At 33.3% G+C, this 72,089-nt stretch overlaps 3 protein-coding genes and 1 long non-coding RNA gene across 6 annotated transcripts; 1 reads left to right on the top strand and 3 right to left on the bottom strand.

The window, feature by feature from the left end:
- Positions 1-32,077: 32,077 nt before the first annotated feature.
- On the bottom strand, positions 32,078-38,322 carry LOC139093737 (protein odd-skipped-like). 3 transcript variants are annotated; one of them, XM_070644566.1, is made up of 4 exons: positions 38,208-38,322; positions 34,809-34,849; positions 33,331-34,087; positions 32,078-33,257 (listed from the first exon to the last, which is right to left on the bottom strand). In XM_070644566.1, exons 3-4 carry the CDS (start codon positions 34,029-34,031, stop codon positions 32,912-32,914), a joined length of 1,047 nt encoding a protein of 348 aa, XP_070500667.1. In that variant the 5' UTR covers positions 34,032-34,087; positions 34,809-34,849; positions 38,208-38,322; the 3' UTR covers positions 32,078-32,911. The 3 variants fall into 3 exon arrangements, with proteins under 3 accessions (XP_070500667.1, XP_070500666.1, XP_070500665.1); XM_070644565.1 differs by having other exon boundaries at positions 34,809-35,126; positions 38,208-38,275; XM_070644564.1 differs by lacking the exon at positions 38,208-38,322 and having other exon boundaries at positions 34,809-38,160.
- A 19,633-nt stretch (positions 38,323-57,955) lies between these two features.
- On the top strand, positions 57,956-62,270 carry LOC139093740 (uncharacterized). The gene is made up of 3 exons (XR_011544732.1): positions 57,956-59,519; positions 60,317-60,453; positions 60,528-62,270. It is a non-coding gene; the product is annotated as an uncharacterized lncRNA (long non-coding RNA).
- Positions 62,271-64,637: 2,367 nt separating this feature from the next.
- LOC139093736 (serine protease snake-like) lies at positions 64,638-66,786 on the bottom strand. Its single transcript, XM_070644563.1, has 5 exons — positions 66,147-66,786; positions 65,855-66,089; positions 65,420-65,678; positions 65,015-65,196; positions 64,638-64,868 (listed from the first exon to the last, which is right to left on the bottom strand). The coding sequence occupies exons 1-5, from the start codon at positions 66,631-66,633 to the stop codon at positions 64,655-64,657; spliced, it is 1,377 nt and encodes a 458-aa protein (XP_070500664.1). The 5' UTR covers positions 66,634-66,786; the 3' UTR covers positions 64,638-64,654.
- Positions 66,787-67,083: 297 nt separating this feature from the next.
- On the bottom strand, positions 67,084-69,852 carry LOC139093735 (serine protease Hayan-like). Its single transcript, XM_070644562.1, has 5 exons — positions 68,447-69,852; positions 68,129-68,357; positions 67,701-67,956; positions 67,429-67,595; positions 67,084-67,366 (listed from the first exon to the last, which is right to left on the bottom strand). The coding sequence occupies exons 1-5, from the start codon at positions 69,375-69,377 to the stop codon at positions 67,150-67,152; spliced, it is 1,800 nt and encodes a 599-aa protein (XP_070500663.1). The 5' UTR covers positions 69,378-69,852; the 3' UTR covers positions 67,084-67,149.
- Between the last annotated feature and the right edge of the window lie 2,237 nt (positions 69,853-72,089).

The following is a 72,089-nucleotide window of genomic DNA, read 5'->3' as shown; positions in this document are numbered from 1 at the left end:
AAAACCGATTTTCAAATACTTATTGACGGTTGAATTTCAAAAAATTATTTAACCGTTAATTATCAACATTTCTTTGACAATTAACTTTCAAATATTTTTCAACCGTTAATTTTCAAAAATCTTCTCTATTTCAATTGCATCCATGAAAACTGCGCTTATATCCACCACCAGTGACCACATCACCACAAGTATTTCTGTTGCTGCTTAAAAGTCTCTTCTCTTTTAGTATTATTATTGAAGTTAGTGCTGCGGGATCTCCTGCTGTGCTTCTGAATTAACTGTAATGCCTAGAGGCTAAGAACAAAAGGAATTTTTTTTATTGCCTTCTTTTCTCTTCGCTTGTTTTATTTTTTTTATTTTTAATACAAAAAAAGGCAGAAAAGAAAATAATTTTTTTTTTATAGATTTATGTAAATTTTTTGTTTTCATATTATTATTGCTATTGTTATTATTAATATTTGTATGGATATAAATATATAAAAAGAAGAAGAGAATGAGATGTATAAATTATATGTTAATAACTTAAGAAGAACATGCATATGACTTATGGACACACTGCTGTGTGTTGAGGTTCTCATTTTAATGGGATGTCCATCGATTTGGATGAGATTCTTGCTTCTTATTTTTGTTGTTGTTGTATCTTAGAGCTGTTCATTGACTTTAGGATTTTTGGAATTTGCATATTAAAATTGTTGTTGATTTAGCCTTGAGGGATGTATATGCTGGGTATGGCAATTAAGGGATTGTTGTATCTACGCATATGGATTGTTGGCATGCTGGATGTGCTGCTTATGTGATTTTTGAGCAGATATTCCTGAGTAAAATTGTGAAATTTTCAATTTTTGTCAGTTATTCCTTAAAATCATGGTGAGAAGCTGTTGATAGAGGTAGCTTCTCATTTGGGGCTGTCGGTGATTGCCAGAATGAAGCCAGTGATAGAGCCAGCTTTTGGAGATACTTAGGCAGCTCATAAATCTAAATTGAACTGCACCAACCAGCCAATTACGGCCAGCAAGCAAGTATTCCCTAATATCCATCAATACCCACCATCATATAGCCATCCCATCCCCAACATCTATTCAAATCGATCGCTTTTGACAAACCAGAAAATCTAAATATGTAGATTCTTGCTGTTACGCGCCCTTTGAGATCTCACATGTGTATACATAAGGCACATGCATACATATTGATAATTAACTACCTAACTAATATTCGAACATTTAACAGGTGACTATTATCTATAACTGATGCTTGTTTATTGAACATGAAAGCTGAGGAGAAATGAGAATCGATTAATCAATGCCATCGTCATTTGTTTTTCCAAGTCTGGATCTTTATTTGTTTTTTATACTTTTTTAGTCAATTTTTCAAAAATATGTTACGCTTTACCTTTATGTAGCCTAGCATCAATCATTTAATTTTCATTTGATTGAGGAGGTCAGAATTGGCTTGATGAGAGTCAAAATGATAAATTGCAATTTCTTCTAGAGAGGGTCAGTTTTGTTGAGGGATTTAATGATTATTTTGTATTCAGGTAATGCCAAAAAAATTGCTACTGTAGACTTAAATGCGTAACAATGAGAAAAGGTAATCTTATGGATGAATTGCAGGATTTGATGTCAGGTAGGAGAATTTTTTTTTTTAAATTATTGAAACAATTGGATTTACATGTTTGGATGTTGAGTTGGTTTGGTAGAGTGACAGGCTGATGTGATGCTAGTCAAGAGATGATCTGATATGTGTGGATGAGTTTTTTGAGTATTTGTCCATCAAAGGCTGATTTGATCTCTTGATTGGCTGATATAGTCCTTTAAAGAAGAGATTTTTGAATGTTTTTGAAAAGAAGTTACCCAAGTGGACAACTTGACACAATGTCTAGATAATAACTAGACAACTTGACCGTAAGTATAGATAATAACTAGACCGACCGTAAGTCTTGATATTATCTAGACATGATGTCAATACCACTCCGGTTAGTATCAAAAACAATGATATTAATGACATTTTTTCCAGAACGTCCCATAAAATTTGTCATCAATCGACCATTGTTTCAGTAATTTACTAGACATCATATCAAGCTATTAAACTGCAAGTGTACGTCAATAGCTGCTATAGAACGATTCTTAAGATTTGGTGGAACAAGAATCCAGATAATTGGCCTTCGAATGAGAAGCTTCTGCAAAAATCAGGGTAACGAGACATCAATAAAGAGATACAGGAGGACGTATGGCTAGATAAGGCATACACTTCGGAAGAAGTGAGAAAATGTCATTGCTGAGACAGAAACACAGCCCTTAAAAGGAAATCTACAAGGTGGAAAATTTGGCGATCAGGTGACGCAAGATAGTATATTTAATTGCAATGCTGAATGAAATTCCAAAGTTGATTCCAATCACATTCCACAGATCCTATAAAATCCATAGAACCGTATTGATAAGAAATAGATTGATTTTCCATGCAATAAACTTCAATAAAACTCTAACCATCCAATCAAAATCTGACCACACAAGTTATTTACTCTACATTCCAAATACCACACGAAATGCCATCCCAGCGATAAAACTCTTTGTGTTTTTTAGTTCCTATCCGACTAATAAAATTAATGAAATTCTCTCTCGATCCATAATCCCCTCTTACATTGTTTTATCATCGATCAATCGACAAAGTCTGTTTGAAAAATATCACGAGTCATCCACAAACCAATAATCGATTCATTTTTTTGGTTCCTTTAAATTTTTTTTTTGCAATTTTCTCACAAAAATTAAAATAATCTTTTTTATTCATTCTCATTTCTGTACTTTATGAAGAGACGAAAAATAGCTTGCGGTTAGATTTTCGGTATTGAGAATATTAAGAACATTGTCAGACATGCGGAGGGAGTGAGTGAGAAAGATATATAAGATTTACAATATAAAAATAAAATAAAATTATGATCTGACCATTTGTGAACTGCACACACAAGAGAATAAAAAAAAAAGACAGCAGAGAGTAATTCGTGAACTTCATTAGACATGGCTTATGGACGAGAAATTGCTCTTTTTTGAGAATGGCTTTTTGACTTCTTGTACAAATTAATAACATTAAATTCAACAAAAAATGGGAAGGAATATCTGAATACATCCATTGATGTGGCTTTTATGAGCTCTTTATGGGGGGATTTTATGGATAAAAGTTTGCACTTTTATGGGTTTTAGAGGATGTTTGAGTATTGGGATGGATGGTGAGGGAGGCATTAGGCGCATTTTTAGATTTGATCATGTTTTGGTTATTAATTTGCGATTTATCGTTATTTTCGTACTTAGATCCAGTAAATAGAATATTGATGGTATTGCTATTGATATCGGCAATTGACCAGCGATAGTCAGCAATAGATTGAGCTTCCATCTACTTCTATCAATGCCATAAAGCGTATACTTGCTGTTGTCTTTTAAAAATTGGTGTTTTTTGGGATATTTGAGTATAATCCAAGTATATTAGAGCATATTGCCATTTTATCCATAAGAACCCGAACCCCAAAGTGATATGTAAAGAGAGAATTGATCCCAAATCAGCCATACTATATCATTATAAACATGAATTTGTCCCTAGAAATTCATATGAAAAAGGATTTTGTAATCTATTCCCAGATTGTTGACCTGGCTTGATGAGTTTTGTATCTCTGAACCTAAAACCGCACAAATTCCATTAAAACAAACTCAAAACATCTAATAATCCATCAATATAGCCACTCAGTCAATATTCCATCCACTCACCTCAACAAGTTCTTCAAAAACTTCACCAACTTCATAAATTTAGCATTTAAAAAAGCCACTTTCGGTCCCACAATAAAGCCAATAGTTCTATTTTTTTGCGTGCTCCTTTCACAAAAAAAAAACGCAGCCTATCAAACCGTCATTAACCGACTGTTCCACAAACATTTCATCAATTTTCATCACCGAATGGAACTAAGAGAATTAAAAAAGAGCAGAAATCTGACAGAAAAAGGATCACAAGATAGAAACATTAAAAAAAAGTTTGAAGGCTCAACAACTTATGGCCAATGCAACCAATTTCATGTTATTAACCGTATAATCATAACTCATGATTCTTCTGTCTTGGATAGACACACAAAAAAAAAAGTAATTTTAGTGAAAAAAAAAAACAATTCGGAAGAGATGAGATGCAGGCAAAGAAGAAAATCCCCCCGAAAAAATGAGTGGCAATAAATTTATCGTGCCATAGAACATTTTTATGTGTAGCATATGGACATCAATGCTGTTGCCCCACTTCATCACATAATATTTTTATAGGTTTAAGCATTTAATTTTCTTCTTTTATTTATTTGGACCTGTATGTGTGTTACAACTGGTGGTTGAGAAAAAGGATTCCTTTGTTCCATTGCGTGGTGATCCTTTTTCAGTAATTTTGCTTTCGATCGTACCTAACATGAGATATTTCATCTACTGACTTTTATTTGTTCTTTTCATAAATTTTTATTTCTTAATATTTATGTCTTTTTCTGTAATTTTTGTATTATTATAGAAATTGGGACTTCTTTTGAAAGGAAAATAGAAGTCAAACATTCATGATCGTTTTTATGTCTATACCCTGCCTACATGCCATGCAATAGAATTATCGAAATGAACATAAGATGATGAAATTAAAGGACTTCTTTTGGAATGGTGAAAGGTGATGAAACTTGGGTCAAATTTTGAGGTTTGTGCAGGGGCTTAATATAGATTTTGTGTAGCTCTTGATGAATTTGGTGACTTGATGTCCTTTTTGCAAGATTGTTGAGGTTAGAATTCGAATTTTTACGATTTTGACAAGCTCAGATAAGTTTCGATAACAATATCATTATTATCCGGCTCTACACTTCCACTTCTAAACTTATAAACAGTCTGAATGTCTAGTAGAGCTTCCCACACCCCTTCTTTCTTCATATCCAGTTTCAACATCCTCGGACAAGTTTTACATGCTCACAATCTCACCTATAATCACTCTATGTGTCTAGTAGAGCTTTCTACACTCTTTCCATCTCAAAACTCAAAAAATACATTCACATACAGGTCCAGCATGCTCAATTCTACATCCATAATCAGCTTATTTGTCAATTAGAGCTTACTAAACCCCTTCCACCCCAAATTTTATTAATAACAGCCTTAAATAAATTCTACGTGCTCACAATCCCACCCGAAATCACTCTGAGTATCTAATAGACCTTCCCACACCCCTTGTACCCCTCTCTCCAATACAAAAATCCTCAAACCCCTCCAATAATCCATCAAATTCTCCCATCCATCTCACTACCTAAGCTACCTACCCTTCAAATCCAAAACTCATTCCAAATGCACCCGCATTAAATCGATTTACCAATAAAGAAGAATAAAAATTCTATTTCTATTTTAAGTTAACCGTTTAAGGTCTATTGTGATCACGAAGGTCTTTGTTCTGGCCTGTTCAAACTCCTCTTGAGAAGCTCAATTTTCGGGGTTGATCTTTTATGAACTGAAAAAATATTTTTTTCTTGGAAATTCCGCGCATCAACAACAATTTGAAAGAAGATAGAAAGTGAATATAGTTTATAAGGGACGGTACTTTTATTTATGTTATGTGCCTTAAACTGATCACAGAATTTCAATAAAAAAAGAATGAAGAAGTGAAAAGAATTAAAAATTATTTGTTATCATTGTTATTCTAACACATTCTATGGCATGAAAGGTGAATTATGAGCGACTTCTTTTTGTATTTTTGGGGAATTGATTTGAAGAGGTTGAGGATAGAGCGCAGTTATGATACATCGTGATGGAATTTCTGGTGTATTGTTGGGATTAGTTGTTGAAAATTAGAAATAAAGTCTCAATATTCTAACCCATCATGGGGTTTGGGGTGCCATAAGCTCACAGGTACATAATTGTTCAATGCTGGCCTTAAACTAGCTTTAATGGCACCTAACTAGATTTGATGGCTCCTAACTAGCTTTGGCGGCTTCTAACTAGCTTTGGTGGATTCTAACTAGCTTTGGTAGCTCCTAACTAGCTATGGGGGCCTCTATAGAGCTTCAGTGGCCCCTAACTAGCCTTGATGTCCTTTCACCTGCTTTGGCAGCTTCTAACTAGCTTTGGTGGCTTCTAACTGGCTTTGGTGGCTGCTAACTAGCTTTGGTAGCCCATATTTTGCTTAAGTAGCCCCTAATTAGTTTGCAATTACGTTTAATGAGCAATTCAATTACATACAAGCTACATACAAGCCACGACAGAGCTGCAGCTATTCCAAAGTTGCCAATGTAGCACCACCGAGTCTTCCGAGTCCCTCAATGTCACGATGTCTATTCAATTCACCAATCTACATGCCCACATTGCCATCAGTCCACAAAATCACCTCCAACTTACCTCAAACCGACAAAATGATCATCCATATCCCGTCCCATTCTTTCCAAAATCACCAGCTCATCAAACAAAAAATTTAAATACAATAAGGGTGCGATACACAAAAGAGAAGATCATCATCATCTAGAATCAAAAAAATTTCGTAATTCAGATCCAAAAAGAAGATTTTTTCTTATTCCATCATCTTTATTATTTGTCATTGTGTCTGACGATGAGCAGTCTGCGTGTGAGATGATTTTTTGTTAAGGAATAGAAATAACAGATTCTATTGAATTAAAAACCATTTGTCATACGACACAGAATGAGATGTGATGCATAAGAATTTTAATGATGATCGAGACTGAACATTCCATTGAAATTTTATAGGTATGAGAAGACTGAGCATCATCGAAATAAAATGTTTAGGGGCAGTGGTGGGCAACCTTTGGTTTTCGGGGTACAGCTTGGTGGTGAGCCTCGATCGGAACCGCACATGACATACGAAACATGGTATGTCCGAGAAAATTGTCGGCAAATTTGTGTACCGCAGCTAACAGGTTGCTCACCACTGTATTAGGCAAATCAAAGTTGATACAAATTTCACATGAATATAAGGATAACCTTAAACAATTTAGTAATTGCAGAACGGCTATTACCTCCCAATAAAAATGCACTGAAAATTGCCCCCTTCAAAAAAAAAAATAACTTTATATCCACATCGACAGTCAGTGGGAAAATTTTAGTTCTCTCTTTACTTTAAATTGCATTCCGGCACGTATCAGAATTCTTATACCATTAAATGATTCCCTTGCCTGCTGTAAAATCGTTTTGCTTGTACAAATTCATCATCAAAAAATGTTAGTTCCAACGCGAATGTTCATCTCGGACAATAAAACAATCAAAATGTTTAATGATGGAATATGGATATAATGTATATCATTTGAGTCTCATTATGTGGTGGAAATATGACTGAGTTGAGAATCTTAATTAAAGCGCAATCAAGCAGCAGCAGCAATGAAAGGAGAATCCTTAGGGGCATTTAAATGCATTAAAATTATATTTTTTTTGTATATATGCTAAATGGTCTTGAAATTGGGAATTTATGGTTTAAAATGTTGTGATATATGTCTTCATAAATGGTAAGCAGCAGAGAGCTTGGTTGATTATGGACTTTTTTTTATTTCTAAATTATATTGCTAAAAATTTAAATTGATTTTTTTGAAATATGAAATATTGGATTATAAACTGTTGGGGATTTAGAGTTGGGGTTAGTGCTACCTTAGCTGTGTAATGATGACTCACTACTATCGAATATGCTTTCCCAAAATCCTGGTTCCGGAAGATTTTCGGGACTCGCGAAGAAACCGGGACAAAACCGGGACAGAACCGAAACAGAACCGGGACGGAACCGGGTCGAGACTTTTTGGCTTAAATTGTCTTTATTTGGATCCTTTCTTACAGCTGGTGAAAGATATCAACTTTGAGGATTGGAATCTTAATCCCTTGTAGGGAGAGGGATGCAGTCATGTAGGAATCCCGTCCGTCTGAATAAATCACTAGAATTTGTTTATAATGCCAGAACAGTACAACGTGTTCACTAAGGCATCAATCTGGAGCTGTATCATCGGAAAGACATGAAATTGCCCATAAAGCACCTTAAGATCGATAACCACAAGCTCACAACTAGTTCGGATTTCTGTCTCCTAGCAATGATTCAGTTTAGCTCAATTCTTAATTCAAAAGACCCACAAAATCCATAAAATATTCTAGAACCCACAACAATCCACAATCTACAGTTATACAATCCAAGTCAATCCCAAAAGAAATCAATTCCTCAATGCTTTCCCATGTCATTCAAATCAATTCTCAATCAGCGTTACTTCGCGTTCAGTTAATTAGAACAATAAAAGCAGAAATTGCCCCTTTTCATTGTTGTTTCAGTACATCATCTTCATTTTATATGGAAACAGGTCATTAATGTCTTTTTTTTGCAAATTACTTTTCTTTCTCCACACATCTTCGTTCCTATGCAAAATTATAATCATGCGAATGATTTTTCATTCTTATTTTTTTTTCAATTACACACTGCCAACTTTCCCACGAGTAGATGAACTAAGTGATTTTTCTTATATATGCTATAAACAATAGAAAATGTATTGAGTGATTTTGAAAAGAAATCTTTAATAACCGTCAATAAAAGGCTACTTCTTAGGTTGTAACAAATTCTATGAACATTTATTATGATTATTATTATTATTGTATAGTCATTTGAGACATGATTTTTTGATGGAAATTTGGGGATGTTAGGGATTTGGAGTATAGTCACACCTGTGGTGTTTTTTTGCAGTTTATAGCTTATTAGTTTCCGAAATACTAAAGTCAAATATCCAATTTGTGGCATAACATGGCAGATAAAATGTGAAACATAGGACTTTATGGCGGGTAAATCCTAAATGTTGGGTACATACTTTGAGAAATCTTACTTCAGAGTTGACATGTAGGTAGAAATAATAGGCAAAAGCCCATCGAATCACGGCTTATGTCGATGGCCTTTTCCCCAAGTTGCTTCATTTGTAAAAGGCTGCGATAGAGTTCCTCAGATGAAGGCTGACTTTTAAAAGGCAAATCTCGGCTTTTGCCAACTCTGTCTAGTGTATTGGATGCATCATCGTTAGTAAAAAAATAGTTCGTGCGAAGCTCGAACATAAGTAGTTCGAACGGAGTTCGGACTTGGTTGAGCGAAGCTCACAAATTTTTGCGACCTGAACGGAGCGAAGCGAGTGAAGGTGTGAAAATTTTCCAACACGTATGAAAACTCTATGTGAAAAAATGCTCAGTTTAGACACGCTTAGACACGCTGAATTCAGGACATGACATCACTTGACGACTTAATTTGTAAAATGATCAGCGAGCTTCCAAATAAATAAGATGGAACATCAGACTGAACTAGGATTGGGATTATGTTCTACCACTTAGGCTACTGAATCCACTTAAGTGACTGAATCTCCTTAGGCTACTGAATCCATGAATTAACGAATTATCAGAGACTTATCCAAATAATCGCTTAAAGCCGACTGTTCCATAAGAATTCCGAGTCGGCTTCAAGCTCTGCTAGAGATTAACTCAACTCTCAACAGCCCCAATAATCCAACAAACTCAAGGTGTGACTATAAAAACAGCATATAAATCTCATAACTTTTCACATACATTTTTATTGTCAAAAAAAAAAAATAAAAATCAAAAAGAAAGAAATCAGATTTTGAGTGTATCAGATACAGAAGAATGGACATACAAAAAGGTCCAATGACTTTTAAAGTCACAATAAAATATTATAAGAAGAAAAGAGACACAAGAAAAAAAGGATCAAAATTTTATATCGACAAGAAAAAAATATGCAACAAAAGAAATATTGCATTTAATCACGCATCAATGATTTTATAGGCTGGCACCTGACTCTTGAGGACTGTAAGCATGAAAAAGGTATTTTTTGATTGTCGAATAAAATGAGACTTTTGACAGGTTTTTCTTTTATACTTTTTAATGCGCATTAGATGCTGAATAGAAGGATCAACTCAACACTTTCGGCTTCTGTGCTACTCGACTGTTTATGGTCAAATTGGAATGGATTAAATGTTATTTTTTAGAATCTACCTTCTTAGAATTTTTGTGAATTTGATGTCATTTGGAGACATTTATTGTGTCTGAAATTGTTTTTGGGGTGTCTACAGAAGCTGTGTAATTTATTGTGATGGGAATTGAGAGGAACAATGGATGTGCTATAAAATTTAAAACGAAATAATTGAACATTTGATAAAAATTCTTGTGAAAAGAAACTGCTGGTAGAGATAGGTATGCACTTAGTAATTAGGAAGTGATATTCAGCTATAGAACCAGTCCAAGCGTCATCTAAAAGAATCCATGGATTACAAATGATCTATATGGCCAGTGAATATTTAGTGCTTCAGATGCTCGGATTATCAAGTTATTAATGGACTTATAATAGCAGGTTTTGTGAATTGCAAGAGATTATGATGAAACCCTGAAAAATTCTTGGTGAGATGCATAGAAATAGATGCAAGAGTCCTTAATATCTCAAGTTGACACACGGTTTCAAAGGATAGAGCTGGGTAAAGACGTTCTCAATGCTTGCTAATGGACCCTCTGATGGCCAACGCTTGGATTAGTAGAAATGGACCCTAAAATCCTTTACATTCCGAACTGGCAGAAGCTCTCGAAAGAAGAGCCGACTTAGACGGTCTCTCTTTATCGTAATGAGCCCACCAACACTCCAGCCAAGGCAGTAAAAAGGAAGTTAGTTCAAGTCACCCAAAAAGTAACTCAACACAAATCTCATCAAAATCTACATTCAAAATCCCTTATTCCAACAAGTTCCTCAGTCACAAAAAAAGACTACAAAATAATCCAATTCAACTTCACTGATCTCATTCCATCCTCAACACCCAGCAACACAGACAATTTCATTCACAAGCCGATGTAAAATTCTTTATCATTAATTGAAAATGGATTTATCAGTTTAAAACCTTTAAAGCAGCAGAAAATGTCTTTCGCTTACTTTTTTTTTATTTTCTCATTTCTCGACGACGACTTCGTAGCTGTTTTTTTTTTTATTTTATTATTAAGGCCCACCCAACAAGTATCATAATAAAATTTACACCACCAACAGATTCAATTCCTTTCGTTCATTCATTTAGTTCGAGTTATGGTTGGATATCGGAAAGAGATATCACCATGTAGCATTACACATTTGACACTTTATTGCCACGTTTAAAAAGATAACGATGGACGAATCTTGGAATGGAACTGAGAAAATAAATACAGGAGAGGAAGAGTCAATTTATGCGTTACGTTGTAAATTACACAAGCAAAGAGAAAAAACAAATAAACAAAGATAGTCGAGCATCAAATTGGAGACAATGGACAGGTAGGAAATTGAGTAATTTGTGACAAGAAATATCTGTCTGTAGATGGAAAAACATCTCAATTGCGTGACTGTCTTTTGATTAGTATTTTTAAGGGGTCATGTTTCAGGTGTGTGGATTGGTTTAGGATGTCATTATGTCTGGGTATGGACAATGTTGGTGACATTGGGGGATTTGAAATTTGAGTCTTGATTTTTGGCTCTTTTTCGATTCTATTGGCATTTTTGTGATTGCATTTACCATCGTCTGTCGTCCAGTGATCGAAGTTAACCAGAAGTATGATTTGCAGTCTGTAATTGAGATCTTGAACCCATTTAAACTGGTCCTACAATCAATTGTTTTACTTTTACACTTTTAGAAGTGGGCATTGTCGCCACATTCAGCGGATGTTGACAACTTGCACAAGGGACCATAATAAAAAGGTGGCAGACTTCGGAAGTCGTGGATTGACATGCTTTTGCCAGTTATTTCTACCTATACGCCAACTCTGGTCACCAAAACATTTCATTAGCCAAAAGTTGCTCTTACTTACTTTGCTTATCGTACAGACCAATTGTGATCCATGATCTCCCATAAATATTGCCTAAATTTGGCTCTATCAATGGATTCCTACCAATTACCAATCCCAAATGTCAAGTCCAACAATATCATTCTTAACAAAAAACAGCGCTCATTACCCAAAACTTCATCAACTTCCTATACTCATCTCTTCCTCTATAAAATAAAGTAAATAAATTTTATTAGCTAATGTCTCTGGCACATCTCAGGAAGGTGTCAGACATATCGATAACGTCTCGAGTTACTAATTATTCAATTTTCTTTCTCTATTGCCCAAAATTCGAGTGGAACTCCAGCACACCAATATTACTTACTGCAAGCGGTTCTTCCTTTATCTTCTTCGAGTTGTGTATTCGATAAAAATGTAAAAAATTTAAGACATGAATGTGACTTTACATTAAAATACAGATTGTCAAATTCTGTCGACCGAAAAAAACTAAAAGAATTAACTTTTAACGGAGTTGAGGAAATAAAATAAAGACTGAAGAAAAAGATTATGAGCGAGAGAGACAAATTCAGACCACCTTGATGGCCACTTTATGTATATTTTATTTTGGTTATTGATATAGCGTTAAATTTGTTGTGACTTTAACATTATTTTTGTTTAATAACTGAAAGAGTTTAATTATTGTGAACAAGATAAAAAGGGTGGAACCTTAAAAAGGAATTAAAAACATTGTTGCGACAATCAGGTGTTATGTCGATGAGAATTTTCGGCATTTTATGTGGACTAATGGAATAATTGAGATTTTTGATTTGGTTGACAGGCTTAAGATGTTTACAATGTTTGTTGGAGACATGACAATTTTTTGGATGACAAAAATTCAATTTGTTTTTTGATTTGTTGCTGAATTTTTGTCTATGTTTCAGGGGTTGAGATGCTTTTTGGGCTTTTATTGCGTGATATGAGTTTTGGCACAACATAATCAAATGAATTCTCATTGAAAGACGCTGTCAATATACATGCATTTGGAATAGGTAATTGGCAAGTGATTGCCAGCGATAAAGCCAGCTTCAGAATTAAGTTAAGGAAGGCTATCTGTCGCAAATTAGATAGTAACAAAATGACACAATGCGCCGTTATTATGGCAATATTGCGGCCTTAATGCTTTATATTGCTAAGCTTATTGATCAAGTGAGATCTATGATCTCTCTCAAATAGCGATTGAAGTTACCTTAACTGTGTACGACTTAGTAATGGCCGAATATCCGACTCAGACCAATTTAAATCTGACCTAAGACTAGATTTCATCAAATCTGGCCTGAAGCAAGAATCAACCTGTTTTAGGACCTGATTTTGGGCCATTTTTTACGCCTCTTGTCTTCTAGACCAGCTCTATGATTTATTTAAGCTTCTCAATTGCCAATCCTATATCTTTCAACAGCATCTCTCTCCCTAAACAATACATCCAACAACACAAAATTAAATTAGCACAAATTACCTCAATTTTACATTTTTTTATTTTCACAATCTGTACATCAATACTTAACCCAAAAGCCAAATCTAGAACCACATCCAAAAGTAATTCTTCATCATTTCCATACAATTCTAATGACTTGGCATAAAAAGATTGTCAGTTACATAAAAATAAATTTATAATTTATTCACATCGAAAAAAGTCTTAAGAATCTCAATTCATTGAGCCCACACCCTATTTATAAATATTTAATGTACACATAATAAGTCTACTTAAGGCTTGCCTCATAATCGTATCTTCTTTTCTTTTTTGCATGTTTGTGTTGTTTTTTTTAATGCATTGTTCTTCTTTTCTTAATATTGAAATTATATTTTTTTTTGCGCACACGAAATGAATTTCAATTGAGAGATGTAGCAAAAGCGGGAAAAGAGGCATGAAAACATCTTCATCTCTATTGTTCGACATAAATTTCAATCTTTAGTTCTTCTTTGCATTGGCTTTTTTCCCATGGAATGGAGAAAAATCTTTTTGAGGGCATTTGGTAGAGTAATTTTGTTAGAATTTATAGAAATTACTAGAATTTACTGACTGGTGTTGTTGAAAACTTGGAAGAAAATTGTTGATTGAGACAGTTTTGACTTGGGCTATCGGCTTTTGAGTACTGTTGGAATCCTCGCCCATACTCTATTAATTTATTGAGCAATCGATCACTGATCGAACTCACGTACCTATACTAGAGAGATACAGATATCCTGCCTTAGACTTATCTTATAATCACGCGACGCGTTACAGAATGATTAAAGAAGACAACGGAGCAACACACTTTAATTGTTAAGGAACAACTGGGTCACAGAGGTGACAGCAAGATTTGCAAGAATCTCGAGGTGCCTCGAAGTGCCACAAGATGTAATGTGCCACCTTTTTTGATCAATTTTGGAACAAAGAGACAGAGCTTGACGTCGACTCGAATTTTATATGGATTTAAAATGATTTGAGTCGACTTCTAGCATATTTGTCAAGTCATAAATCGATTATGTCAACTCTGTGCTTGTATTTCGAGTCTTGAGTTGAGATCGAGCTCTGCTATGGGATATGGAGTAAGATAAAGTCCACTTGGTCTTTGCATATCACATATATGTTAGCACAGTTAATGAACATAGTACCCAATTCAAAACACATCCAGGAAATTCATCCCAAAATTCCTCACAAGGAACACTGTCGCACTCTATCCGGTTTACATAAAATATCTGTTATTTTTCATGAGCACACATAAAAGACAAATTAATTGAATTGTAAAAGGTTAACACGAATGAAAGGCGACAAGAAGGATCTAAAGAGAAAGAAAATTGTTATTTTTTTTGAGGGTCTTATGACCGCATTCTTAACGCAGTTGAGGCTTTTTATGTCTCTCTCTCTTCATATCCAATTGAGGTGACGGTCGACGGTTCTATCTCTACACATTTAACGTGACAGATTTATTGTCATCGTATTCTCGAGTGCGTCCAAACAAACATGACCAGGAATAAAAAGCAGAGAAACAACAGGCAATGTAAATAATAAAATTTACTACCAGATGATACGAAATCTTATCCATCCTCGTCTATAATAAATTCTTTTTCTCAGTCTTTTTTTGAAAATACCACCAACAAATTAATGATGTTCTCAATTCTGTTCCTAAATAAAATTCTATAAATTAAAAATTTTTATTACTTTTGTTTTTTGTTTCTGTGCGTTCAAATGAGGCTGAATGCACCTTTTTTGTCTGTTGGATATTGGAAGTAAGAAGAAGATGTAGAAGAAATTGAGGAAAAGGTGAGTAAAAATAAATTCTATGATTCATCCAGATAAGGAAATATAGACTTCAATTGGGTTATCAGAGGATCATGATCTTTACTTACTTAATGGGTTTTATGGGAAGACTTCTGACTAATTATTTTACAGGTTAAGGGGAGATAGGAGTGAGATAGTAGTGGATGGATGTTGTGGATATTGAGGTTTCGAGTCTTTTGGTTGTACTTTAGTTTGGAATTTGAATTTTTGAAGTCTTGTCTCGGTTTGTGGATTGTTAGTATCAGGGTTCGACCCCACAACCTCCCTGTATACGCGCTTGGACAAAGAATATCCCAAATAGCACAATTTGGTGAATCATTCCAGAATACGGGACCAGATCGACGTGAATCTGCCATGTACAGGATTTAAACCTGATCCGAGACAAAGTCAGAGCCGATCAGGGCTGATTGATCAACCAACTTATTCTCTTCGGGCTTGTTCATATGTATAGAGTCAATTAAGACTGCCTTTGCCTACTCTTTGTCGCTCAGACTCCCTAAATCACATAATATACTCCAAACTCCATCCCATACCACAACAAAGCCAGCCAACATCTGCCAAAATTCTTTCATGCAACATTATCTTACAAAACCTACAGAATTCCTTCCACATTCCGTGATAATCAGCAATCTATATTCCCCACTAAATTCTATAATTTGCATAAGCATGCTCTTTATGCTACTTCTTCATCTTCTACACACGAGCTTCCTTCATTTCCATCACATGCACATAATTTTTCATGATTTATTGCTCATCAATCAACTCATTTTTTTATATCTTCGATTAAGTCCACGCGACTACTGTTTATTGACGTATGGAAGCAAAAAAAAAAAAAAGAATTTATCGAAATTGCTTGCAGCAAAATTTACGCCTTCTTTCATTACTGCAGTTTGCTTCTGAATATTCTTGGTGGATAGTTGGTAAACATATGGACGGTTTGGTGGATTTGAGTTTGAAGGAAGGAATTTTGTGGTGATTTTGGGGTGTTTTGGATGTCAATTGAGTGCTTTTGTTGTGTTTTGCAGTTGAAATTGGCTAAAATCAGCTGCTGCGGTGTCATCAGGCCAGCTCCTGGCTAAATTCTAGTATTTTTTACATAATCGGCCACTAAATGAGCCTTTATTGGCTATTATGTGGTGCTGTATCATTACTATAAACTAAATCGCCATTTGACTACCCATTGCTACTTATAAGATCCAGTTCAACACAGCATACCATACAATCCATCCATAAGATCCAGTTTTAACACAGAATACCCAACAATCCATCCATAAGTATGTGTTAAGGAATTTCAATTTTCCAATCAACGTAATAAAAAAATTAACACTTTTGAGCTTCACTTCATCAAGCTTCCGCATTATTGTTCAATCTCCAAATGCTATAATACATTAATGCTCTAAATTGTATAACAAGTTCTTCTATCAATATTAATTCTTTTCATATAAAAAAAAACTATTTTCTCACTTCAGTTATGATGTAATTTATCAAGAAACTATTGCCTGTTAACAAGATCATTTCGAGTCGAGTGTGAGGCAGAGAGCTAAGGGGAATCGTGTGATGTCAGACAAATGTTAAGAGAGAAAAAATAGTGAAAAAAATGGACTTTATAATTTATCACATTATCGTCTTTAGATAGGCTCAGCAGTACGATCATGATCATGGGGTGCAATAAAAGTAAATATTAAGTGAGAAATTTAGAGTATGAGTAGGAATTAAAGAAGCGCACGCTTGGTAGATGGACTGAATGTGTTTTTTTGGCGATTTTATGGAAGTAGAAGTTGATGTTTGAAGCTAAAGAATTCTGGTGTCATCTTCAATTTTTTTAGTATTTCAGTAATTGAGTAGAAGGTTTTGGTGATTAAGACCTAATCTTTCTGGAAGGAATCAGTCGATAGAGACAGTATTGCATTTGGTATTGGCAACTGACAGGCGGAAGCCGGCGATAGAAGAAGGAGGCCATAGAGGTAAGCCATGATCTGCACGTCCATCGAAATAAATGAGTAAGAGACCTAATCTTAGACATGCATCCCTTGAAATGGCATTTTAGATCACTTGATCAGAGGCTACGGTCTTAACTGCTCTCATTTTAGTGTTAATCAAGACTTAAAGACTTCGACGCTGACATAGTTCCTTTTAATGATACGAATGTTCAATATTTTGAATAGTAAAGGGACTTGAATAGCAAAGAGCGGGTCAAGATCAGAGTCATAGTTAATAATTAGCTCTTTATCCTAGCTATCTGTGTAGTTACATAGAATATGTCTTGAATTGACATTTTTCGACAACACACGGTGTAGAACAGTCGAAAAATCAATCGCAAGTCGGTATGAGTCAGGTCTGACTCTGCAATTAAGAGAATCAGGTCATTTAGCAGAGTCATGCCGGCTTGATGACGGATTTTACGGACGAAATCGACAATTTCCCATTACAACTAAGCCATACAAAGCAACAACATAAATATTACCTCCAAACTGACCAATATCCTTATTATTCTCACAGCAAAATCAGCTCCAATAAAAAAGTATAGGAAATTTGTTATTAGTCATGTTCGCTAGGCATGAGAAATAATGTATAACAAGAGCAACAGCTCATATTATCACGATTATTATTATGTGCTGGTTATGTTCACATATAAAAAAAATACATTTTTCCACTGAATGTAGCAATTTAAGTGGAAGAGAAGAAGAATAAACGATCATAAAGTAATAAAAAGTCGGAAAAAAGTGCTTCTACATCATTTCTAGGAACTTTTGATGCACACTACTTTTTTTGATATAATATTAACACTTATGAATGATTATGACTAACCTTCCGAGACTTTTCGTCTATGTGCTCATAAATTTTTTTCTAGGTGTGTAATTGTGGATGATAATAACACTAATGGAAGTGAGTAATGTGAGCATCATAAAAAGTCATCCACTATCAGTCGCTTAGTCTACAAAGAAAAGCCGATTTCTCAAGCACATCACGATTTCGGATTGTTTCCGAGAAATTTTCGTACGGAACCGACACTAAATAAAGGTGTCATCCATGAGCATGCCTCATCATTCTGTCACATAAATAAATAATATATATATATGTGACCCAATTCCAGTGAAAAATGGAAGAACTTTTCTTTATCTAAATTTACGCCGTCGTATGCATGTGAAATGTAAATATAAATCATTGATTATCGCACCTTCTCGTAAGCTTACAGGCTTACCACAAAAAATACAGAAACATGGACAGTAACTATAAAGTAGGCAAATTAATTTGGTCACAAAAAAAAGTGAGCGGATGGATAAAATGTTGTTTTTATGAGAGCAGGTGAAAGAAATGGTTTGCTTGCCCTTTTTAGTATGGCTGACTATTTTTTTTATTAGCTTTTCAGCATTAAATCTAGAAAAGGAAGAAGGAATAGAAATGAAATGTTAGAAAATAAGGAAAAAAGGTGGCATGGAATTGCTGTTGTGTGTGAAAGTTGCCCAGTTAGGAATTTAGAGACTTCTGCAGTAGAGAACTAGATTGTTGGACTAGTTTAAGGGATGACTGCTAACTTTTGAATGAGACTAATGCAAGCTAATGTGCTGCCATTATGTTTCAAATGACAAAATGAGCTAGGACTCGCCAATAGTTGCAGGCCTTCAGCCTTAGACGAACTAGAAGGTGCAGTTCGAAGCTACAGGCCTGTGAATCTAAAATACAGGAAAATACAGGCCTGTGGTTCTAAAAAGGCTTAAACGACTCCCAAAATCCCTTAGACAGTCTTATATTCGTCAATAATTGCAGACCTTCTGCCTTGGATGTACTTGAAGGTATATCTCAAAGTTGTAAGCCTGTGTATTTAAAATGCAGGAAATACAGGCCTGTGGTTTTAGATCGAACCTTAAAAAAGTCATGCATTAAGGATTAAGTGAATGACATTACGGAAAAGATCCCTAAGATCCTTAATTACTGACTTCGCTGGTCATCCAGATCAAGTGTGATTCATGGCTTCTCTCAGTAATTGCCTGGAACTCGCTCTATCGCTGGCTACCGCTTGCCAATTACGAATTCCAAGTGTGCTACTCTATCGACAGCTTCTTTTCATGAGTTCTGAGAAAATTCCATCCTAAAGCAATGATAAGGAGTATATTACAGTACTTCCAAAATTATCAACAATACCAAACAATATCCAACCAATAACAAACAATATCCAACCAACACCAATCCTCACTGGGACTAAAAAACAAGCCGAAACTACACACGTACATAAATTTCATCCATCAACCATTAAATGAAAATTTGTTATTCTAATTAGCAGCTTATTAGGCAGAAGCATGGCATGAAATATTAAAATGGTTTGCTTGTTTTTTTTCCACTTCTGCCATTTTTTTCTACCTTAACATATTTAAATACAATTCACATTACTATTTATTTAAATTATGTGTTAAAAATGTGCTTTGTGCTGCCAGCAGTGTAGTGGAAAATAAAGCAGTAGGGAACGACTGAAAATAATCTAAAATAAAGGGGGCAAAAATTTTTAATCCATTGCATTGCCTATCGTATCATAATTAAAACTAGCTGCTTGTGAAGTGGTAGGCAGTCATGTGAATGTTCACATAGGAATTATCAACCATTTAAATGTGCTCGTTGAAATGTGCTTAATAGATTCTGAAATTTTACGTCCATAATTTAGTTTTTTTGAAAAATTTAAACAGATCGGAGTTATTGTGATGCGACGAGGGATGGAATTGAGTTGATTGTTGAATTATCTAAATGGTGGAAGAGTGAGGAACCCTTAGGAGAAATTTGTGAGGTTTTAGGAGCAATTTTTGGAATTTTTGAGCTTGTTTTAGTCAAATTTAGGGTTTTTTGGTCTCAAGTAAAGGCATATTTACAATTTTCGGATGTTTTCTCGTAAAACCCCAGACAATATAAGAATTTGGAGACTCCAAAGCCGTAATGCACTAGCAGAGACAGTTTTGCACTTGGAATCAGGAATTGGCATTCGGTAGCCAGCGATATAGCTGGTTTTAAGTGACATCTGTGGGAAGCCATGGATCACAATTGATCTGTCCGATCAGAGAATTTAGAAAGAAGGAGAGACCCCAAAAAGAAGGGTAGAGGTTGACCCTAACCTCCTGAATATCTTTTCATCCAGATTTTCCTCCTCCCAACCCTCATCTGGTCCAAATTGTCAAGATTATCAAGATTCCACTCTTAAGTCACATACCAGTCCCTTTAACATTCCATCCAAAACATCCACAAGGGATGCAGCAGCAAAAACCGTTTTCTGCCTTGATGATTCCCTCTTCCCTATCTATTGTCTCATTTAAGGCATATACACATGGCCTGTTGAGGTTATTAAAACATTTATTCTTGTAAATATCGAAACTTACACACATTTATGCTTCTCTTTGCTCTTTTTTTTTGTTCCTCTATATGACCGATGATGAAACATAACAATAGAATGAAAGAGAAATAAATATTTCGGACTCCCTATTGTTACGATCATTTCACGTAATAATGTGATGAAATTAATTATTTTAAATGAAAAAGAATTTTTTTCTAAGGAAATCAACATAAAAATCAACACTTTAAACTTCTTCTTTTTTTATTGTATTATTTTAGAGAGAAAAATAAGTTCTTTTGTTTCACTGCGTGCACTCCTACTACTTGCATTTGGCTGCAGATATCTTGTTTTTTTTGGGATGTTGATTTAAAGGATATTGTGAGAATTTTGTCGGATTGGCTGGTATTGAAGATGAATTTTTGATTTGTTGAAGGTTATTGATGACAATATGAGGCTAATGTGTATTGCGACGGAACAAAGATTAAGTAGTAAGTGTACCTGAATAGCACGAATAGGTTAATGAATCCAAAATCAGGCAAGTCAGAATCACGTCGGTTCTGTGGCTTTGAGACAAAAATTCCCAAACAACCTGAATTTTGGCGTTTCACACTAGTGTGCCGAAGCGCATAGGTTGTCCACCACTGATCTAGATCCTTATTTCCCCAAAAAATTGGACCACATCAATATAAGCACCTAAAACATCCTTAAAAATGCGTTCAAATCCTAAATTCAAAAAACTGCTCTTTTCTACCAAACATTTTTATCTCCCTTCCATTTCACCAAAACAATAGTCATGAGATATCGCTCAATAATCAGTGAAGACAGGTGAAAAATAAAGAAGTTAAATGTTCATCGATTCCTCGCTGTTGAATGTCCATCTGATGGTAATAACTCACCAAAAAAAAATATGACTCTAGACACCTCATCAGCACCGACAATCTAACAATTTTTCTATATTAGATGAAGCTCAGCTTGCGGTTAACATTCATTGATTGGATCTAGGGATCGAGGATCAATTAAGAATTTTTTTTGTGGCTTTTAAGAATTTTTTTAAAGGATTTTAATTTTTATTTTTCACCCCACGACACTAATTTATTGGCCATAAATGAGATAAAAAAGTTATTTTATGAAAGCAGCTGAAAATGGCAATAACAACAACAAAAAAATTGCGGCAGTGTTAATGGAATGTGGTTAAAAAAATAAGGAAAAGTGTGATGATTAATTTACTTAATTACAAAATATTAATTTAGAATGTTTTTCGTTTATGAAGAAAAAAAAATATAAAAGAAATTGTGAGGTGATAAATTTGATTATCAAATTTCAAGGAATTTCTCTTCATATCTTCTTTCTTTGCCTGCCTTAATCGATAAACATTTGTTAATGCTTAAATTCATTTTCAATAAATGAAAATAAATTTCATGATCGGTGGATAAGGAATTTTTTGTTGGAATGGAATGGAATGAATTTTTGGCGCAGTCTGTAAATTGACCTAGTGATGACTAAGGATTTTGGGGAAAAAACTTCTCAGTTTTGTTCCATGTCTTGGTCCAAAAAATTGAAACAGTCTATTATTCTACAAATTAGTCACTCGATGTCGCCCGATTCTCACTTAAAAAGGGGACAAAATATAAAATGGTGTCGCAAGGGCACTCGCAAGGGTGTTGCAGGCAATGCACAGTATCAACCGTGAACTTTCTGAATGGTAAAATGTTAAACTTAGCAGTGTTCTAGTGTACAAGTTGTAGCAGAAGTTCTTGTATTCAGGTTAACAACTGCATTGCGCTTCAAGGGATTTCGTTAAATTGGAAGCAGCTCTAAATTCCATTCCCAAACTCATATTAACACTAGATTCCATCTCAGTTAATTAAAAACTACCGTTAAAGCACCACAAAAAATACCCTCAAGAAATACATTTTTCAATTTTATTTAATTTTTCATAAAAATCATATTAAATAAACTTAGAAGAATCATTTACTGTCAGTAGCTAAACCACAAATTAGAGACAAAAGAAAATTAGTCTGTATTTCATAAAAATATAAAAATAACGAAAACTTGTAAGAGATTCCGAAAAGGTTCTCGAGAACATCTTTTTTCGCTGTTAATTATGGGCCCTGTTTAAATTGTATATATACATTATAAAGTTTTATGATCATCACATATTCGGTTTGGATATGAAGAGTTGTGAAATTAATTTTTGTTGTTTTGAAACATTGTGAGAATCGGGCGGAATCGAGTGATTCATTTATGGTATGATAGACAGTTTTTAATTTTGATAGAGTTAAAGCGGACATTCAGTTATTACAATAAAGCTATACAATATAGTTTTTAGCCCGAATAACACAACTCCTTGGCTATGTCATCGATATGCCGCCGTCCTAACAATTAAATGCAATTGTTCCTTCTGACGTTTTCATGCCGACTGATTTCGCCTCATTTTTATGTCGAAAAATGCAATTAGGTGCATTATGCAACTCATGTAGTGCACCGCAAATACTCCGTATCGATGGCAAGACATGTAGAGGCCTAATGACACTGACTATGTCGCTGGCTGCCCTTTGTCAATTGCCAATACCATGTGCTACACTCTCTGTCCTAATGACACCTTTACAGCTATTTTTGTCCCAATTCTACATCAAAATAATGAAATTGACTAAATCATACTGTTCAAGAAAGCTTCCACTTCCACGGATTCAGTTCCATCCTCTTCTCATCCATCATTCCACTTATCTCCCCATTTATGATAATATAAATTGCATTCTATATACATGAGATGCGTTCAATTTAGTTTTATTATTTCCCATCAATCTGACTCATAATAATTTATATTTTTATTTTTTATTCATCATCACATTCGACAAGACCTAACGGTGGGCTGATTGTTGTTTATCCATTTTTATAGCATCCACAAGACATAACGGCATCAGAATAAAGTAAAGACTGATTGAGGTTTCTATTGCCATCACATTGATGAATGTTTTGTTGTGTCTTTAAATGGAAAAGGAAATGATGAAGAATCGACATGTTCTGTTGCTCATCATTATGTGTAACAATGTAGCAAAAAAAAAAAAGATGGATATAAATTGCAATTAAAAGATCATTAAAAAATCTTCATAATCCACACATTCCAATTTCATTTTCAGCACTAACTGAGAATTTTTGGGTTTTATGCCCATGAGGGGAGTTATAAAGTTGCATGTCGGTTAATTCCTTTATGAATAAAAACGGAGGCACGTTTCGCAGAGTCGAAACTTAAATTAGCTGAATCAAAAATATTTTTTTCAATCATAAAAAAAAAATCATGAGAAAATAAATATTGAGGAATCTGAAGTGGATGGAATGGACCAGAAAAAATGATTTGGAGAAACCCCTTTTCTGTAGTTCTTTTGGTGCTTGGATTTTGTTTTGTTGTTTTTGTGGGGAAGAGAGAAGTTGGAAATTATGAAGCTGTGATTTATAAACATTAAGGAATGAAAATTAATGTTATAACTCCCAGATAGGAATGTTCTTGGTTGGAGATTCATCAGAGCTTGAAGTCGACTTACTTAAAGACTTACTTTATGTCGAATTCAGTCGACTTAAAGTTTGTCGACTTCGCGCTCTGAGAATCAAACGAAATTCTATCTCCGATTTACTTCTAAATCGAAAAATTCTGGAGCTTGGTGAATCTAACCACTCTTACCAGATTTTAAGGCTTGTTCCTTGTAGACGAGGTCACTTGCATTTTCCATTAACTCCCTTAGTGAACGTTCGATGTCAGCTTTGGTTTAAATCCGGCACAATACCAATATTACGACAGTCAAGTAACGAATTTTAAACCGATTAACCAATTTGCGCTATTTATATGTATTACGGCATAAAGCTCATTTACCAGCAATGCATTTAGCTGTATCAAAACAGATTTACACAGTGAATTTGGTCAACTTTAGAATCTCAATCTGGCTTTCACCAATTTAGACATACTCTAACTGACAAAGAGACCACTATTAGGTACCGGAGTGGTATTTTAGTAATATGATTTGCCTGATAGGTATATGTCATTTGTAAGATCAAAGGCTCTCTAATTACAGATTCAATTTGACATTCTGTCTAAGCCTAAGGTTCTGTATCTTTATTTCACCAATGTATGCAAGCATAGAAGAGTATTGCCTGGAGTGAAGTTAACTCTAAATCACCAACATCAATTGTCATTCACTTCTGTCTGACTTCCTATTAACAAATGAGTCGGATGGAAGTATTGTCTCAGTGTACATCAATAAATCATAATAAGATTCAAGGAATATCCAGAAATTTCAATTCCAAATATCCAACTGATTTTAAAAACATTTAAATCAACTCCATCGACACCCCCAGAAACTAACTTTATATTCAATAAATTGAGGGTTGGGCCTTAAAACAACCGTCATAATATTCAGTCATGCTTAACCAATTAAATATTTATTGTGTATATTAATTAGCTAGGTCATAATGTCCATATTAAAAGTAATTGTGAAGCATACATATTTAGTATATCCTCACGATCATCTCATGCCCCTTATATGCTTATTAATTCTCGTCATAAACATTTTCACACTACTTCAAGGCTCATAAAATAATAATTTCCATCTGGGTGAGTTTATGATTTTTTTTTTGATATAAAAATATGTAAAGCATATAATTTGGTATTTAAAAATTATAAACAGAAGAAACAGAAGAAGAAGACGGACATAAAGGCATGGATATTTACGATTTCGATTATCCCACAACACACAAAAGCTGGTCACAATCTATCCTTTTATATCCCGTAAAAACTGGTGCTATAGAGAAATTAATTTCACAATACCCCGTTCCTCTATTCATCCATAGCACTTAATATTATATTGTAATATGGCTTTGTGTATGTGTGTTATATGTGTTTATAATTTTTGTATTTGGCGCCGGCGGGCTTTCATATGGATAAGACATTAATCGCATTTAAGCACATTTTTTATGCTTCAAACAGAGAAATGAGAGAATAATGTGAATCTCAGTTGTTTGACCCGCCTTTGGCATTTTTAACTCGATTTATATATCCAACTCTTTTTTTCGAATCCCACCGAAACTATTTGGGTCATGTGTAAGCATTGCTGGTATCTTCATCATCATCGACGTCGCATGAGCTTGATACTAAATATTTTTCTTAGCTTCCGACACCTACTTATTAAAGGCATACGAGTTGATATGCGAAATGGAATTCGCGTGAGAAAATTGAGATTTATTTTAGGGATGGCTGGTGATGTGATTGATAAGGAATTTAGGTATAATTTGGTATTTGGGTGTTCGATGAATTGGATTTTTTAATTTTTTGGGTTAACTCTGGCTATATACTATCGTATGAGACAAATATGTGCATTTCCGACGTTTTCTGATGCAATTGCAGTTCCTCACTAGCTGTATACTCATAAACCATCAACATCTGAGACTCTGAACCATTCAGACCATCATCAATCATCCCAGAATAAAATGTATCAAGCCATCGATCAATAATAACCGAAAATTAGATTTCCAAGCAAGTCAAGTAAATCACAATTCACTGGAATTGCATTCATTTCATGCGAATAATAATAGAGCGAATGCCTACATATAAAAAAAAAATTTCTTTAATAATGATAATCAGCAAGCAGCAAAAGCGTACCCATAAAATGATAATCATTTGAATGAGCTTTAATCGGAAAATTAAGCCACGACATGCAATCGTCTCTTCTTTCTCATATACGCTGTATTCGGGACCAATTTTGGCTACAAAAAATCGCCAGCATAAACGGTATAAAATGTTATTTTTATATCTGATAATTTGTTATTGCTAAAGAGCACACAATATAGCCGGTCGAGTGGGCGCGATAAGTTTCTAGCTAAAAACGATCTTCATGTATAATCAGAGACAATTATGGATGAATACAAGCCTCACAATCGTCTCTCTTCTTTTAAGACGACTCGGAAAAAAATAGACATCATGATTGATTTATAAAATTTAAATTATTAGCACGCAATTCTCAGCTTTCCCATTTGGCTGTTTGGATGTCATGAGATTATATGCTCACCTACCCAATATGTGCATTTATGTGTATGGATGTTGAGTATCGTTGGCTCAAATTACACGAATGAATGAATTAAAAGAGTTTTAAGCTGATTTTTTTGGAGATAATGTGTTGATAAGTGGCTGAATTAGGGCTTTATTGTGGTTTGAGTTGGTTGTTGGACAAGTGTTGGATGATGGAGGGAGTGAAGATGATGGAGACTAGTGAGGAGGCTTGATCAAATCTAGGATATATCTAGAAATGGTCTAAATATAGAGAATGATGAATTATTAAGCCAATTTTAGTGGATTAGTGTCAATTTTTGCTGGAATAAGCAACACAGATCTTGTCGCAAATATTACTTGGTCCAGTACCCAGAAGGCACATGCAACAAAAAGGGATTTCTTCGAATCTAGCTTCATACCAGAGCCACGATATTCTAAAGTCGGGTTTTTCGCCCATTCTGCTCTTTGTGCATTTCAGGACTGTTGATTAATCAGAGCTCAAAGTCGACTCAGCCTCTCTATAGATCCGAATCTACTCGAGATGACTTTCCCCGTGCTCAATGAACTTAAATCCAATAATGTCACTTAAATCAATCTCCAATAAAAGTATCACGACAAAAATCGATGGCTAGACTATAAAATTGTTCCACCTATCCATGCCACAGCCCCAATCAACACCTCAATCAGCCTCAAATCTGCTTTTGTCTCAAATATTTATTTTCACATAGCCAAAAAAAAAACACAAATTTCATTTTTTATTTCCCCACAGTTAAATCTTAAAGTTTGATTGATTGTTTTTCCCTTTTTTCGACTGTAATTGATCTCAATCTTTGAAAGTTGATTGCATATTTTTATTTCATTTCTAGAAAAAAATATATTTTAATATCAAACACAGATTTCCAGTGAAACTAATTGAAGGCAATTATTGAAATGCAATTTGAGGGACTTGATTGGTCTCACACACAACATTTTTTTGGAATGTTTTTTTGAGAAAATAAAAAATTTGAATCCCAAAGAGTAGACGACGATATAAAATTTATTGTTGCCGTGGTTCCCATACACAAAAAGTGCTGTAGAAATATCAATCATTCTAATTGTAGGTTTCACTTCTCTATTGCTCATCAATATCCACCGATTTATTGTTGTAGACCTTAAAAATTTTGGAGGTTTGGTTTGGGATTCAGTTTGATGATTCATGCTGGATGACTTTATGGACGCATTTGAGGCTTGATAAGTAAGACAATGTGTCAAAATATCGACAATCTTCCTGCATCTCAGATATCATCAATACATTTATAGAAGCTATATTTTATTGGAAATAGAGAATTATGCCTTCCTGCAATTAGACTGCCGTTTCTGCCTGACCAATTTCATCCTCCCCAAAAATAATAATTTCATCTTTTTATCAAATCAGCAATAATTTATGAATGTCTATCATCATAAATTCATTCATAATTTTTGACATCCGAAAAGGAACCCAAAGCTGAAATTGCCACCAGATTGGAATCGAAGGAAGCTTCAATTCCTTACTCTATAAGCTATGATTAAATTATTAGTAAAATCAATAAAAAAAGGTTTTTGTGACTGACAAGTTGAAAGTTTGAAAATTGCCCTTAAATTATCGAAATGACAACTTAATGATGGTGATTCCGATGAAAAAAAAAAAATACAAATTGCTACACAGGAAAATATTGTCAATTTTCTATCACACATGCCGCAATATGTCGCTAATAATTTACGAATCTTATCACAAAAATTCGATAAGAAATTTTTGTACTTTTTTAACGTAAAAAAATGAAGAATTTTTATGACTACTGTGAGTGTTTTTGGTGTCGATCGGATCATCAATTGCTGTTCAATTTATAGGGCGAGAAAAAAAAAATTGTTCAAATACGGTAGCCTAATTAAATTTCCATTATCAACAGCCACGCAGTTTTGTATGAGAAATGGCTTTGATAATCTTGTGAGATGATTTATGGTACATGTGTCAAAAATCATAAATAAAATATATCTGTGCAAAAGCTGGGATTCGAGATTGGAGCAGTACTTGAGGTTGTTATGATTGTCACACCTTTGAAATTGTCAAAATTTAGGCGCCTATTTGATTGTTGAAGTTGGTTGATAAAGTGAATTTTTAATGGAAATTTGAGGTCTTCTAGTAACTTGAGATTGACATATTTGAGTAGATAATGCTGATTTTCAATTGATGTAATTTTTCTAAATTTAAACTTAGAATTAAGTGAATATTTTAGTCCAAAGAAGCTCTATTTGAGATCAGATATACAGAAGCTGGGCAGAAACTAAGCGAAATTGACGAAGACATAGTCTGATTTGGTTAAATGTTGGTCTGAGCTGGCCAACGGTCAAGAGTCTACATTCTGGGGAATAGGAGAAGCCGAAGTCTGATTCCGAAGCTTACCAAATGTTAATTGTATACCTTCTCGCTCGGTATATGCTGTGACCACTAAATGCATCGCTGACGGCTGACCCTGTGCTGGGATATGTAATTGAAAAGATAAAAGCCTATCCAAACCCAGCTTAAGGGATGGCAGCTTCACAAGTAGAATAAAAATGGCTAAGATTTACGACCTACCATCTCCAAACACAACAAGTACAAAGAAAGCAACAGAATGCAAACAGGACTGGATTAACAACGACTACTCAAAGCATATTAACTTCAGACTAGTTTTCAACCAACCTCAATCAAAGTGCACTTTAGACTAGTAAAATCTAATCAATTCCTACTAAATAAAAGCCTACAGACTATCAAAGATACAAGACTGCGTAGCCAAATCTAGCCAAATCCAGCTCAACTCCCAAGCACATTAACAACTACCCAAACCATATTCAGGCACATGATCACAAGTGAAACATGGAGGTCAATCAATAAAGTTTAATTAAAATATTCATCTGCATATATAACATTGACACTGGCTAACCGCATTTGAAATTTGAGACTTTTTAATTTGCAGATTTATTTGCAGATTCAATTTTTTTTTTGGCTGAATGACATGGAGACATGAACTTATTATTAATTTTGAAGAAATCAGGATTTTTGATGATATCATGTTGCCAGGTATATGGATAGGATTTGAACTAAAATATTACACATGTGCATGTCAAACTCACATTCTCTCGATAAAATCTACCTCAAAGTCAATTTAATGAAAAGTTACGACTAATTCCTCCAGAGCCTTATTTGCACAAACTACAACAATATGCAAATTTAATTCACTTCCTTGACAGGAGTAGCAGTGAAAATGTCAAAAAATGATACTTCCTATTTAAATATATTCAGTGCCCCGTATAGTAGCACATTCAATTCTCATCAACTAAATGGTAGGAAGAGCTTCATGATTCCCCAAATGACCATACGGCTTGCATGACATTGTGTTATTAAAAGTAATATTCTGTGCTGTAGCAGCCGTGACCTAATATAAATTACCATTTTAGACACTTACTTGTGAAACTTATATGCTTGAGTTTGCTTGGATCTAGGAACATCTAGGCTTGTAATTTAATATCTTAGTTCTCATCTACCTTTTTTTATTTATTTTTGTTTTCATTTCTTTTTCTACGTTTAATAAATTCTTTCAATAATTTTACATACATTTTACATTTATTCACCTCACTTATTTCTTCAACATTGTTGTATATGCTGGAAGTGACGATGTGGAAAGTTGAAATGACTTTAATTTAATTTTTTAATGATTTTTCGTGTTTTTTTGATGATTTTTTCACTCTAATTTACTAACAAACTCTCTGTCAATGATAACTTAATTAGTTTCTTGATTTTCTCACATTGTTTTTAGGTTGACTTGAAGTTTTGAGTATTCTTAACTGGTTCTTAGAGTTTTGTAGGCATTGTTGGATTTTTTAATGGAGTTTTTCATGATTTTTAAGGGACAAAAGCTTGCTAGAAGCTTGCTTGAATAGCATAAATCATATAATTGACCAAAAATTGATCACAGGTTGACATGGTGTCGGATTTATGCCAAATCGAGTGCTTGATATGAATCTAATAAGATACCAAGTCAGATTCACGTCATTGATCTATTATCATAATTTGTTCTATTCGTGAAGTTAGTACGCAGAAAGAAGACGAATCAACTGATTTTCGACTCCATATAAATTTAGTCATCCTTCTCCAGGACGAGAGAAACTCTTTCAATGAAGCTGTTGATAGAGGCAGTGCAGCATTTGGTCTTGGAAATTGGCAGACTGCAGCCAGCGATGGAGTCTGGTACAAACGCTAACTAAGAGAAGCCATGGACCACAGCTGATCTGTACGTCCAGCCAAAGAAAGTTGATAAGTAAGTTCTACCTCAGACTGTCCTTCAAAGTCCCTAAAAGACACAATATTAAAATCAATAAAGCAATTTAATGAACATTTACTACATGAGTCATAAAATCCCCAAACCTACTATCAAATTTTAATTAATTTTGAATTTCCAAATCACATCCCTAATTCCAATAATTGTCTCTAATAAAACTTTTACCCAATACAAAAAATAACAATCGGAAAATCGTGTTACAGTTGTTCAAACTTTTTATTACTCTGACCCAATTTTTGAAGACGATTATTTGACGATCATAATAATATAAGTCGCATATGGTGAAGTTTAAGGGGATTCAAAATTAAATTGTGTTTAAATTTTTTTTAAAGATTTTTTGTCACGCGATGAACTTTTTTTTTCTGTTGGAAGTAGTCATTGAGATTGTGATGTGAGAAATGATTTTTGAGAATGCTTGAAAAATTATTGAAATTAAATTTTAACTTAAGCTGTTGATAGAGATAGGATTGAAGTTGGTATTGGATATTGGGGGAAATTTACAATTGAAAGAGTCAGTTTCAGACGTCATCTAATAGTGTCCATGAATGACAATTGATCTGTTCGATCAACAAAATAATGGAAGACAGTGATGATGACAAGTTTCTATTGATCATTATGAAACGTAGAAAGTTGATAAAGCGGAAATAAAATGAAGTGTTTTTAATCAATTTTCCAAGCAGCACAATTTGGCGAATTGCGTTTTTTACTGTTAAAATAGGTCGAAATCCGCCGTCAGGGTGTCATCAGGGCAACATTGTGTCTAACCATTATTACGGTGACTCACCGGTATCTTAGCAAATATTGCATGCTGTTGTCTTGTTAGTTTTCATATTCAAGATAATGTTTGGATCATGAACTATCCCGAGCAGCACAATATTTTTGCCTGAGCTTCGTTACATCTTCGTATTGACGGCAAGACGTGAAGAAATACTAACAACTACATGATGGCTAATTTTGAATCATTTTAATTGAAAAATATGAACTTTTAAGCATCTTGTGTTTCGACTTTTTAACTTTAAATGCCTTTAAATTGATGCCGCTAAGAAATTGAAATCAAAGCCACAGGATTTCCAAAAAGTCACCACTTAATCTACTCTGATTGGTTTTCAACAGAGACAATAATCAACTAGAATATTAAATGAAGTCTAGTCGTCAATGTTAGTCAATTTCGAGCTTTGGCTTGAGAAAATTGACAAAAAGATCCAGCATAATTCTACAAAACATATAAATTCCCTAAAACCTTCATACAAACTGAAATAAAACAAATTAAAAATTTCAAATAAAAAAAAAATCATAAAATTTCATTTAATTTTTTTAAATTTTCTTTGAATATATCCTGCATTTATTTTTTCATATTTTACATCAATTTTGTATATATTTAATATTTCTACAATTAGTGGAAATGGAGCTCTCATACATACGCGGTCCGGCACGCGACTTTCATCTTTTTTTTTGAGATCAAATTAAAATTACATTAAATTTTAAAATTATAGTCAATTCATTTACAATTAAAATAATAGTAATAAAATAATATATTTACAATAATTATAATTTTGGTCACTTTTGGCTGATTAAATTATAGTAAATTCATACACATTGGAAGTAAGTTGGTAATGGGGGCGGTTCAGAGAGAGTTAAAATTAACAATTAATATCAGTCTTGCCATTGAAACTATAAAAAAATTAAATAAACAATTTTGGAACTGCAATTATGCATGTCTAGCTTCTTAATAAGTTGACCAAAGCTCTCAACACAAAAAAATGCGCCTTAGTCATCCTCATATGGTGACTATCATACTTGTTAATTTTTTTTATACCTTCTTCATGTACATCGAGAGTTTATCTTGTGGAAGTGCTAATTTGGCTTACACATTTCTACATTTTTGGATTTATTTTTTTTATATACAATTCATGAACTTTTTTTTAAAGGTAACAAAAAAAAATCTCTTCTTTTTTTTTACTTTATGCCCTCAAACACAAATGTCGACGCTTTCTTTTACTTCTCTTTTGCTAAAAAAGGAACATCAATATATTTACTTTTATTTATTTTCTTCGTTTTTTAAATCTTCTTGTGTGTGTCATGTCAGATTTACTTCTTCTCTTCAATTCTTCTTTAACTTCGTTTTGTGTCATTTTATCGTCTCATAATTTCATCGATTGAAAATCCAAGTGGTTTCTTATTTATGATATTACCAGTTTGATTTGTATGAATCTTGTGTGGCGATGGTGTTGATGACTTTTGTGATAAATCCAAAATTGGATCTGTTGATGATTGCTCTTCACCGCCATTTGTATGAATTTGCATGTGTGTCTTTAAATTTGCACGTTGATTGAAGCTACGATTACAGACGGGACATTTGTGTGGTGCCTCTTCTAGGTGTGTCACTTTATGTACGGCTAATGTTCGAGATTGACAAAATCCTTTGCCACAATCCGTACATTTAAAGGGTTTCTCTTTGGAATGAATATATCTGTGATCTCTGTTGATGGATATAAAGAAATAACATTAGTACTCAAAATATTTATATTCAAATAATTTTTTTTAAATCTCACCTTAAATGATCAGCACGTCGGAAACATTTTCCGCAGATATCGCAGGCATATGGACGCTCATCGGTGTGAGTTCTCTCATGAATCAATAAATTATATGATTTGGTAAATTGTCGATTACAATATTTGCAAATAAATTGCTTCTTTGGACGTGTTCCTGCCGTTCCAGTCATTTTTAATGGACCTAATGCATTACGTGCTACTGATGGTAGACGCTGATAATCAGGATAACCACGATGATGCATTTGTTGATGATAAATCGCAGCACTACGTATCCATTGACTCATTAAAGCAGCATGATGTTGAGCAGATGCACTTGTAGGTCCTGTCGATGGAAGCTGATGCGGATGAGGATGATGATGTTGATGCATTTGATTATATGAAGCAATTGCACCATATGGATGAACAGCATGTGGTAATGATGGTTGTGAATTTGTTGTTGATACAACAGCGGCTGCAGCAGCCAATGGTAAATGTGCTGTATTTTGTTGCCACATTCTTTGTGCTGTAAATGCTGGATGTGCAGCAGCAGCATGATAAAAGTGATGTTGATAATTGCCACCATCACTGATTGACTGTTTTGACTCGCTTTTCATTGACTCCATTGATTCGTAAAAGGCGGATGATGAGGATGATGTTGATGACGTTTGATGATGTCGTGATATTGTGTTGTCTTCCGTTGGTGTATGAGGTGGCGTTAGCATTGGTGAGGCTGTCGCTTGTGGCTCTTCTTTGATTGTTGGAAATTCTGTTGTATATTCTGTGGATGAATTGATGGAATTGATTAGTTAATGTTGAATTTTTAATGGAATTGGAGTTTTATTGGAATTTAATCAATTTTTAGTTCCTTTCATATTTAAAATGCAAATTTTATTCAAGACAAGATCAAGCACTGATTTAAATTCCCACAATACCTTAAGATTTCAACAAAATCTCTTGTTCGCGAATAATAAGAAGAAGTTGTGTGTGGCAGATGATAATGGTCCGCTCAACGCCGCAAATTAAAGTGTTGTGGATATGAATTTATTTGTAAATATTGTTTGTTGTGAGAGCTTGAGTTGGGTAATGAAAGAAGTAATGCGAAAATGTTCATTTTCCCTACGGCAAAGTTGAGTTTTTTGCAGGCATGTGTATGTGCTTAGAAATTATTTTTTTTAAATTGCTTGCATGACTAGGTGTGAAAAAGTATCGACGGGAATTTGAAGAAAGTTGGGATTTTTGGAATTTTTTTGGGAATTTGTGCTGAATTGTAGGAATTTGAGAAATTTTGGAAAAATGTCTAGTTCCAAAATTTTTGAGAATTTTAAGAATTTCTGAACTTTGCTTTGAAATTTCAAAAATTTAAGGAATTTGAAAATTTTTTATAAAAAATTCCAAACCCATCCCGTAAAAAGCCATCGAACCCTCAATTTAAAGTCCAACAAAAAATGATTAAAAATCCAAAAGAATTTAAAGAATTTCATTTCGGGTCATTAACATACCTGTCTCTTCACGAGATCGAATTTCATCAATACTGATATCACTGCAAGATGATGATGATGATTTTAAAGACATGATTTTTTTTTTATATATTTTTCTTAAAAGTTCAAACAAAGTTCTGTTCCGTGATTCTTTTACACTTTTTTCACTTTTAATTTTTTTTTGTAAATTAATGTAACATCGTTAGTTCCAATGGAATTCTCAAAATTCTTCAATAAAATTCACTTTATTTTTTTATATTTTTTTTTTGGCTTAAACCAGTTCCACTTCTTTTTGCATTATAATATTTTTTAAACTTTGCATCCACATAAAAAGCGCAACTGAAGATAAATTTCCTTTAACTGTGATTAATAATCTCCAAAAAAAAAAAAAATATCCACGTCTTTTCACGTTGTTGAAGGAATGAGAAATAAGAAGAGGAGATAGATCCGTACGTAAAATTTTTTCTAATTTTTTTTTTTCTTCGCTGTGTGTCTACACTATAGAGATGTTTAGACAACAAGTTAAAAATATCAACTGATTTGCTACTATCAAATACTTCTAGGGAAGTAACTTCAACTTCTGTGTTCTGTTTTTTTATTTTCTTCTTCTTCTTTTTTACTTTTCTTTCGTTTCTTTCTACACACAAATGAAGGCAGAAAGTATAAAATAATTTTTTTTATTTTCTCGTGTCTCTGACACACAATGTGCTGTTGTCTATGTTATTTGAAAGACTAAACTATAATATGCCTATATTGAGTATATTTCATATCCCCCAAAAACAGAAATAAACGAATAACAGCAATAATAATAGACAGACATAAAATAAAATAGATACATGTACATGTTCTATTGAGGGACAAATGGGCATGCACTCACACATGTGCAGCTACTTATCAATGTATGTTTCGCTTAAATCCCGCCCATATTTTTTTCTTTACCTCGCATAGTTGAGCAGCTATATAGCTGGTAGGTAGAGAAAATAAAAAAAAAGGTCTCATGAACCTTTTATTATTAAATACACAAACAAATATACTGTAATGTATTGAATAAAGATGGTTATATGGGCAATAATACTGCGCATGTCTTCATATTAGCAAGTACTGTAATGGATATTTTAAAGGGAGGATAATAAAATAATAACAACAAAATATTTTAGACAATCCTTGTTTACTTATATTTCTTGTGCTTTTATGCATTAAATAAAAAAAAGGGGGGCAATAAAATTTGATTAAGATTTACTTTTTTTCGACCGTTTTGTTGTTGGATGTCGGCAAATCTTCAAAAAAATATATAAATAAAAATTGAACTTCTTTTGCTACCGGAAAAAATTATCATTGACATGATTTTTGCTTTAATGTACATTGATGTTCAGTTACATGATGTCTAAAATATTGTTGATTATTTTGTAAAATGTGTAATGGATATGATTGATTGGATTGTACTTTTTTTTGGAGATTATTGTAATTTGTATAGCGGGTTTTGTGGCTTTTTGGATTGAAGTGTGGAACGGAAATAATTTTTGTTTATTTGTGGAAATCAAGCAGATTAGAAATTTGAAAAGGAATTTGTGAAAAATCCATCAAAATTTGACAGGAATTTTAGTTTATTAATATACAGGATACCAAATTGTGTAAGAATAGATTAAAATCAGCTGTCATGGTGCTGTTAGTCATCTTGTCATAAACGCGAAGACATAGCAGATTACGGTGTGGTTCTCGGAATAATCCCAAGAATTACTGATTATTTCTATCCAGTACTCGAAGTTGGTGTGGATTTTGTATGGAAAAGCCAATACCAGAGCATCATAAATAAAGAAATCTCTGTCATGTGAGTTATAAGCACATCTAAATTGTTAGTTTGGCATTTATGTCGCCCAAATTGCTAATTTTCATATCAAATTCTAATCTACTTTGAGCTGTGCTTCAATGCTCTGTAAATTTTCTATTCCTTACTAACTACCCTGACCGTACAAATCATTTGTGATTCTTGCCTTATCTGCTTTTAAATATTTCTTAAACAAATCCATTTTCAACTCTAAATTCCCAATTAAAATCAAGATTCCCTTAAAAATCAAACAACATTTTTACACTTCTAAGAAGCCAAATTCCAATCAACAGGTTTAACAGCCTTTCAGTTACCCAACAACTCCATAAAATGCACTCAATAAAATTACAGTTCGCCCCTATTTTGTCAACACAAAGGACACAATAAGCTGTTTATAAATTGAGAGCCTCTGAATTTTCAATATTTTCCAAATTATTGACATGGAACAATCAATTCTGTCAGAAATAATAAAAAAATTTAACAACAGAAAGATACAGAACGACACACTAGTGGTACAATACTTTTTGACAACAACAAAAAAAAAGTTGATTTATAGGTTTAATAAAAAGTCTTTTTATCTTGCATATGAATCAGTAAGGAATGATGATGGGACAGTGAAGTTAATATTCTGGTAAGGGGTTGTTCAGTTATTGAGTAACGACAAGAATCGAGAATTAGCTTCCTTGTATTCTATGTCTCGTTTTCAGTACTACTCTCGGTTTTAGTCCCTGTGTCGGTTTTGGTATTGGTTCCCGTCTTGTTTTCGGTCCCCATCGTGGTCTCGATTCGCGTCTTGGTCCGTTTCTAGGTTCCTGTCTCGATATCGGTTTCGGTACTCTTATCGGTCTCGCTCCTTGTTTCGTTTACGGAACCGGTCCAAGTCTTGTGTTTTGTCTCCACCGTAGCCTCGATCCCCGTCTTGGTCTCGATTTCGGCCTCAAAAGCGTTACGTGGACAGCACACGGCGTAAAAATGAACAAAATTACGGTCTAAGTTATGCGTGACTCTGACATAAGGCTAGTTTCCATGAAATCCGGCCTCATTTCGGTTTTTCGGATTTTTGGCAATTTTCATGCCAAGTGCCATTCGGGCACGCAACAAGTTAACAACCCCTAAGTGTGAAATCACATTGACAAAATTGTCATTAAGTCCACAACAAAAAAAATCCTCCATTTTCTCATCATTTTCATTAAAAAGACAAAGATTAAAGACAATAAAGACAAAAAATTTTTCAAGTGACTTTGCAATCTATTTCACCAAAAAGGTAGTAAAAGTGATAAACAACTGTTTTTCCACCGAATTGAAATCAATTGAACTTTTGCCGACAAGAACCTCTATCAAACATCATCTGAAATATTGCCAATTAATACATAGTCTCTATTTGCGCACTAATTCATCAAAATGTACAACAAATTGCACGTAAAAACCCAAAATAAAATTAATTGAAATCCACCGAAAAAAAATTAATTGATCGCCACAACAACTTGAAAATTGATAAAAACGGAAGCACCAAAAATGAATTTTTTGTCTAAATTGATTTTAGAACTCACGGAACGAAATCAAAGCTTGATGTTAATTATGATTGATCGATTTACCTTTCTTTCCACGTCTATTCAATCAAAACCTAATAACTGACTTCTGTAAAGCACTTTACTTTTCCGTTCACAAAACTAAATAAAGCTTATTGATTGTAGATATTTTTTTTTGTGTACATTAATTTTGATACTTTAATTCCAAATGAGGCAATTATTGAGATATCATAATGCTTTTATCGATCGAATATTTTTTTTTCCTTCAAATATATCTTTTGATTGTATTTTTAATGGTTTATTAAGCCATCCATGATAATCATATTCTTACTGGTGCGCGCTTTTCGTTCGTGACAGTAAAATGTCAAACACGAGTTTTTAAGCTTCAATTGCTTATTTATTAACGTATTTTTTTGGGGAAGTGTTGCTAGTTGGATGAGTATGGTGAGTAATTGATGTTGGTTTGTCGGATTGGGGGTGATACTAGGGATTTGGCTGAGAATGAGGTTAAGATTGATTAGGATGATGAAGACACTGTTTTACTGGAATGATTAATCGAGTGTACCAAGGAATATCAACGGCTCCATCGACATGGACCTCATCATGAACCTCAACATGGATCTCAGCATGAACCTCAACATGAACCTCAACATGAACCTCAACATTAACATCAGCATGAACCTCAGCATGAATCTCAACATGGACCTCAGCATGAACCTCAACATGGACCTCAGCATGAACCTCATTAAGTCTACAATAGTTTTGTGATATTTTGGACGGGTAGCAACCACCTTGGAGTATCGTAAGAGATTAAAGGCGAGCACCAAAGCACCTTCATGCTTAGCACGCCCGCCAATCAATTTAACCCTAGCTTAGTCACCTAAATGAACGTGCTTATATGCATACAAAATTGATACGATTGAGCATGCTCAATTTAGTAACCATACTCATGATTATGTTCCTTGTCAGGCAATTCCCTCATACAAAAAAATGCGCACCATATCATATATCCATAACATTCACACAACAGCACATCATGTTGTTATCGCGATGACTTAAAGCTCTTGCTTACTTTCAAAAGACCTCAATAATCAAACTATAAATTATATTTTTTATTTTTATTTTTTATATCAAGTAGATATAGAACATCGGTCGGTATTATTTGTCTGATGTGATAAGAACTTTAAACATACGAAAGCAAAAAAAAAAAGAAAAAAAAAAAATTGCTACCAAAAATTTAATATTCTTTACTTTTAATTTCTTATCATGCCGCCTTCAGTTCCTGATAATATGGTGATATAAAATTAGTTATAAGGCTTGTCATCAAACAAGAGCTATTTAACTTGTCATACGGATAAAAATAAAGAAATTGATGACAAAGAGTTTGCATTGTTTTCGCGGAAAAAATGTTTGGAGTTGAGAGATTTTTGGACATGAATTTTGAGGGGGAATGGTTTGTGATTTTTGGTGGTTTTATAGTGTCAAGAATCTAATTGCTTACTTACTTTACTGGCTGTACTAATCAATTTTGATTGATGGATGCCTTTAGATGGCGCCTTATGCTGACTCTATCGCTAGCTTCCGTCCAAAATCAATGATAATACTTACTCAATCAACAGCCTCTTGCCAAGTGATCGTTGTTCATCCACGTAAGCCTATATCATCTCCAAAGTTGGATTTTAAGGATCGGAATCCAAAATTTGAGTAATTTGATGGCAAACGGACATGAAACTCTTAAGAAGAGCCTGTTGATAGAGACAGTGTATATCATTTAGTATTGGTAACAGACAAAGAGCATCCAACGATAGAACCAGCTTCAAACACCGACAAAGAGAAGCCATGGATCACAGCTGATTTGCATGACTAGCGACGTAAGTAAGTACTCTTAAAAACCTACATTCTAGAAAACCACGGAACCCAGAAGTGCTTGAAAGGAAGCAATTTTTTTGTAGGGATTGCAATAATTTACAGCAAGCTTCAGATTGGGCCTTGTCTCGTAGAAACTTACCAAAATGACGAATCTTGTTCATAACATCTGAATGTCAACCCCTTCTACCCTTGACCCCTTAACTCAACCTATCCCAAAATCCAAATAATCCCTGAAAAAATACATCATTCACTCAAAAATTGACTACCTAAAAATTTACCATTATCTAGTCTAATATTCCAATAAAAGCATGATAAGACTGTCGCATGTGTGAACAACAATAATTTATGATTTAAAGAGACAAACTTATTGCTTCATTTCTTCATTATCAGCACGTCACAAACTAAACACGTATGCGCCCACCTTCTTGACGTGTCTTGACTTACTCATTTTTTTGATGTTCTATGACTTTTCGCCGACATCGTGTCTATTTGATGAAAAATATATATTTTCGTATGTTATTTCATTTTTTTTCACGTTAATGATCAAAACTATCTTGCCGACACAAAAACGCGAAAGAAGAAAAAATATATAATTTTTTTGACTGACGTTGAAATTATGTGTGATGTGCGCTAACGTTAAAAAAAATATCAAATTTAACACTTATTTTGAGTGTGATGAATAAACAAATTGTCATCCTCGTCAAATCTTTTTCGATGTACGAAATTTTTTTTTTGCGAAATATCTAACAATGATTTTACATTTAGAGGTGTGAAATGAGACATAAAAATGTCACACAAAACTATAAATCGTTGATAATTGTCGACCATATCATACCAGATGCTTATTCACATACTAACTGATTTCACTCGCACACAGAAGCTAATAAAATGACTGAATATGATGCGATAATTATGAATTATATTTATTCACAACTCAGTTGAGGAACAATTTTGTGCTTGTTTCGGTAGATGAGCTTTAATTAAGAGGTAGTGTGGTCTTATCTTTATTGCAATTGCTATTTAATGCGAAAATATTTTGATGAACGTGATGAAATATACTTGTTGGTTGTAAACGGTTTGTGATAAGGATGTAGACTTTGTGGTAACTCACCTGACTAACGCAAGTTGGGTAATTGATCCAAAATCCAGCATTAGAATAGCGTGACTCTGACTGGGTGCCGGATTCGGTTTATATCTGATACTGTTCTATAGTTCCATCAGTCTGGTTTCCAATTCGGCTTAAATCCGGTGCTAAGCTAGTGTTCCATCAGCCTGGCGTTGGATTAAACTTAAATCCAGAACTATGCTAAAGTTCTATCAACCTGTTGCCAAATTTAGCTTGTTTACGGAACAATTCCAGAGTTCCTTCACTCTTGTACCGGATTTTGGATCATCTTAGTCATCGGATTCTTATCTATGTCCATAAATTCCAATGCCATTAACCAAAATCTATAGACGAATCAAATTTGGATCAGAAATTGGGTTTTGCACTCCTAAATTACCCAATTGACATCCCTTAATCGCCCTCTTTCGCCTCAGTTGTCAATTGAGTAAGGTAATTTGAATGAACCATGTCATTCAAATGTTCACATCAGTTGCAAATACTTTGCAGCAATTCTTTCAGCCACTTTGTCTACAATTATTTAACTAAACCTTCCCAATCTAAAGCAACTACAATTTTTCTTACCTCAAAATTCATTGACTCATTCCAATTATTTACCCATTTTTCTTACACCATACCACAATTTAACTTATAAACTCAACTCTATATCCATTAAAAGATATTTACGAAAAAGACATAACAACACCAAGTTCCTTATTTGAAAAATATAAACTTATTATTCCCTCGGTATCATAACTTCCAATAAAACTTCAATTATTACAGTATTGGCCATTCTTTAGCCAACAATTAATATTTTGTTTTTCATCGTCAATTATTACAGTTCGTGTTGAAATCCTCTGGATTGCTTTGTAATTGTGACAATAACAATAAGTTTGTTGGTGCTGTGTTGAGATGGGAAAAGGGAGGAATTGGTACAATTTTGACTGACTGTCTCATGTATTTGAAATTGGTGGGGTTTGTATTAAGGATTTTATCAAGGATGGATTCTTGGTTTTGAGTTTAGTCGGGACCTAAACTCTCAAGCATTTCCATGTAGAGTGTGGTCTCTGTTCTTGGTCCCAGCCTTGGTATCGTCTCGAAAATGTGTCATAACCGAGAATTAGGGAAATCCTTGTTGTTATCTTGGTGTGTATGGAAGTAGATACTAGGACTAGGTTCAAATCAGGTTCATACCCTCTGTCCTCTTAGCGAGACACCGTGAACGGCATCTTAGCGAATTAACCTTATCCAGAGATACAAAATTCACAGTTTTTGGTCAAATTAGTAGATTAAGATAGTTCTAGGCGTCATCTAAGGGAAGTCATTTGTCAAAATTGATCTAAACAGTCTCAACAAGTTATATCTCATCAAAAATGCGCCATATCCACCAACCTCAAGTACCATACCCAACAATCAAGGTGTGTGTTTGACAACAATGAAAGAACCGGCATTACAAGCAATAATTAACATTAATATGATTATCAGTTAATTGTTATCAACTTATGCTCATCGAAATGCCTGCTTTTTGATATTCCTCACCTGATAATATTCGGTGCTATTGATGGTTCCTTAATAATATAATTTTTTTAGTGAAGCTTCATGACTTGATGATTCAATTTAGAGTCAAAAAAAGTGGGGAAAAATTGTTAAAAACAACTAATCAATTAACAATGTAACCAATTTATTGGCCATTCAATACGACATATGCCGCTATATGGAGCAAAAAATTCTATCGTAAATGCCATGTTCTGGGAAGGATGGCGTAATTCAATTTCTTAATATTTCTACGCACATTTTCTTTATGTGTAATAAAATTTATTTTATTGTAAAACCTCAAAAAAAGAGCAGAAATTCCCTTTGACAGATGCCGACCCAAAAATTGATTTCAAAAGAATGAAAAAGGTGAGCAAAAAAAAAATAAGCCATGATAAGGATCGTAAATGCACCACTCTGTGTGTGCGATAGATCGTTGATATCAACCTGAAAATTGAGGGAATTTTACCAAAAAATTCACTTTGAAATAAAACACCAAAAGGACGGCCTACAATTTTTAAATTCTGACAGAACTTGCCAATGCCTTTTTATCCTCAAAAAAAAAGGACTTGCGATGTGATGATTTATAGAGCAAGGCACGCACATTAAATTTCGCTAGAAACTATTATATCTAATAAATGTTTGAACAATAGGCCACAATAGCTGACGATCAGAAGAATAAGAAGAAGTAGAAATGGACATAAATGCACAAGAAATAATAAATTCATAAATTCATAAAAATATTTTTCAAAATATTTTCAATGTCTTTTACTTACTCGTGACTGACTTATGAACGTACGTAAAAGTCATTAAAGGAAGGAGATTGAGTTGTTTGCTGACTTTTTGGAATTGTTTTAAGGACAAGTATTTAGAAATTTGTTGAAGTTTGGATGACTTGGAATTAGTTTAGTTTGAGAAAATGCAAAAAAATTTAGTTTTTTAATCGAATTTGTGATTCAAAAAATAAAAAAAAAAATTAAAAACTCATAAAATTTACTGGAAAAACTCAAAATTTAATTGAAGATGAAAGGATTTGAACCTTGAACTTTCGTTCTCTTATATTTAAGACAAACTTTTCTAATTAAATTAATAAATACCATTTGGCAAAAGAATATAGTTATTTTGACTCGACTTTTGATACATAAGCTATTTATGCCTCTAATGATTAAATAATATTGACACTAGCACACATTAACTCACCTTAATGAGCGTATTCATGAGTATTCTCAATCAATATAATTCAGCATTCAACAATTTGACGTCTGATTTATTGTTGCAAAATCTACATTTTATCATATTTTTCTGTGGATCCTTGAAGGTGCATATACAATAAATGAGGGTTTTGGGTTCGAACCCTGCCTCTTTTAGACAAAATTCTTTAATTTTCTAGGGTTTTGTGTCATATTCTGGATCTTTGCATAAAAAACAATATAAGTCCAATAGACATCAAAAAATCATTTTAACTTCTACAATAATAATTCATACATCCTTTTTTCGACTTATTTAAACAGATGCGATGTTTACTCCCCAAAGTTTCTATTTTCATATCCATCTGAAGATTTCCTTAAATAATTGAAAGAAAACTTTTATTTTGCATAAATAATTTATTCCTATTTGCAAAGACATCTCACATGTTTCTGTTTATTTATTTCTCGATATTTCCTGTAAGGAAGGTGTCAATCGGTGATTTTTAAGTCAAATCACGTGGTGGTGGATCTTCTGTAAACATAGAAACATTTTTCATTATTTATTCAACAAAAGCGAAAAAACAAAAATAAAAAAAAAAAAATTGTCAAACAAAAACAAGAGAGGTAAATAATTAAAGGGAGAGGCACATCAAGGCAGGCAAAGGTAGGCCAAATACCTTACTAGTCAACTCGTCATAAAAATAACAAAATTTTTTTATATTGCAATTCTTTTACGACTGCCAATATTTTGCAGGAAAATTTTTATCATTGTTTGCATATATCTTGTGTGTGTGTGTGTGTGTGACTTGAGGAACCAAAACCTATTGACACTTTATGTCTCATTTTTGCTTTTACAAACATGAAAATAAAAATAATGTTGACATTTTTTTTTTGTGCCTTTGCCTTTCTCTTCCTATTTTTATGTGACTCGTTTTATGTCATTTGAGAAGAAGTTATTGCAGGGAAAATTCTTGTTTACAAGAAAGGCAATGAAAATAAATGACAATGTCGATGTCTTTTCTTTATTTTTTTTGTTTCTTTTTGTCACACAATGTTAAAACAATGAGGAACAAATTCTGATGACATTTTTTTTTCTCTGTTAAAAAAACTGCAATAATTTTTTATAACAAAATGAGTAGTAAGAAATCGTAAAAAAATTTAACAAAAAAAAATTCAAAGGGCGTACGTCACTTGAGTAATAAAGTTTAATTGAACAGTAGTTTTGAAAGGTTCTAGGAGGATTGAAATAAAAAATTATTTTTTTTTGGCAAAAAAGACTTTTATTCTTCTTTTGATAACTTTGACAACTTTGATAATATTTCATAAAGTTTTGAGATTCGAACTTGATATTTAATTATTAATTAGATTATTCATTTTTAATTCCATATAAAAATGTTTACAAAAACGCTATTTAAAGTGTGTTTTGGAGTGATTAAACTCAGTAGATCAATGTAGTCGCCAGGAAGCTTACGTTTCTCTGACAACTACTTCTAACAAGCAAAGTATATGAGCTCAAGGAGCTATAGGCATGCTTATGAGCGGTGCACTATGCTTCATTTGCTTTTGAGACCATGGTCTTTGCCTGATAGGATAGATTACGGGTGACTTCGATTAAAATTCAAATTTGACGAATGGATTAAATAGCTGCGCATGCAAAGATTGAAGTAAACTTTAAAAAAATCTTACAAAAATCCATAAAAAATGCAAAAATTCAAAAATTTATTGAAAAATACAGCAAATATTAATGTTTCGCTTATACTAAATACTAGTCCGAGTGGTCGGAAATACGTTACAAGAAATAGTCAACTGGACTTTAATATGCCTTTAACTGGTTATAACGCCTCTTTGTTGTCTTCAATTATGGTTGTAAAAACCGTTTTAATGACCGGTACTGGTATATCTGTTAGATGATCCACTGCCTTTAACATTAGCAATGAAAGATTAAAAAGCCTATTTCAAAACCATGATCTGACTAAATTTATTAATCAGCTTCAAGGAACTCATTTTGACGTGATTTTTTGCCATATTCTTATACAAAATTGTAGTTGACTTCGAGCTTTGGAATTAAAAATTGATTTTAATATAAAAGTTTGAAGTTTTCAGAAGAATTGTCGAACGACTTAACGACTTTTCTAGAATTCCCACTTTCTTCAAGACATGAACTCAACATTAAACCCAAAAATCTCAACATATATTCGCAACTCAATAAAAAGTCTCAACTCTTTCAGCAAAAACCTTGAAACTTTCCATTTCTTTCAATTATCATTTTTCATTTATTTACAAAATATTCTAACCAAGGACACAACCATAAGATTGATGCCTTAATCCTTTTCAAGGTTCCATAAAACTCTTTCTTATTATTTTGCAAAAAAGTATAAAGTCTTGCCCATTTTTTTGCTGAGATTGTCACCAAATAAAAAAGGAGAAAGAAGAACAAGACATAAAAATTATAGGTTTCAATGCATCCATAATTCCATAGTTTGTATTTTCTGTAAATATTTACAACATTTCTAAAGATAATCCTATTTAATCCTTTTTGTTCTTAATTAGTTTATGGATGGGGTACGAAAAGGTAGACGAAAAAAGGAGAAAAGAAAGGCAAGAAAATTTTCATTTTTCTCACTCGACCCGTTCAACTCTTTTTACTCAGTATTTTTAGGGCGTTATAATTATTGCTTCTGTTAAAAACATTTGAAAAAAAATAAAAATAAATGGGTGTATTGCTTGTCGAAGGTCTCTGATGAACGTGACTTGATATTTGATGCGTATTTTGTTGATGGATGAATCATTAAAGTGAACTTTATAAATTATAATTGAAGCGAAATTGATAATTGTAAATAGGTTGAAATTATTGTGAGAATTTTGGGGATTCTAGGGATAATAATGGACTTAAATTGCTTTTTATGGCTTTTAATAAGGTAAATTATGGATCAGATTCAAAGACTTGGATGTCCTAATATGTAATTGCTGAACACAGACTTTACCATAGCTTACCGTACTTTCCAATTCTAAAGTGCGTCATTACACAGTAGTAGTGGTGTGGCTACACCCTACCTTACCCAGGGTATACCTAGCCACAATTAGTGGGTCGCGAATACAAAATCCGAATTGGTTTGACAAGAAGAAGCTAAAAATCATTTAAATCCGATTAGGCTCCTTAGAATGGAACCTGTAACTGGCTTTATCACTGATTTTCTCCTGTCAATTTCTAATACCAAGTAAATTTCATTAATCCAGACTTCAACTTAGTAGTAAAATTGTATCTAAGCTCATAAATTATAACAAATACTCCTCTATGACGCAAAACTCATTCATAGCCAGCAAGTCTCGACTTCTATTAATTGATAACACAAAAAAATTTGCATGCAAAAATAGAAATTTATAAAATTTTTAATAACTTAGACAGAATTTATCATTTGTGCACCAATCTCGCAACTTCTGCTTATTTAAATTGATATTTTTTTTATGTAATCCAGAAGCTGACTCGTTCTGTATCAAATTTCACACATGTTTCAAAAAAGATTTGCGTTTGTTTTGAGAATTGAGAATAAAATTAGAAACAGAATTGCTGATTTTTATCGTACCATTTTGTCGCCTCCTGTGGTGCTTGACATGCTGAAAAAAATAAAAGGTTTTATAATTATTGCAATTGAAAACAATTTAGAAGAATTTTTAAAATTTGTTAAAAATAACAAACAAGCAATAAAAAGTTTTAATGCTGGACAAATTGTACCGCTTCTTACGGTCACTTAATCCTTTATTTATTCCTTTCAGAAAAATATTAAAATTGTACCTAAAATGTTTGATTGTATGTGTGTGTATATCATAAAATTTAATGACATCTTAATTGCCGTTCAGAAACCCTTTTGCATATCCCTTTCAGGCTGTAACTATAACGGTATGATTATTTAGAACAAAGACATAAATAAGAACTCAATGGTGTATGTTTTATTGGTATGTAGACATATTGTGTGGCCTTTTGAATGTTTTTGGAAGGGATGGATATTTGCATATATATCAATTTCACTTTCAGTATTAAAAAGAGTTGAGGAAATTAAGTTTGAAGATTTTAATTTTTTGATAAGAAACATTTTATTGCCTTTTTTGTTTGAAAAAATTGCTGTCAAACGGTGAATAAAATTGGAATTTGATAATCGCGTTGAAGCTGATATAATGAGGTAAATGACTTTTATATTCGAGGAGTTGAAGAAGTAAATCAAAGGAAATTATGGTAATTTGGATCTAATTATATAGAAAAATTGTGAAGGAAATGATTTTAGGATGGTAGGGGTGAAGTGGCACTTAGAATATATTCTATAATAATTCTAGGGGTTTGTAGAGCTACAAGCAGTTCATAGAGACAGTGTTGCTTTGATATTGGGTATTGGCAAGAAAATGCGCATTTAGGTAAGATTGAGGTTTAGGGGTCAACTTTTACCCATATTAGCAATTGGGAGCCAGCTTCAGGTGTCTTTTGAGAGAGGCTTTAACAGCATTAAAACTTCCTTCTGCTGCTGGCTCCTGAAAATTAGCAATTTAGGCAGTTTCAAGCGTCATCTGAGTCAAACCATGGATCAAAATTGATCCTTACGATCAACGAAGTAAGTAAGTTCTAGGATTACACAGTATACAGCAATTCATCATACTACATCTGACCCCGACATCAAAAATTAAGAAGCACATGTAATACAACATAAATTCCACTAATCAACTCCAAACCAAACTCAAAAAACTCTTTGAAGATTTTCAAATTTCTCCGAATTTTTAATCCACGGAACCTCCCGACAAAGCCTTAATTTTCTTAATAAACCGTATTTAAAATAAATTCTATAAAAATATCATAACAACTTGTAACTCAACTCCTCCTATTCGATAATGTTTGTTACCATATTAATCAAATGTTTACAAATTAAAATGACTTTTTTAAAGGTTCTTCATGCACAGACTTGAAGTTTCTTTACCACTGATTAATCGCCATGTGTGTAAAGACACAAAAAATTCCTCTTAGAAATGTCCAAAAAGAAAGCATGAAGGTGTCCTCTTACACTTGCCAATGATAATTTCACACTCATAGCTCGAAATGGGTCCTGAGAACGACTCTATTGACTCTAATTATGAAAAATTTCTACAAATTCTGAGTAAAATGTGTCATAAATATTTTGTGGACATCAACAAACATGCTTGTACGGTAAGTATAACATTTTTACCACTAAAGAAAATACAGCAGTTAGTAATGGAATAGATAAGATTCAGATTTTTCTCATGACCCTCGTTCTTAGTCGTGCCACATCATTTCATTTATGGAAATTATTTAAAAACAGATCTTAGTGTTGTTATCGCAACACATTATTTGGGTAGTAAACAAAAAGTCAAGTGGAAAATTTGACAATTTTGAGATAAAATGGCAAATTTTGGGACAGTAAATCTATCAAAAGTATCATCCAAACAGCACGGAACGATGAATTCTGCTTATGGCCGTCAATGAAGTGAGATGGCTCCATCTTAGCAACTTTACCTGAACAGTACAACGTGGAACAGCACTAGGACACCCCCAAGGTACCGCTATATTGCCTTATTAACGATAAAACGAGAAGCTACACAGACAATACCCTAAGACAGTGATGGACAGCCTTCTATTTGTTGCGACACACCTTATTGGCATGGCCTGAATTTGTCGCGACACACAGGTTGCCCAATACTCCCATAAAAGCTGATTTGAATCAAATATTACAGCCAAAAATGCCACTTGCCGAATTGCGCCGCTCAGGTCCCTTATGTTGCTCGGGATCAGCATCCATCACCTAAAAAGGTCAAAGAGTTACAACATAAATTTCTCCACATTATCTATGAATGAATAAAGAAGTTATTTTTAAGGCAGCGCCAGCAGAGATTCTCGTGAAATGATTAAAAAAGAATATTTTCAGTGTCAAATTTAAATGAATCGTGAAGCGTATCTAACTAATAAGAAAACATCGAAACCCGCCCGTGAATCATTTCTAAGGAACGTGTTTAGTAATTTTTCATCGTCGTCTGTTGCATGAGACATTGACATAGCATCGTAGAGATGAAAATAATGCAATTGTTTTTGAGTCATAATTTGCATAAAATGATCAGTTTCGTAAGAGCAGCAAAGAATTCATATTTTTTATTGTATTGCAAATTATATAGTTACATTGCATATTGCCTCCCTTTTACTTAAAAAGTTGCTTGCATTGTATGGAATTTTTTTTTTTTTTCGTAAAGTCTGTTTTGTGGCATGAAGTATTGATGTAATTAGAGAAGGTGGGGAACTCATGTGAATGCACATGTTACTGAACAGCAAGATACAGTAACGCTCAGTTAGATTGACGCTCAGCTATAGTGATGCTCAGCTTAATTGATAGATTGGTTGATGCTCAACTTTAGGAATGCTCAGCTCGGTTGATGTTCAGCTTTTATGATGCTTAGCTGTGTTGATGCTCAACTTTAGAGACGATCAACTTTATTGAGACTCAAGTTTAGTGACGATCAGCTTGGTTGATGCTCAGCTAGGTTGCTGTTCAGCTTTATTTACGCTCAGTTTTGTTAATGTTCAGATTTTAGTGACGCTCAGCTTGGTTGATGCCCAGCATAAGTGACGCTTTACTTCGTTGAGGCTCATTAAGTTGCTGTCAGCAGATTCTCACGTCTTGCAGCCGACACAAAGACATTGCAGGGCCTTAGCGACTACATTGTGTTGCTTGCAATTTAAGGAATTTACAAATTTTTAATACAATTTGTTTGAATGGAGAACTGGTGCTTTTGATGGATTTCAATGCATCAACTCCATCATATCCTTCAGATATAACTCAAAACTACAAGAATTATCAAAAATCCCAATAGCACCCCCTTCATCCACCAGCAATCATCAACATCATCATTATAATAATTTTCATATTGACGTTCATCAGCACTGCATGTAAAAGAAAATTCCATAAAAGCGTTTGTGCTTATTTTGTATAAATAAAGTAAAATAAAATAAAACTAATAAATATGGAAAGAATGCAAACAATGAATGAATGAATGAACGAATGAGGTATCTAATGGCATATAATTAAATTTTTAAACAAATAAATTTAAAAAATAAGCTCTATGGCAATAATAACAAAGGAAGGGAAATGAAGAAGAGTTGAATGTGAAAAGAATCAATAAACACACCTTGAATAATCACTGATAAAGGAACAATAATTCTTTCATTGCAAAATTCTTTGCTGTTTTTTTCACTTACTCATACACTTAATAGGTGTGTCGATAAGACAAGATCGGAAAAAAAAGAAGGGATTTTTTTTTCTGTTGAATGAATAATTGATAATTATGCTAATAAAGTTGTGAGATAGTGAATTTATGTGTGGAAATGAAGGATTTGTGTTACTGACTGACTGAGGTTAAACAATATAGTTAGTCATGAATAGGTATAGTACATGGTGTAATTAATATGTGTATGGTTGCCATTTGTGATTAAGATTGTAAAATGAAATTAATGGCAAAAAGGGCAAATAAGCTATAACGAATAAGTTCGAATCTTATAAACATTCTATGCATTTGTGTTCTGATTCGGTATCATTATGATTTAATTTTTTGGATGTTCAGATCTAAAACTACTAAGTTGTATCCAAAGAAACGGAATTAAGATTGAGAAGGAACCTAATTTAATCAATCTCAAGAAATTTCGACTCTATCTCAACAATCCTTAATAGCTGCTTGTTATATTTATGTCTCAAGGCTAACAACTAGTGTTTACTAAGGCTTAAAATCAAACCTAACCCTCCCAATTAAACCTATTTCCATCAACTTTCCATTTTTATAGTATTACTTTCTTACTTACTGGAACCATACTCCAATATCCATAGCCATAGCCTAGGTTGCTACAAAAAGCCTTTCATTTGAATCTATTGCTGTCTGAATCACAAAACTTGTGCAAATTCTCATTTTAGGCATCTAACTGAAATTTCTGTTCCTATTCCATTATCGTTCTATGTCATGTTGCTTTTGGAGCACCAGGATCCTAAGACCTATTCCCTAGTGGATCCCAGATAACGTCGGAATAAACAAACTACAAGCTATGGCTCATAATTTGCGAGAAAATTACTTCTAATATCTTAGAATATAATCTCCAAATCCCACAAGCATCTCTAAGCAAAATGTTAAAATAGCAAATTATACCATAAGTCAATTGTTTAGCACAACCATATCACGTAATGTAATTTACATAAAAATGTCATCATTCACATCTCACAGAGAATTGAAGAGATTGAATTGAAAAAGATATCTTAACATTATTAATAGACACAACAAAAAAAATTATTATTATTTATTTAAATAGCTCATCTTGGCACTTAAGATGAAAATCATTCATTCAATTTTGAAGAGAGTGAGACACACAATTGGGTATTGTATCAAGTCACACAAGATTTGAAGAAAGAGATATCGTGATGATGTTGTCAAATGTAAATTATTGGCAATTGTAAAAATTGAATGGATCTATTGGAGATGAGAAATTTTAGCGCGACATAATTTGAGATGATTGAGGTCAAAGACTTCTTTTTGAGACACTCGAGCTGTGATTTGAGAGGATTTTTGTTGGATTTTTTAAGGTTTTTGACTGTTTGGATGAGTTGAGCACTTTGTCTTGGGGTTGAGTTGGTCTATAAACTCCGATTTAGTATCCCGACCTGAAATCTAGTTCCAGACGTTCTCTACAAGCTCTGGAGTGGCACAAACAATAGTTCCAAACCCAAAATGCCCCACGACTCCAACAAAACTAGCCACAACTGCTTTTAGACATCAAACAAGCTCGCATAAACTCAAAAATGCTCTTAATACCCAAAATCAACTCAATTACTCTCCCGCGACTCATCTACATCTCTTTCCTCTTTATAAACCGGCACACAATTAACAAATTTGATTTATAAAAGCCCCAAATCAGTTTCATTTCTTCTCTTGTTTGTCAGATCGATGCCGTCGCGGCTTGAGATTCAAAAAAAAAAAAAGAAGAAAACTTTTTTTTGACATTCTTAAGTGGATTTATGTCTTATTTAGATATTGCATGGACTTAAAGATCCATTACAATCATTGCATCAATCTCATCACTAAGAAATAAATAAAACACAGCCTCAACATCGCGTAATTTGAGGCGATTGATGATGAAACAAAACTACCAATTGTGCCACTTAATTGAGTCAGAAATCCTTTCGGCATTGATGGCGTGTGAAACTTTTTTTAAGTCTTAAACGCCAGAACAGCTTCTTTACTTAGCGACTCAATGAAATCTTTTTCACACAATTAGTAAAAGATGCAATAAAGATTAAAAGTTCTGTTGCTGCTTGTTGTCGCTGCTCTTTTATATATTTTTATGATTAAGATGATTATAATAATGATGCAATGGAATCGGATCTCTCTTCCCCCTTTTTTACTTCTTCTTGTGATCATCGAACATATGTTTCTACTTATTAGGAATTCTGTCTTTTTTATGAAGATTATTTTGGTTCCTTTTTTTTGGGAATCAAGTACATATGGCTCTGTTAAATACTTCTTTTCTTCCTTAATAATAGAGTATAGAATAAGGAATACTTTTGATTGGGGTTTATATGGCATTGCATGAATTGAGATCAACAGAGAATTGATGTGTCAATTAGGTTGATCTTTGTGGAAGAGAATTGGATGTATCAATTACGGATCGATTTGATTCTAGGGTGTGATGATGGATATTGACAGTTTTTGGAAGTTTGCGTATAGAGGAATGAGGAAAGAGATGATTTTTGTTGTGGATTTAGGAAATTTTGCTATTTTTGGATATAATAAATGAATAGGCTTCCAAATAAGTATGTCTAATTGAAACATACTTGGAAATTGACTGTTGATCGTTATTTGCTGTCTTTCGTGACGTCTGAGACAATGCTTGTCCTAAGACGCTAATTCCTGGAGACAATATGAGTTAGTCTGACTGATTGCCAAGTAGATTTTCCTAAGAGCACTGCTCTGTTTTCTTAAAATGCCTGTTTCAGTACAAATGAAGCCTGATCAACCGATAATTCTCAACATTTGGCCGTCAGGCTCAATTCATAGCTACATCTAAACCACGATGCAGTCGATGCTACAACAAGTTTCAGATTTGTAAATTCTACAAGCCTTTTACTTATCCTTTCTTAGAAATTGACTTAAAATATTTAATTCCTCAAACTTTCTCCCAAAACTAAATCCTCCAAAAACCAAAAAAAACTTAAGTCAAACCTCTCTCAAAACAGCATAATATGATTAGACAACAAAACACAAAACACACAAATAATCTCATATGAATATAAAAAAGAGAAGAAGACGTAAGAAGACACCCCGACTTGCAGAGCATCTTCAAGAAAGGAAGGAAAATAAAAAAAAATCCAGTAATCTTCACAGCAAGGAATCGTCGTAATGATGAAGATCGTAAAATATTGCCAAACATAATGTGACAGCATCAGCATGAATTTCAGGGATATTCATTGTTCTGTTTGTCCTTTTTAAATTGCATTTTTTTTTTTTTTTGTATAAACAACTTTTTATGGCTTCTTTATGTTGTTAACTGACTATCTTCATATACAATATATATTGTAGACGATAGAAGGGGGGGACCTTGATAACAAAAGGAAAGAAATGGACACTGCTGTAGGTCATATGCCCTGCTTGTATGCGTGATCAGTGTTGAGTCATTGAATTTAGTTTTATTTATCTCAAAAAAACCCTTCGTACAGTATGAGGGTATGATAGAGTTCTCGGAATTTTATGTCTCAATCTGTTCTCGTTTTTATGTTTATTGTGTTCAATGTTCCATTGTTGTGTGATGTTTCTTAATTAATTGACAAATAACATTGAAATGAATTTCTTCATTTGTTGTTGGACTGGAAGTAGGGAGCAGTTTGGTTATTGGATTGTTAGGGAGAATTGTATTGGTTTGCGTATTTTGTCGGAATGTCGAGAGTTATTTGAGATGTTTTGAATGTTTTGAATCTTAATGACAGCTAATAATAGAGCTTATGACTTCTTTTTAGCCTTTACAGCTTATAACACAGCTCTTCTAATGTTTAAAGCACTGTTAGGCTTCTAAAACTAATGTCGTTCACTGTGAACCCTAGCAGACAGTGAGCACAGCCATATGTTACCTTGATTGCATCCTAGCTATGTCAGTCATGTCGGTGATGTCGAGTTCCATGTGAATATGGCCGTTAAATGATACAAAACTCGACAATTCAGAAAAAGAACTAGAAATAGCAAATGCGTCAATCTCATTAATTCCCTCAAATTTATTCCCAACTCAATCTCAATTATTGACATTGCTGAATTGATTTTGCATCACGCACACACTTTATGTTCTCAATTCTTCTCATCTCAATCCTCCTCCATCAATGCTACAAATTTCATTGAGAGGAAAAGACAAAACAAAAAAAGGGAAATCGTAAATTATGTGCGAAACAAACACAGGAATTAACAAATTTGAGTGTCAAAGCATGTCGATTGAAGATAATGAGGTGCAATTAATTAAAATCACAGGAATGACCTTTGTGTGTTCAGTACAAATATAGATCCAATGATGTTTATTAAGCGTGATGGTCGTATAGGAACAAAATTCTTGTTTAAAATACCTTATATTATCGATATGTCCTTGCTATATTCATTGTCTCTAACTGTTCATTTACTTCTTCATTTTTGGACTCCTACTAGAAAGTAATAAGGTTCTGAAGATCATAAATCGATTTATGATTCAAATGTTCAGTTTTTTTGTTGAAAGAATTGTTAGAATGTATGGGAAATACTGAGGAATGCTGCTTACTTATGAACAGGAACGTTAAAGTCAAGGACGAGAAGTTTTAAGACACACGACTTACTGGATTCCTTTTTGTTTTATCTTTCTTGCTTACCTTCTTGATTTGTGATGAATTTTGGAATTTTTTAGGGATTTTTTGAGTTTTTAGAGTGTTATTTCCAGTTCTAAGTGCAATGAGAAGTAAGATTTCATGAATACTTGCTGTCAATATTGATTAAGTTATTAAATATAGTGAAATTTGCAGGAATTTGAATGTAGATAAATTAAGTCAGTCAACTAAGTTTAAATTGACATAAAATTAACGACCTAAGTCGAATTAATCTGAGTTTCGATTCCTTATACACATTTTTATCTTTGGATGTACCGTAAACATCAATTTTTTTTTAATTTTTTGACCTTTTCCATCTCTCCATGTGACAAACAAAATCCTTAATGACACCAAAGAAGAATATTCAAAAGTGACAATTTTTGTGCCTTTTTTTGCAATTCTTCCATTTCTTCTTCGTCTATTTTGACAAGCTCACATCACAGCATATCATCATTATGACTCGACATTTTTCTTCCAAAGGACACAAATTAAAGCATGCACAAAAACATTTGAGGGAAAAATGGTTTTCATGCTTTAACACTATTTTCACCTTAAACTGTTCGTTTCGATGGCCATTTTCCACATTATAATGAATTTTAAAAGAAAGAGCATTAATTGACTCCAAGACAATGGCTATAATGTGTGCTTTAGGTGAGGGAGAGATTGAAAAAAAAATCATCATTGACTTCATGCCGAGCGATGATAATTAATAGACCTCGGTAATGCGATAATGTGGAACGAATTAATTTCACAAACAACAAAAAAATGCTTAAAATATTTTTTATCGATTGATTTAGTTTTTGTGATAATTTGGTGGGTTGGTGTATGATGTCGGACTGTCTATTGTGCATTTGCGGTGATTTTTAATTATTTCGCTGGACGTAGAGATCAACTGTGATACATGACTTCACTTAGTTGGCATCTGAAGTTGGTTCAATCGCTTGCTGTCCGTTGTTAATTTATCAATACCAAATGCTGCACTGTTCTTTATCCACAGCTTCTTTCCAAGAATGAGACGACTAAAAGAGTAATAACATGACCTTGAAATTGGCACTATCGAGAGTAAACTGTCTTTTATTGGAAAAACTTTTAGATTTAAAATAAGACAGACAAATAGTCAAATAAAAACCGTTCCACTTGGGTATTAAAGTATACTCAAGTCAACTAAACTCGACTCAAATGAAGGTAACTTCAAGAAGACCATGTTGGTCTGATTTGAACTCGTTGATCCGACTTCTAGGAGACATGGCTTCAATTCGACTTTTTAATAAATATTTAATCGACTAGAGTCGAACTTTAGCTTAATCTATCCAATTTGACTTTGAGTTCAGGTTAAAAATCACCTTACTAGAGTTCTTCGGTACCAAGTCATTAATTACTAGTTCACGGATCGACAACATACCCCTTGAAACAATCTGAAATTGGAAGATTGGAAGAAATTGAAAAGTTGTAAGAAGACTGCGCTTTAGTCTCCAAGAAATCACCTATACTCAATTCCTTACTTAAATTTCTTTTCCATTCCAACTTTCTTTGTTTACAATGAAATTTTCATAATCATCATGCATCAACCATAAACATGCTGTTGTATTGTATTACATCTAATTCGTGATTAGAGGCGCCAAAAAGAAAATCACGCGCGCCATGAAATAGAAAATAAATTAATTAAGTTCCTCAATTCTGCGCGCGGCGTTAAAAATTTTTGATTTCTATACAAAAGGATTGTAAATGATCTCAAATTATAGGCATCGGAGGGTATCTCGCGGGTCTTAATATAAGATCAATTAATTAATGAATGAAATTCTTTTTAAAATGAATTAAATTTTTTGTCTATTAATGACTTGAAATTGCCTCTTATGGCTTCATTATGGATTTTCTATCGATTAAATTCCTGATTTTTTTTTTGGGGAATTTTATTGATCAATTTTTCACTGTGGATCGAATTGAAGGGATTGAATTGAGATATATCCCACACATGCAATTATCGGCGGATGCTTTTTTGGTTCTTTTACATGAATTGGAAATGAAGTTTTGTGATTGCAGCGATTTTTCATTGATAAAAGCATTTTCATTCCGACTTTGTAATGTTTAAGCGATTAAAAGTCTGATTCCAAGCCGGCGTTTCTCTAATCGGGCATTTTGAGCTTTAATTTGAATTTTCTTTAATTTCTTGTTCATTGATTGAGAATTTTATTAGAAAATTCATTCATAATTTTCGATAATTAAGTGCATGGCAATTAATAAATAGAATTTGAATATAAAATAGAAATGTAGTCTTTAATAAATGACACTAAAATATTTTTAAAAATTATATATTTTGATAAATTTAATAAATTTACAACAAATATAAAGGGGATGTACAAAATTTGAGGGCTTAATTAAGGGTTGCTTTATTAAAGTGGAAAAACCCACAAAATATTAATCAACGCCTTCACTATTATAGATTGTAGATCAATATCTATCAAATCATAGAATTCCACCATATATCATAGATAAATCCACAAACAGACATTACAAGAATCTCTCAATCATACGCTTAGCACATGTCACGGTACATAAAACTCAAAATATTCCCAAAAATTCCTCAAAAAAAATCTCCTACAACATTTCAAAGATCAGAAGGTTTATGCTTCTTTATGATTGATAAAAAGTAGACGGTCTTCATGCTGCTGTAGATGCTTCATTAATTTTTTTTGTTGGTTTATCACCGACATTTGGGAGATAACGGAGTGAAATTACGTAGATTTATGACTTAATTTTACATTTGAATGCAGTGAGACTGAAAAATGACACAGTGACTTACATAAAAAATTATCAAATAATATTTCAATGTCGTTGATAAGAATTTCTAGATTTGAGTAGATTTTTTGGGAATTTTTATGAGCGAAAGTTGGTTTAGTGGAGTAGAAAGAACAAGTAATGAAGTGATTAGATAAGGACGCTTCAAAAGAGGAGTTGCATCTAAGTCATAGGTACGGTTTCTAACAAAGTTCAACTTCAGAATCCATTAAAAAGTGTATTGACTTTACAATCAGGATTTGCACAATATTCAGAACATTAGAAGGCCATTATAATGGAGAAGAAAAGATTTCTGCTCACTTAGGAAGCATTCTTGTCTTAATATTAATCCTGATAATTAGAATTCAATCCGAAATCGAGTATCCTTTCAGATCTGTAGGTAAACAATGGAGATCTGTAGCCTTGGACGATCTGTTAGGCTCAGCCAAACTCTGCCGGCTTATGCATCAATAACGCAATATGCTGTAGAATTGCAGTTCTGGGTTTTTGACCGATCCCTACTTGAAAGTTAATAATTTCAACTGTTTGATCCTCAGAACTTTGTGATAATTCCTGCAATAGAGTCAGATGGAAGGCGTTTTATTGAAATCCATGCTCCAAATCGAAGCATGGTTCCAGTAAGTAAGTAAGTAAGCTCCTCAAAATTGAAAGTCGATCTTAAATTCAACTTCCTTTAGAATACCATAGATCAACCTTAGAAAATCAAGATTCATTAACCTTTAATTCCACCTAAAAGACATCTTCATCCTTCAACTCAACAATTAATATCCATTAACTGTCAAGCAAAACTAAAACTTGCTACGAAAAAAAAAGGCAACAAAACAAACAAACATAAAAATGTTAGCAATGAAGAAGGAAGAAACAAAACACAGAAAGACTTACTGCTGGGCATTTTAATGATCTTGGCCAATACATTGAACCATAAGATAATTCCAATGAAGCCTGACTTCTCTCCTTCAAGAAAAAAACTAAAAATAAAGATGTACTTACAGTAAGTACAATAAACGTGAATAATTTTCTAATAATGTTTTCCCAAGAAGTGGATAAACAAAAAAAAAATGCAATTTAGAGAAAGAAAAGGAAGATTGTAAAAGAAAGAAGAAGGGCAATAATGATGCACAACATGCATGTATCCTTGGCTCATTAAATTACTTTATTATTGAAAAAAAAAAGAAGGAACAAAAATTTCTCTGGATTCAATAAAATCATAAAAATGCTGAAAGAAATTTAGCTGCTAGGGCAGCACATGCAAAAAAAAAAATGTACGAGAAATATTCAGTTATAAAATATTTTTATGTTTACGATTATTGCTTCAGAAACTTCAATAATGTCGCGTGGAAGGCAAGCAAGTAAAAAATATTGCCTTTTTCTGTTCACAAATTGCCAGATTTTCAGTGTAAAAAGTCTCATAAATCATCAGCGATGGCATCAGAAAATTTAATTAAGTTTATCCATAAAAATCAGTGCAAATATTTGAGTTTCATGACTAGCTTCAATCCGATTGGACGGCAAGCATTCGACATCATGATTACTGTTGCTTGGCAACCGCGCAATTGATTTTTTCTTTACTTGTATTGGTGAGGAAAATTTTTGTTTCTTTCCAACCAACTGAAAAAAAGTTTTTCCGTCCGCAGCAAGTTAGTAAGTCGAGGGTGTGGAAACAGTTTCTGTAAAAGAAGCAACAATTTTATTGCGACGAGCATAAAAAAAAATTTCTCAAATCCAGCATAAATTCCGTACTTTACAGTATTTTTTTATGAATTTATGACGAATTTCTTGTTTTTCTAGGATAAAAAGTGCAGAAGCAACGAAGTGCAATAACAATTCAGTCGTACGCCATCAATGCCGACATAGAAAAAAAGGCAATCATATAAGCAATAAAGGAAGAATCCTATTTTCTGTTCTGTATGCCTGGAAAAACGTTTGTAATAAAAATTTCTGCAGAAGTTGTGAAATGAGTTCAAAAATTTTATTATTTTTTTTTTCTGTTTCCTTTAAGGAATTGCTTATTCTCCCATGAACAAAAAAGTCAATTTGCATCCAATTATTTTACATCAAAGAGATTTATTCTCGTACTGTTTTTTTTATCGTCTCATGTTCTGTGATTTCTGTGCCGGAGGGTAAACATTTTAATATGAGAGATGGGAAAATCATTGGATCTTTCATCGAGGCGAATCAGGCTTAGTCGTTGTGCTGCTTTAGAGAGAAAATTTTGGGGATTTTATTGAATTAGCTGGAAATTTCAATTTTTTGACATAAAATAGACCAAAAACAGTCATCATGGTGTCAAACGGGCACTTTCTTGTTAATTTGCCGACGTATCAGCAACATAGCAGTTCCCTAGGGCATATGCCGTGTCATTCGGGTATCATTTGTCTTATGTAAACGATAGATGACTAGTAGAAGAAGGGACAACTTACATCAGACTTAAACCCTGACTTTGTAGGTCATGTGTTAACGGCTTAAACCCAAATGGGAATCAAATGTGGATTTCATTTTCATAAGGTTTTTGCAACTAAGGTTTCCGATACCGGGATTAAGTTGTACGTAATTTTTGGATTCATCTCATAATTAAGCACATTTTGAGATAGAAAATCCTAGTCGCAATTGCAATGCAGTCATGATTAATAAGGATGCAATAAAACTACACAATTTTCAACTGCAAGTGTCATCCTCGGTTGATTTAGTGGAGTTATCGCTTTCAACAGTGACTCTAAAATTCATATAGGATAAGAAAGACTGGATTTCAACGAATCCAACACTACACCAGAGTCAACCATCCTAATAAGCAAATAGTATGCTTTAAAAGCACACAAACACCAAAAATGATATGTTTGCCTGTTAGGGCCAGGCTTCGAACACTATTTATTGCTTCTTTATCACAGTTTACATATCGAGAACATCGACTATTGATAAAATCAGCAAATCCAAGCTGATTCACCTTGCTACAATATAAAATCTTCCTAAAGCACATCACGAAATAGGAAAATAAATTCCCAAGTTTAATGTTAACATTTATGAGAACTAAGCGAGCAATGAAAGGAGCACAGCAACAGCAAACGACAAAGAAAGAAAAAATTCAGAGGCATCATAGGTAGACATGCCAATGTCATTAATAATTAATGATTCAATGCTTTAGTTTGCTCGAGTGAAAGAAAAAATAAATTCCTAACGACGATTAAAATTCCGCATTTACATGCTTAATTTTCGTCTTCGTGTTTCGCATGCATTCACAGTGAGATTTACATGAAAATGCATTGAATAAAGGAGAGTCTTTATTGCTGTTTGAAACGCAGAGATTTCTTTATTAGTTTATAGGCAGTCAGAAATTATTTCATGTCGTTACCGATTGCCTCTCTTTTTTGTTTGTTTCTTTTGTATGAAATTATGTAAAAATTAATGTTAAGGTTAAGGACCGGTAAATGAGCTGACAAAAAATTCTGTGGACGGTTTAATGACAAAAAATCACGTAAATCTTTAAGGAAGGAATTTTTGGAATTTTTTTGGATGCTGCATACTGTTGCTAAGGATCTTGGGAATACTCAACTTAACAGGCACTAGAAAAATCAATTTTAATGCCTAACTTTTGACCCTATTGACCTCTTTCCTCATTATTTCAATTTTCTTTATGTGCCATTTTTACGATACTTAATCAAACTAGCTTTAATGGCCTTTTTAGAGGCTTGAATTAAAAGTAACAGCACATGATACTCATTCATTCATGAACAATGTGTTGTAACAAATTAACAGACTTGCTCTATTGTTAATGTCTTTAATGTTCAATAAATAAATTTCATAATAATGCAAGATATGCTTCTCTTTAAATTTATAATATTATGTTTCTATTTAGTTGGACTTGTTATGTGTTGAAATTAAATTATTCATAAGCATGTGCTTTGAGTCTGTTGTGAATATTATTGAAATTGGTTATTGGATGGAAGTTGTTGGAATTTTTGTAGATTTTTTGGCTAGATGCTGTAGATCAAAATTACCAAAATCATAAGCAATGATTGAAGTTCGTCAACAATTGATTTACAGCTTTATATCATTGATGCTGCCAGTCACTAGAACAGTAACCAAGAGTTTAAACCTTAATAAAGTACCAGAATGACAAACGATGAACAAAAGGAAACCTAGGTACAGTACCATGATCAATTGAAGCTGAAACTGTCTTTACACCTCAATTACCTGATTTAATAATGCAGTGTCCAGTCTTTCTTCTATTACAGAAGGTATAAGATGTAGAAAACACGAACAAATTGACCTTAGACCGGAATGAGTTTGATTAGACCGGATACCACCCAATCTGGCTTCAAACGACAATGTCGATCTGTGGCTGACTCACTCCGCTTTGGGGCTTGATTTCCGACCATTTCTATCAAATGTTTCTGTCTTCTGAATGAAATGTTTAGCATATTGTCTAGCTATTTTACTTTTCATCGAGATTCTATTGATTTTTAGTGAAAATTTTGAATCCGGCTCTGCTTCATGATAATTTAATAGGCAAAATATCAAGCTATGCAAAACGATGGATCTTTGTTCTAGATAATCAACGAAATTTCCAAAAATCCTGATTTTATTGTTAAAAGCAGCCGCACATTTCATCAATGTGTTCGCCTTGAAGATTTAAAGCAATTTTTGAAGTATAAACCAAAAATATCCACTTAAAACCTCAATTATCCAGATTCCACTTGATTATTTCTTCAAGTCATTGCGAAAAATTATTTTTACCCTCACAACAAAGACAAAATAACTTTACAGCCCACTTATCTAAATTTAATTTAAGTAATTACTGTAACATTGATAAATGCTTGTATTGATAATCAATTATTATTTGTGCAAACAATAAAGAGAAGTTTCATAAAAAATGGAACTAAAGTAAGCAGCTGATAACATGAGATATCAATTAGCGGTAGAATACACACCACTTAGTAGCGTACTGTAATATACGATTTATCATGAATTCTCATTTTTTATTTCAATTATCAGTAGCTTTACAAGCTTCTTTTTGAGCTGACCGCTATTGGTTCAATATCATGTGAAGTACTTGTGTATGCTTTATAGCTTGTTAATTATACTTTGTCGTAATATTTCGTGTTAATATAAAAAAAAAGACTTAAAGATGCGTCGGAATTGATAAAATATTCTATTAAATCCACAATCTATCCGACTTGTTGGAACCCTCTGTTCATGTTTTTCATCATAATAATTTATTTATGACTTTATTTATCAGGAAATTAAAATCTTTAAAGTAATTTTCATATTGAGCATGTAATGGACTTGAAAAAATATGTTCCCATATGAATTTGAGACTTTTTTTTTTGGATGATTATTATTTTTGTAATGTGATGAAACTGACTGGCAAAGTGGCAGCACCAAAAAATATCATCAGCAACTGTATCGGTTTCAGTCGAAACTTACAAATGTGTGGTCTGGTGATCAATTTACAAACAAAACATTTTACTGATGCTGTTTGTTGCTGCTGTTTGCAATAATAATGAAGATTTCTACTGAATGGAATCTAGGATTGATATTTTTTGGAAATTGAGACAAAAAGATCGTGCTGTAAAATTTGAAAATGTCAACACAAAGCCAAACAGAGAATATCTATATCACTATGTGGCTATTATATCCCATTTTTTTATTGTCTTATATTCAATTGTTGTAGAAAAATGTCCCAGAATTCTACTATATGTGGCCACATTGAACGATATTTGATTGAAAGTAAAATAAGAAGTCACAATATATGTTGACACAACAATTCCCTGTGGGACACTTTAAGACAATTCTATTGAAAATTGTTTTCTTATTGAACACCTTTCAGATTTCCTTTTTTGGTTGTCTTTTTGAATGCAAAATTATAGGAAAGTAATTATAGCATCTAGGATTGATGAAAGTTTAGAATGAGATTAACGGTTTTTTAAAATTTGAAAATATTTATGGCAAAATTTGAATTTGTACAAATTTTCAATAGATGGCGCTGTAGGACGAGCCTTAGGAATTTTGATATGAACTTCAAATGTTTGATTCAGTTACTTTCAATGGCAGAACTCATCCAATTACGATATGAGTATAGTTTTGGATTCACAGCAAGAATTTTAAGTCACAATCAATATTCATTCAATTTTAATGACTTTCAATTACAGATTTTATCCAAGGCACATAATAAGAGATTTTTGTGTATACAGAAGGTGCTTCAAATCCACAATTCACTTTAAAATTAGCAATTCCAATGATATTTGATGTCAAAAAGTATTTTGATAAGAAATTTTGTGTATAATTTTTTGGAAATTTTTCAAATGCTGTGTTGTACTGAAGACCACTACCTGAGTCACCGAAGCTGTTGGATGTTAAATTAAACATACTTGATTAATTGAACAAGAATTCAAACCAGAATGGATAAAAATACGTTAGAACTAGACATTAACATGCCATCAGTTAGTTTTAACGTATTTTTGGCCTGTCAGGAAAATTTAAGTTTATTACCAAGCATTGGGATGTTCCTGCAGTTCTGCATGTATTTCATTTGGACTTCGTACACAAAATTGACTGTCAATTATTCCATTAGGCATAGACTCAAAGCCATAATAACTGTTGCTACATTCATTATTCGATATAATGTCAACTTTTAGTTCTAACATGATTTTTGGTTTTGCTCCGACATCTGACTAAAATAATCGTTTATTAATCGTCTGCCTGGAAGACATACGGCGTAAAATTGAAAGAATCCAGCACTAGGTCGATGTAAGTCTGACCTGATTTCACCACAGTCGGCTATATGCCACGTCTTCCTAGTGTTAGATTACTTGCCAATTTTTACATCATATGTCAATCTTATAGCTAGACATCCTTAAAACACAAAGAGCCAAAATTCAACATATAGCAACTTACATACTCATATCCTCCAGCTGTCAAATCATTAGATAGTCCAATCCTTTCTGAATCAAGATCAGCAATGCATGAAGGTATAACAAACTTATTAAAATCTATCTTCTCAGCTGTTTTGATTACTGCAATATCATTGTAAGCTAAAGACGGTTTGTAGTCTGGATGAACGATGAACTTCCGAATTTGGATTTGCTGCTCATTATTAACATTATTTTTAGGTCCACCATTTTTAGCTCCTACTTTTATAGAGTCAACTTTCTTGCTTAAATTTGGAAATTAAAATTTATATTAATAAAATTTAGTCGACAAAAATGAGTTTTATGTACGGTTCAGTCACGAACTGCAGGCCTGCATTTCCTACTATTTAGATGCATGCGCAGGCCTTCTGATTTTGGCTGTAACTTTAGTCAACTCAAGAAAAATAAAAACTTAATTTACCCTTTATGATACTCGCAATGTGCTGCAGTGACTACAAATCTTGGTGACAGGATTGATCCTCCACAGGTTCCCATAATTCTACCATTCTGTTGCTTTATGCCAACAATTACATTGTTAGGTCTGATGACTCTTTGAATAATTTTGGATTTTGCAAAATGAGGAAATGTTTTAGTCCTTTTGAATTGACCGTTATGATATTCACATCCATACCAAGCACCGTCCCAAAAGTTATTTTCTGAAATTTATAATAATTATGGACATCATCATATATTTTTTAAGTAGCATAACTTACGACTGAACTTTTTGTTGAGATTATTAATCCTTATACAATTATTTTCAGTTTGTGGAATCTTTCCAGTCCAAAATGCATCTTCAAAATGTGCAATATTGATGGCTTGCTTTCGAAATCTCAAAAATCTTTGTTGACAAATCGCAAAGTCAATGATCTCGGATCTTTTCTTTGGATTCATTGACAATTTATCAGCTAATTCCAAATCTTCCAGGATATCGTCTATAATGTCCAAGTCCAAATCATCATGACAGCATATCAAAGTATTTGCATGATTATTATCGTAGCTGCAAACCTTTAGAGTAGTTTGATTGTTTCGATAGGTTTCAAATTCAGTCATACAGTCTGCCGTTTTGCGACATCTTCCGTAAATGCCGGTATCAATTTCACAACTTGAATTTTCATATAAACCATTCAAATAGGTGATGTGTTGAGCATTCGATTTAAATGTCAACATTGTTAGGAATACGAAAATAAATTTGTGAGTCATGGTGATGGTTCTATAAGTCTGCGAACTAAATGAACAGATGTGATGGATGTAACTTCACTTAATTAATTGTTGCCTAATAATTTTCGATCACTTGCCAATAACTATATCACTTGCCAATAATGATGTTTCTTGGCCAAAAGTCGCTGAAAACTAACATCAGTGTCTTATGAGAATCAAGTTCATTGTTTGCTTTTTTGATCATGTCATGTAGTGGTGAGAAAAAAACTTGAATTCTGGTTTTTTTATTTAAATTTATGTGTTGAAGTCCCTGAAACTTCTTGAAGCTGATGAAACATTTATTTAGATGTGTTGCGCGATCATCATACGTAGTTGATAAGAAACATTGTTGTGATAGTTGCGAGATGTGAAGGTACCCTGACGGTAATTGCAATTTCATTGAGCATAGTTCCAGTAAGTAAATGCTTCAATTTAATATTTAAAAAAATCTCATAATATTTACAGAATTTTATTATTTTAAATAAATTAATTTAATCTAAATTTAAACATACATTATTATCATTCTATGAATTCTATTACAGATCTTATCCAATCTCTATAAAAATCAAGTCTTGTATACACAGAAGGAATGTCAAGCGCACAACTAGTTGAAAATGATTGAATTCCTATAAGTGTGGATGTCTCATAAGTAGTTAAAATATATTCGGATTCGTAATTTTCATCGTTTATATCGTGTGTGCTGCTGAACTGCAAGGGACTTCCTGATTCACCAAAACTTTAATATTTTTAAGAAAGTTGTTAATTATGTATAAGAATTAAGCTGATCAACTGACTTACCAAGTGTCATTTATGTCCTTTCTTGTTGCTTTACCCCTCACACATATTTGACTGTTTACAATGCCAGAGGGCAGTTGCTGATCTTTTCCATAAAACTTATTACACTCGCTATTTGGAATTATTTCTACGTCCATTTCCATTAAGGTATTCATTAAGTTTCCATCAGCCTAATTAACACAAAGCGCATCTTAAATTATTGAATATTCCCAAAATTAAGTCTGATCCAATAATCAGACAGGAACTCAAAAATTGTAATTTGTAAGAAAACTTACATCATCTGCATATCCAGAAACAGTGGAGTCATTAACTTTAACATCATTAACTCCTCCAATGCATGCTGGAACAACAAAGTTATTAAAGATAATCCTTTCCGCTGTCTCAATCATTGCTATATCATTATAATCTAATGTTGGAGTGTATTTCGGATGGACAATAAACTCCAGAATTTTCAGTTGCTGTGCATTTTCGTCGTCTTGCAAGCTAGTTAAATAACGATCACCGACTCGAACTGTGGTTGGAGGTGGTAAGCTAAAATGAATCATTTAATTATTTAGATGATCTTAGGGTAGCGTGCTAGAGTCTATAAATGAGAATATGAGATCAGCTTCACAGCTAGCTATCCCCTTTGTACCAAAGCATATGCAACTGATCAACAACCTCAATTCGACACTTATTTTCTACCATAAAATCATCAACTCACTCTTCTAAATCCCGACAATGTGCAGCAGTGACTATAAACTTTTCCGTGACTATCGACCCATAGCATCTGTATGAAGTTTTTCCATTATTAAGGATACATCCAATTGCCGCCATATTTGGACGAAATCCTTCTCTAACTTTAGGTTTTTCAGGTTGTCTTTTTGAATTATTAATTAAGAAGTATCTTCCTCGTGCTGGACGGCATGAGTAGAAATTTTGGGTTGTCGTTCCTAAAAAAGAAATGCTTTAATTTATTCAAGTTTACGAGTGGATGTACAGAGCTCCAATTCGACTTTAAACTCTAAATTTACAACAGTACCTGATTCCAGATTCCATTGATTTAATAAATCACAATTTTCATTATTTAAAGGTATTACTTTATCAGCAAGAGCATTTCCAAAATTATTTGTATTAATCCATTGATTTCTATATTTTAGCAATCCATCCCGACAGCTCTCAAAGTCTATTAAATCAAATTCTTCTTCCATTTGCTCTGTGGTTGTTTGATATGGATCATATTTTATACCATCTTGATCTTGACCTTGCCCTTCCCTGTTATCATCTTCTTCTCCTCTAAAGTTTAGTGTTGGTTCTGTTGTAGAAGTTGATGTTGTCTTACGAATTCTTGTTGTTGTTCGAATTCTTTTCGTTGTTGTTTGCTCTTCTGTTGCTAACCAGATTGGTCTTGTTGTAGATCGAATATTTGCTATAATTCTGTCAGTTGTTGTTGTTGTTGTCGTCGTGGCTGGTCTTGTTGTAGTTCGTCTTGTTGTGGTTCGAACTGGCCTTGCTGTAGTTCGTTCCGTGGTTGTTGTGGTTTGGACTGGCCTTGTTGTAGTTCGTTCCGTAGTTGTTGTAGTTTGATCTGTTGTGGTTGACCAAGCTGGTGTTGTTGTTGTTGTTGGAACTAGTGTTGTTGTAGTCACCGCCGGTCTTATTATTGGTTGTGATTTTGTCGTCTGTTCTGAATCATAAATTTGTTCATTTTCGTTGACATTCTGCGAACAACAAATCAAATGACTTTGTGGATTGCTTGAAAAACTACAAACTTTAAGTACAGTTTTATCTCGTCTGTGAATTTCGAAATCTGTTAAGCAGTCTGATATTTTTCTACATCTTCCATATGATCCACTTTCTAATGGACATTGCTGATCTTCATATAATCCATTTAAGTATTCTATCCGCTGTCCAGTTATGAGTAATATTGATGAGATAGAGAGCGTGAGTGCGAATGTGCTTACGGTATACATTTTATGCGAATTTAAAAACTAGTTTGAAGTCATGCGATTTTGTATTATGTTTTGGAATTCCCAAATGTTGTAAATGACACCTTTTTTCAGCCTGTAGTAGGGGTTGATGCTTCTTTTTAAATTAAATACTATTTTGGTTTCTATTATGTGTGTGACTTGAGATTCATTGATTAATCAGTAAGACGCACACTGTAATTAACAAATTGTTCTTATCACTTTTACAACAACAAACCTTGATAAAGGTTTTTGCATCAAATGCTCGATTTTATTTTAAATGTGAAGTTTATTCACTCTTTTTAAATTGTCACTGACATTCACATTTAAATTCTAATCTTTATACAGGAACTAATTTACAGCACTAATTTTAAAATGTAACTTTACTACTCGCGTGTAAGTTTCAAAATGAAAACAAACTTGAGATTCCCGTGAGAAATTTTAATAAATGATGATGATTCAATCAAGTTCTGGGAGCAAATACAAGCTTTATCAACTTTACGGGTAAAACCAGATTAAAAGTCGTATAAAAAAAAAATCTAGAGCGATTTAAAATTAACTCTCACTGCTCTCTATTTTTGAGATTGATGCAAATGGGAGAAAGAGGAGTATTTTGCATGTTTGTAATTAATTATAACTTTTGTTATTGGATTCGAGGCAAGATGCTGACACTGGTAAAGTTTCTTAAATCTGACTTGATGCCTGATTCGGTTTAAAAGTCCGGCTGCAAGTCAGAGTCACGCCGACATGTAGTCAGAGTCACGTCGCCCTGCTACCTGATTTTGGATTAATTAGTCCACTTGTGCTGTTCAGGAAAGTCTGTCTATAAAGACAGACAGTGACGAAAATGACGAATTTCTCCATTAAGGCTTCACTACTTCACTACCCATTTACTACTTACTACTTTGACTGTAAGAAAAACTAAAGTTCTAAATAACGGATTCCGAGTGGGACTCGAACCCAAGTCCAACAATTTTCGATCCCATGCTCCTACCACTGAGCTATTGGGGACTGTTCGACTTTACTGCAAAGTGCCATATATAGATAATACACTTTCTGGGGGGATTAAAGGTCCTTACTCTGTAAAATGGATATTAATACTGCAATCCTCATACTGAACCTAATGTTTCCCCTAAAAATCTTGACATCATTCACAAACAAACCCCAAAGAATTCATCAAAACCCCGAAAACAGCTCAAAAGGAACGAACAAATTTACAGCAAATCCTTCATCACATGAAAATTACAAACGATTAAAGTGTTAAAAGCAAAAAAGAAGGAACAGAAAAAAGTGCAATGCACAAATAAAGGAGTGAAAAAACAGCAACAAAAGAGAATGAAAAAAAAAGGAGGAAAAAAAATCGCTTCGCTTTAGTGCTAATGAATCGTTCTGAAGCTAATTTTACCCTTCATTAATCATCGTGTTACACACCAACCAAAACCATAGCTGTAGCATGGTATGTCTTAAAATGTGCTGAGCGAATGTTGAAGGAGGGAAATAAACGGATGAAAAAATAATTTTTTTTATCCTACTGTATTCACACCGTCATACTTGATGCTGGCGTTAAACACAAGAAAAGTTAAATTTTTCATTCAGCGAAAAAGGAAATGAAAAAAAAAAAATCTTTCATAACCAAAGAACAAAAAGTAGGAACAAGTAAGGAATTTTTGTGATTTGTGGGGGATAGAAGCGCATTTCTGTATATTTATAGGTTATTGACTTCTATTTTCTAGTTTGGGATTTTTCAAAAGATTGGATTAGCTTCAGCTGCTTAATGAACTTGATTCAGACAAAATTGGGGTCCTGGGTGACCTAAGATGAAGAACCGAGTCAAGAACTTGAAGTTTAAAATGAAAATTAGGTACAAAACCTCTAAGTCTTGTAGTTTTATAACTGAGTCTCGTGGAATGGTATAGGAACCAAAAATTCGAGATTCGGAAACCTAAACTTACCATAATTCGAACCATGCATCCTCATATGTCACTTTTTTAAGCATACCGAGTGAATCATGGCATTAAATCATACTAGCCATGACGAACTATCATACAGAAAATCATTGAACCTCTGTCCATCTAAACTATTCTCTCCATCCACCCAAACCTCCCTCAACAACACCAACTTCATCTACATTTTTTCCAACATCATTAACCACCAAAAAGGAGCAAACTGAACGATATAAATGAGGAATGAATGAATAAATGAGCAAGCTGAATGGATGGATGAATGGTTGTGCTAAAATATTGAGGTCTTTTTTGTACTTTCATTTGATAACAAATGTATGGCAGCAGCAACATGATGTGTTAGCAGTTGTTGTTAAGTTAAATGAATTAAAATTAAAGGGCGAAGAAAAAGCAGCAGCGCTGGGTGATGGTTTATGTGTGTGCTGTATATATGTGGGTGATGAAATGCCAAAATGTATTACATGTTTGGTAATAAAAATTTATGTTTATCAGAAAATCCATGTGTGGGAAAAGAATAGGATAACGAAAAAAAATAAGAAAGGAATTTTCATCTTAGGATTGAAGAATTTTGAGTGAAAATTGTTTGCCTCCACTGGAATCACTTCTACGAATGATTTATTTCAGTGTCAAATGAGACGCAGTTTGTCATATTTTAACTGTAATCAGGCGACGACTAATTAAATTGAATCAATCATAAAGGGGAACTTAACCGCGAGGTTGTTGAACTTTAGAGCAGCTTGTTGATTTATAGCAGTGA

Source organism: Chironomus tepperi, unplaced genomic scaffold, assembly GCF_022539635.2.
Source record: "Chironomus tepperi strain 1889 unplaced genomic scaffold, CSIRO-AGI_Ctep_v1 contig_337, whole genome shotgun sequence".
Lineage (NCBI taxonomy): Eukaryota > Metazoa > Arthropoda > Insecta > Diptera > Chironomidae > Chironomus > Chironomus tepperi.
Note: the sequence above shows the minus strand (reverse complement) of the source record. Positions and strands in the feature narration are given on the sequence as shown.

Coding starts and splice junctions, on each gene's coding strand:
- LOC139093735 (XM_070644562.1), bottom strand. CDS start 69,377: ATGTATACCGTAAGCACATTCGCACTCACGCTCTCTATCTCATCAATA. Junction 68,358..68,446: donor TCAATGGAATCTGGAATCAG/GTACTGTTGTAA, acceptor TTTCTTTTTTAG/GAACGACAACCCAAAATTTC. Junction 67,957..68,128: donor CATTGTCGGGATTTAGAAGA/GTGAGTTGATGA, acceptor GATTCATTTTAG/CTTACCACCTCCAACCACAG.
- LOC139093737 (XM_070644565.1), bottom strand. CDS start 34,881: ATGTCTTTAAAATCATCATCATCATCTTGCAGTGATATCAGTATTGAT. Junction 34,088..34,808: donor TCGATCTCGTGAAGAGACAG/GTATGTTAATGA, acceptor ATTCATCCACAG/AATATACAACAGAATTTCCA. Junction 33,258..33,330: donor CGACGTGCTGATCATTTAAG/GTGAGATTTAAA, acceptor ATCCATCAACAG/AGATCACAGATATATTCATT.
- LOC139093736 (XM_070644563.1), bottom strand. CDS start 66,633: ATGACTCACAAATTTATTTTCGTATTCCTAACAATGTTGACATTTAAA. Junction 66,090..66,146: donor TCTCAACAAAAAGTTCAGTC/GTAAGTTATGCT, acceptor TATAAATTTCAG/AAAATAACTTTTGGGACGGT. Junction 64,869..65,014: donor CAGGAACATCCCAATGCTTG/GTAATAAACTTA, acceptor AACATCCAACAG/CTTCGGTGACTCAGGTAGTG.